Genomic DNA, 72,089 nt, shown 5'->3' with positions numbered 1-72,089 from the left:
GAAGGAAATTCTGACACGTGCCACAACATTAATGAACATTGAAGACATTGTACTAAGTGAAATAAATCAGTCACAAAAAGATAAATACTATGTGATCCCACTTACATTTGTCTCCTAGAATAGCCAAATTCACAGAAATGGAAAGTAGAATGGGGTTGCTAGGGGCTAGGGGAAGGGAGAATTCATCATCACTGTCACAAGATGAAAAAAGTTCTGGAGACTGATTGTACAACAATGTAAACTGAATGCACATAGCACTCCTGAACTGTAAAATGGTTAAGAGGTAAAACAAAAAATAATTAAGAGGTTAATTAAAAAAAAAAGAATAAAGCAGATGTTGGGTGTGATGGAGATAAGAACCATAGACTTACTCCTTAGTGCAAATCAGTTAAAGCTGACTTCCTGGAGAGGATAAGGTAGAAATGACAGGAGGGTCTTGGGCTCTGAGGACAGTCAGATGGGCCCTGCTGGTGGGATTAGCAGACACTGTCAAGCTTCACTGATTTCACTATCTGGACTATGATGGGGACTGAGACATTGCTTCCTTGGAGATAGCTGAAGAAGACTGTATCTCCACGTGGGTTGTAGCTGTGCAGTCCTGGAGACAAGAGTGTGAAGGAGATGAAGGTTGGAGATAAAAGCCCTGTGTTAGGGATCTCTGCCTCTTAAGATTATTTAGCATTTCCAAAGCATCATCTTATTTTCCTAGTTTATTGTCCTCCCATAGAGGACAAGTATTGAGCTTGTTGTCTATTTATACCTTCTTCAGGCCTTTAATTCTATTTAACTCAGTCATCTCAGTAGGCAGCTTGACACCTAATTCAAGCATATAATACTTGTTCTGAAGGGTTTTCCAGTTGAGAAGCACCATAGACAACATCTTAGCATAAATCCCACCAAGAGCTCAGTCTGAATCTGAAAGTAAATCAAATGAGCAAAATTATTTGGGAAGCATGAGTGAGGAGAAAGAGTTGTGAGACAGAAATGAGGGATGAGCAAATGTGAGGGCATACTCTCATGATGGCCGTGCTTGATACCTAGGCCAGTCCATCCAGCAGGAGGAAGGAGGAAATGTGTCCACCAACTCTTATGTCCCAACTGTAAAAGTTTTGCTGAATGTACATCAACTCCCTTAGAATTTCAGGTTAAATATATAGGTTATCTAGTAGATCCCTGGTGATTCATACCCCAGCTGGCAGTGGGAAACCCCAAGGTGGGAGCAGAGAGGACACACCAGGGTCATGAGATGAGGGTTCTTGGGTTGTGTTTGATGGGATCATATGTATTTTCCACAGAATGAGTGATCAAGAGCTAGAGAGAAACAGGTGAGCCTGGAAGGATTTGAGGTGGCCCAACAGATAAAAATGACTGATTCTGTAAATAAAAAGGAAAATTGGAAAGTTCCACTTCCATGTCTCTTTTTGTCTTTTTTAAAAAAAGATTTTATTTACTTATTTGAGAGAGAGAGAGAGAGAGCTGGAGCGGCGTGGGGCAGGAGGAGAGGGAGAAGCAGACTCCCTGCTGAGCAGGGAGCCCGATGTGGGGGGACCCCGAGATCATGACCTGAGCCAAAGGCAGATGCTTAACTGACTGAGCCACCCAGGTGCCCCTTGATGTCTTTTTTTTTTTTTTTTGTAATCCTATCATGTCACAATATATAAATTGCATTCTGCAATTCGACTGGCCCTATTTATTTTTTTTACTCTTCCATGCCTTTGTTTATACTGCACACTTTCCTGTACAGGAGTGTATGCTCTGCCTCCTACAACTTTTAACTGAGCATGTAGGACTGGATTATCTCTAAGTTACCATCTTGTGATTCTAACTTTGCAAGTCCTTAACACAGTTGCATGCAGTCCAGATTGGAAATGCTCTGGGTATTGGTTTCTAAACTGATTTCCCCATAATCTGTTTCTGCTGCTTCCTCCAAAGTGAGCTTTCTGTTATCAGACTTTGGCTCCCCACATTCACAGCCTCTTCCATGGATATACCCCATATAAAACCACCCCTGCTATTGTCCTTTCTCCTTTCCTCTCAGCTTGACTTTGATCTACTTTCAAGGTTCACTCTCTAATAGATTGGCTTTAGAAAATGTTGTTTTTCCATTTTTAAGATGTTTGGAGGGTGCTCTTTTCCAACTCTCCCTGGCCAGCCATCTTCTCCCCCAGATGACTCAGTTATGTCAGTCCTACCTTCCTACGCTTCTTACCAGCCTTCCAATTGCCATTCTGGATAAGTATTTCTCCCTTATCATTTTCCTTTTTTAGGCATCACCTGAAAATGGGAGCTCCTGAATCACAGTATGAGCCACTGGCAGCTCAGTGTTCTGAGGATCTTTACTCAGTCACTCATGTGTGTTGAACATCTTCCAGAAGAGCTGATCTTCCAGGTGAATTAAAAGTGTTCACAAATGTAGACATGTACAAGAATGTTGTGCATCTGTATATTTCTAGGAGTCTTGGTGTGTGACTGGATGCTAAAATGATTTAAATATGGTTTTAGCCCTGAAATTTAGCCTGAAAAATGAAGAAAGACTGTCTAACCTTGGGTACCATTTATTTAGTATATACCGAGAATTATTCTAGATGCTTTCCATAAATTCACAGTATCATTATTTTTACAAAATAACACAAAAAGGTAGCTATTTTTAATCTCCATTTACAGATGGGAAATCAAGGATCAAGGAAGTAAAATAACTTTCCCAAGTTCTCATAGCTAGTAATTGACTGAATCAGCGTCCAAATCCTTGTGTGAGGACATCTTTGTTGTGTGGCCTTGCCCATCCATTTTGGGAGGGGATCAGATTAGGGCAGCTCATGTGATTTCTCCTGAATCACCTGGAATAGGTGGCTTGTGCCTGAACTACTGAGGGTTTTATTCAGCCCCCATCTTTGGGTCAAAGTCCTCAGGTAGAATCTCAGGCTTCAGTTCAGCAATGAATGATCATCAGTCATTTAGTCTTAGTATGGATGCATCCCTTTCTTGGGAAGTTCAGCTTCTTAAACCTTTGCTTCCTCTCTTTAACCAGAGAAAGCTGACAAACCAGGGAAGCTCCAGAGCTCCATTCTAGGACAGTTCCATTCTCAGAGAAGAGACTTCACTATCCCCAGAAGGATGTGCTTCAGGAGATGTTGATACTTCCTTTGCAATATTCTCTTAGCATAGGGACTTTGGTGAGAACTATGTGCTGCCAGAGTGGAGAAGGTACTCAACAAAGCAAGCTATGTCAACACAGACAAAATCTGGAATGTCACCCCTTTCACCTCCCCACCCCCACCAAGGTGCAATGAATTAAGCTGTTTCTATCTACCAATCTGTACCCACCACTAGGTTATGCATTATAAATAAAATAAATGAATAATTATAATAACAGGGTCCTGTTTGTAAATTTATCTAATTTATTTTCTTCCTCCTTCCCTTCTGCTTTCCCTCACTTCCTCCCTCCCTTTCTCCTCCATTTCCTCCCTCCAAAACGGATGGGACCTTATGTAGACAAAGAAATTCTTACAGATTTTGCTAGCCCATTCAGTAATTACCTTTGCTTAATAAACCTACTCTGAGACCTTGAGGTTTGTGAAAGATCACACCTGTCATTATTTTTAAGTTAGGAACCAATTGAATATATACAAGAATTGAATAGATGGTTATCAAAATGTCATTTTTAAAAAGATTTTATTTATTTGAGAGAGAGAGAACACATGAACAGGGGAAGGGGCAGAAGGAGAGAGAGAAAATCATCAAGCAAACTCCCCGCTGAGCGCAGAGCCAGACAGCGGGGCTCAATCCCATCACCCTCAGATCATGACTTGAGTTAAAGGCAGACACTTAACTGATTGAGCTACCCAGGCGCCCCTCAAAATGTCATTTCTATAATGGATGAAGCTGAATTCAGTAAGTGGTTGAGACACATAAACTCAAATGGACCTCCTCCCTCCCCAAGTATCTTGGTAGAATTATGGTTTGCAGAGTAGACTTGCCCAATGTCACTGTTAGTAAAGTGAGGCCAAAGACAGAGAAAAGGAGAAAGTCTACAATATGCTTAGTTATTAATATACTAATTCCACTCAGGGAAGGGCCCAAGAAGGGCTTTATTAAAGCTGGAAAGAAATACCAACCTATTACACAGTAAATTTTATTTTATCTTATTTTATTTAAATTTAATTAGCAAACATTTGGTACATCATTAGTTTTTGATGTAGTGTTCACTGTTTCATTAGTTGCGTATAATACCCAGTGCCCATCAGATTACATAAACATTTTAACATGAAAACATGAAATAAGGAAAACAAAATTTCCTTCTGGGGTAGGCAAATTCTCCAGTCAGTCTACTTCAGTTAACTTAAAAATAGTTCTTCTGGTTAAAGAAAATTAAAAATCTGAGCAAAAACAAAAATTCTTTAATGTTTTACTGATGCTTATATTCTGATCCTCTTAAATCAGCATAGCTTATAAATAGCCAATACATTTCACTGACTTACATTTATTTCTCTCCTCTCTGTGTATCATGAGGACCTTCACCTTCACCTGACAGTCAAAGACTAATTCCTACCCCTTGAAGCCAAGAAGGGTGTCTTAGGTTTTAACTCTCCATAAAAACAAGTCTGTGGTAAGTAAAAACCAGCCCCCCCATGCACACTTCATTTGGTTCCAAAATACAGATTTTCATCTATGGCAAAGTTATCTCTAACTTATGTTGCGGTCTTTTCCTCCACAACAGCAGTCTCTGCCAGTAAAAGCATCCTGGATTTCATTTACCCATATCCTCATTCAGAAAAGAAAAATATCAGCCTAGTAGTGCTTTGAACTCTATTAAACCATATTAGCACAAGCTCTTCTGGATTGTATTTTTCTATTCTGAAGCCCTGGTTCACACTCTCTGGAGCAGGAGAGTTCTTCCAGTTTATAAGGATTGTGAAGCCCCTTGGAAATGAATTTACAGACCATTTTCTGAAGGGAGCAATGACCTCTGAAGGAAACCAGCAGCAGGGTGTTACTGACTAGAAGGATCAGTGATAACAAGAAATCTCACCTTCAGAGGGACTGCTAACAACACCCCTAGGAATGTGCCTGCAATCTTTGAAATCTGGTACTTAGAAGGGGTCCCCAAGGTCATCTGCCTCTTCATTCCTCCCCTCAGAGGGGCAGGTGTCTCTTGTTCTCTTTGACCTTCTGAGGAGATGTTTAAAACCCTACTCTCTTAACCCATTTTGTCATTTCCATTAAGAAATTATTTTCAATGCCAAACTGTTTTTAGAAGTCATGTGGTTTTAAAGCCTGGGCATTCATGTAACCTATCAAATACAGGATCAGGAAATCTTCAAGGAAAATAAATTCCCCTGTAGCCCATTTGACAGAGCTATCCTGGTCTGGGCTAGTAATTGCAAAGCAATGAAACCCAAAAGTAAATAGCCAGAGTCCTCATTCAATGGAGATTTCTTTTCCCCTTTAAACTATTCTGTTAAAAAGTCTACCGAACACTAAACACGTTTTCTTCAACTACCTGCTCAATATTTTCAGCTAGGTTCCTTTAGTTGTTAAGTCTCCCTCCCAATTATCCTGTGGTCCTTCTTATCTCTAGGTCAGCACTAGTCAACAAATGTCGCTATCTAGATTTGCCCTATCTTTCCTAGTGAGGTTCTGAAGGCCACATTCATGTTTTGTTTTTCCTTATGGCACCTACAAACACCTAGACCAGTCACTTGCATCTAATAAGTGTCTTAAAACAAATGCTTATTCAACTCAATTGTAGAATTAATATTACGTTTTGGCTTAAAACAACACATATCTTCTGTGGGAAAGGCACATCCAGCCCAATCTATTCCTTCCCTGCCTCCACAGGATGAGAATTGGTGCTCAACATAGTGATCCTCCTTGGAGATCCTTCACAATCAAGGAAGGATTCAGCAGGGTGCACTGTCCCTAAGGCAAAGAAATGGAATAGCAGTGCAGAGAGGAGCTTCAGAGATCACTCAGTCCAATCCTCTCCCTTAGAGTTGAAAACTGAAGTTCTGGGAGGGAAAACCAGTTGGCTCAGGTCACCCAGCTGGTTAGTGGAAGAATCAGTAAATCAGACCCTCTTCCTCCAACTCTTAGCTGGATGTTCTTTCTGCTGCACAGTGATATTAGCTCATAATCACAGAAAATTTTTTCCCAAAAGGAATTAAAAGGAGAATAATTTTCTGACTACTAAGAAAAAAAAAACTCTCCAGAATGTCTCATTCTTAATTATTCAATTTAATTCAAAATTATACTGTTTTAACATTTTTTAAATATCTTAGATGTTCACAGTAAGGTTAAAAAAATAACCCCAGGACGGAATACCTATATTTAGATATATACTCCATGACCAACCAGGCCTCCCAAACATAATGACCAGTCAAGTAAAAGCCTGCTCAAGTCCCGAGGGTCTGATCCTTTTCCCATTATGATGGGATTATAAAGTACTTAACTTCTGCTACTACTATTGGAACCAGATTTGCTTCCTCACCGCAGATTCCTTTTTAGGGATAACCAAAGGCCAGTATGTCTTAATCATTTATCACTTGTTTCAAGGGTTTTGACTTTGATCTGGGGATAATTCTTTGTATTTGAAAGAGGAATAAGCCTTTTATCTAATCTGGGGAACAAAGTACAGAATTCAGCAGCCGGAAGTCCTGGGTTTATTTTTCTCAGGCGAACCCATGAATTCATCATCACTTCAGGGAGAAACAAAGAAGGGATTTCCCAGCTGTCAGCTATCCATTTACAAAAAAGAGGGGAAAAGCCTGTCAAGCTGAAGAAGTGTTGGTGATCCAGATACAAATAGGGGAAACAGGCATTTCTCATTGTGAGCCACTGGCAGGGTTGTGAGGACCTTCCTCTCCCAGGTCACATCTCCAGGAACCACGGTCTGCTCTGGGCCTCTGACCAGGGACTCTTGAAGCTCTACAGGACTTAATTTAGTATGAAGGAGTAAAGGTTATCAGCCTGACATCTGATTGCCCTTCTGAGTAGGGTTTGTGGAGCTTAAGTCTTGGATGAATGAGAAACACATGCACTTCAGCTCCATTTAGAAGCTGCATGGATTTGCCCTGAGACAAAGGACTATGGGCTTTTTATTGACCTTTAATGGACAGATGGACTCAGTATCTGAAGTTGAGTTCTGACCAAGATGATGTTTCATCATTTCTGTTATTACTGAAATTTATAGATATAATTCCCCTTATGAATTTATAAATAGCTTTATGCTCATGGCATGATGTGCCAAGGCACTATTTTACCCATTGTTTCAAATATTATTGATTTAAAATACCTATTTTATGAATAGAAAGTTGGCTATTCAGCCTTGGGTGCTATTCCTACCTTGAGTGTAAATTTGCTTTTGGAGAATGCTACTTCTATTTCAATGGAATTTGCTCTCCTTTGTGACCTTGAAGGCTGACCACTGCACATGACATAAATGAAGTGGGAGAATTGGGCCCAATTTTCTGCTTGTTCTCCATATTGCCTTTTTCTGTCTATTTTCACTATATTTTTACAAAGTGTTTTGAAATGTACTTCCTCTAATAAGGGAATGTACATAGGACACTTGATTTTTTAGAAGAATATAACCAAAATCCACATAGACAAAAGTGCAAGTAAATATTGATGACCCATTATTAAGGTCAACTTAGGATTTAATTGTTAATAATTGATGCACTTATCTTGCACTTTATGTAATCTTCAGTAAGTATTTGCTAACATAGATTAAAATGTTATACACAGGTACATCTAACTTACAGCAGAACTGAGAACAGAACCTGAGTATCTCTACTCAAATTTCATTAACTTTACAATATACTTCAGTTTGAGTAGACCATTTTCCGCTGGTATTAAAGTGGGTTTAACTGATAATGAAGATTCTAATTTCTCTCAATATCTCCCTGAGGAAGATATGCCCTCAGGTCCTACCTCCCCAGCCCACTTTATCAATTCTCAGTGTCTCCCCATCACAGAGCAAACAAGAACATCTCAATGATACAAGCCACTTGGTAGACCTTCTAGGATCTCCATAGATGTCTAAAAAAAACACATTCTGGGGCACCTGGGTGACTCAGTCTGTTAAGTGGCTGCCTTTGACTTAGGTCATGATCCTGGGACCCCGGAATTGAGCCCCTGCTTCTCCTTCTCCCTCTGCTCATGCTCTCTCTCTCTCAAATAAATAAATAAAATCTTAAAAAAATAAAAAATAATAAAAGAACACACTCTTCCAGACATGCTTCAGTGGAATATAGTAGGATGTTATATTAGAAAGAACACTGGATGCAAAATCAAATAGACATGAGTTCAAATTTTGGCTCCCCACTTACTAATTCGGTGACTACATAAAAATCTCTATATACAAATTCTTAATAAAATGTTAGAAATTTTATCTAGATATATATAATGTATATATAATGTTTACAACCAAGTGGAACTAATCAGGAAGGCAAAATTTATTTAACATTAAAGTCAGGCTATACTGAGGAACAGATAGGCTCAGAAATAGCTAAAACTAGCTATGTGCATTTTTGGACCCTGAAGAAGATGGGAAACTTAGGAGCTTCCAGGTTGAACAAGCAGGGAAAGTCCTTAATAATCTTTTGGGTTCATCAAGAAAGCTTCAGGGAGTACCACTGCATCAAGAAGCTCCAGGGGCATCATGCACAGAGAATAAAATGAGAGTTGTACAACATGGTGGCCTTTGCTTCACAGTGGAGTGGGATTTCGAGAAAGCAACTTGAATGATGGAAAAATGGAAAGGGGGAGAAAAAGGAGAGATTATCCAAAGTATAGCTATGGAGGTAACTTACACATGAATGAGGGAAGATTGTCTTTTGGTGAAAAATACCTTCTTGCAACTCACCTTGGTCAGAACATTTCCAGAGCCTTTCCTCACTATTTCTGCCTGAAAATAAGACTAAAAAGAAGGTAAAGAAGCTGGAAGTGCTTTGCTTGGAGTAATAGAGCCCAGAAGATAACTCCACAAAGCATTCAAATCTAGGAAAGGTCATTTTACAGATTCTGATGACCAACTGTCCTCTAACTCCCCTGGCTGCAAAACAAGTTTTTAACACATGGCAATTCAGAACTCATTTTAGGAAAGCTATTCTGCATGGTTGACCCCATGCTAATTTATTTATACCCTACTTAGCTCCATAAAAGGGTTTGAGGAAGCAGCTTTTGGACTCTTAAACAACAAATATCACAAAAGATGCACTCACTCACTAAATCATTGACCATAGACATGATATCATGGCAGGAGATTTAGATAGTAAGTAAGTCTTATTTATTTTATAGGTGCAAAAACACCTCGGGAGATAAACCACACTTAAATCACATAACTAAGTGGTTTTATTTTATCTTATTTTCAGGAAAAAAAGCCCAATGATATGGAGATTCTCTATTTTATAACCATGAACACCTAAGAGGTTCCTGAATCCCTTGAATTTGCATACAGAATGTTGTGTGTATCTGCAAGTCTGCTGCTCAGTGGTTTACACCAGTATATCTGTATTGGGTGTTAAAACATCCAAATGCCTCCATACTGGTTCCAAATCCTCCTAGTGACCCACAATCCCAGGTGTTCTGACCTCCCTCTAGGAACCCTCCAGATGTCCCTGGAATCCAGCAAGTAAAGAGCCAGCATCTGGCAGGGGACCTCCAGGACTATACTCAATGTTTGATGTTTCAAAACTTACGTGTGTGTGTGTGAGAGAAAGAGAGAGAAAGCGCATATATGCACTTTTTTGGAGACACACCTTATATAGGCTTTAGTTAGGTTGTTCAAGAGGTCGTTGGACCCAAAATGGTTGGGGACCATGGTGCCAGGAGTATAATTCCACTATGACATTTGACTCTATCCACAATGCCTAGTAGTAGACTAAGGTCTGGATTTACATGTAGAATGCCTTGCCAAAATTTTCAAAATTGGGGAGGGTATGTGCTATGGTGAGCGCTGTGAATTGTGCAAGACTGTTGAATCACAGATCTGTACTTCTGAAACAAATAATACATTATATGTTAAAAAAAAAGAGAAGAATATAGCAGGAGGGGAAGAATGGGGGGGGAATCGGAGGGGGAGACGAACCATGAGAGATGATGGACTCTGAAAAACAAACTGAGGGTTCTAGAGGGGAGGGGGTGGGGGGATGGGTTAGCCTGGTGACGGGTATTAAAGAGGGCATGTTCTGCATGGAGCACTGGGTGTTATACGCAAACAATGAATCATGGAACACTACATCAAAAACTAATGATGTTTTTGGTTCCATTCTTGCCATTTGCAACGATGTGGATGGAACTGGAGGGTATTATGCTGAACGAAATAAGTCAATCAGAGAAAGACATGTATCATATGACCTCACTGATATGAGGAATTCTTAATCTCAGGAAACAAACTGAGGGTTGCTGGAGTGGTGGGGGGTGGGAGGGATGGGGTGGCTGGGTGATAGACGTTGGGGAGGGTATGTGCTATGGTGAGCACTGTGAATTGTGCAAGACTGTTGACTCACAGATCTGTACCTCTGAAGCAAATAATACATAATATGTTAAAAAGAAGAAGAAGAAGAAGAAGAAGAAGAAGAAGAAGATAGCAGGAGGGGAAGAATGAAGGGAGGGAAATTGGAGGAGGAGATGAACCAGGAGAGACTATGGACTCTGAAAAACAAACTGAGGGTTCTAGAGGGGAGGGGGGTGGGAGGATGGGTTAGTCTGGTGATGGGTATTAAAGAGGGCATGTCCTGCATGGAGCACTGTGTGTTATACGCAAACAATGAATCATGGAACACTACATCAAAAACTAATGATGTAATATATGGTGATTAACATAACAATAAAAAATTAAAAAAAACTAATGATGTAATGTATGGTGATTAACATAACATAAAAAAAAGGGTTAAAAAAAGAAAAAAGGGTTGAGCAAGCCAAGAGGTCAAAAACAGGTGGTACCATAAGTTATTATTCTTATGGTCTTTTCCCACTGGAACTGTTGGGGAAGCATAAATAGCCCCAGATTACTAATGAAGCATATTTGATCATATTTTCCTAGTAAACATTTATTTACATCTAAGTGAAGCCCCCTACAGCCACAGCAAAATTATATGTCTGGATTAATGGGAAGTGGACATGGGCATGGTATCATAGCTAAGGTTTTGCATCAAAAGTCTGTCTGTCTTATAGACTAACATCAGGGCCAGCAGGATCCCAATTCAATACAATTAGGTTTATATTCAGGCCCTGTTGGGGTGTCAGAATGGAGAGGCTTGAAGAGCCAACAGTCAACAAACATTTATTGTACTCCAACTATGTGTCAAGTATTCAGCTAGGCTCTGCAAAAATGGTTCTGGAATCAGGTCTGAAAAGAATCTGAGACTCATTGGGGCTACATTCCTCATTTATGGATAGGGAAACTGAAGCTTAAGGTAGTAGTGACTTGCCAGGTTTACTCAACATGTAGGTGACAAAGCTGAACCTCAAGTCTTGGTCTCCGGACATTAAGTCTAGTGATGTTTGTCTGTGATTTTTGAACATTAAAGAGATGTAGAGGTTATTTGATATGAACTCCTCTTTCTACCGATGAGAAAACAGATTCACCAACGTAAATGTAACATATTGGTTGAAAAAAAATACAAATAGGATCTCAGCTTCGTTCTTCTGATTCTCTGGCCAGTCCCCTTTGTCCTAGTCTATGGATCTTGTTCTGCTTTGTTAGAGTGACAGGGTTAGAGATAAGAGAATCATGGGGACCCAAAAATGAGGAAGGGGAAAGAACAGAGAACAAGTTTAATTCATCAGTCTTATAATTTTGCCTGAGGCAGTGTCATAAATATTAAATATAATTCTTTGAAAGGCATTTGCATTATGCCTGGTGTGCAGCATGCTCTCATCCAACTGTAGTCCCGCAACTGCGTATTTCCTTCCCTCCTAACTTGCCAAAATTAAGTTTATTTCCTCAGAAAATAGGAGCTGAGGAAAACACTTTAGCTAGGACACCTTTAGAGAGAGAATTGTTCTCCCAGAACTCAGTGAATATTTGCAAAAAATATTTTCATGGTGGTTAAACTTCCCAAAATAAAACCCTAGGAAAGGAAGCATTTTGAAGCCACTTTATCAGCCTTGAAGAATGTACTTCCCTTTGATTTACTTCATTTCTAGGAATTTATCCTAAGTAAATAAACAGAAATATTATGTATGTTTATATTACATTGTAGTTTATGAAGGAAAAACGAAACTATCTAGTAAATGGATTGGAACCAATCTCACCCAGGTTGATAAAATCAATCACAGTGATCCACGTAGATAGCAATACTATGCAGTCTCTTTAGGTTGGGTTATTGAGAAATGTTTATAGCTAAGTTGCAGAGCTTAAAAAAATATGCTATAAAACAGTATATTGTCATATGATACCATTTTGCAAGTATATTTGTCTATATTTATATGCATGGAGAAAGGTCACAAAAGATATGAGCCATATTGTTAACAGTGAACTGTCTCAGGGTCATTGGGTTATAGGTGATCTGTTGTGCCCTATTGCTGTTAGGTGGTGCAGCAGAGAGGGAGCTCTGCCATTTTCCAATTCATCAATTCCATTCACCAATGCTGTTTTCCTTCTAGGCACACAGGAAAATGGTTTCCCAGCCTCCTTGCATGTCATTTGGCCATGGGATCAACTCTGGCCAGTGGGATATAGGAAAAGTAAAGTACTTATAGTCCTCACTTTAGAAAATCCAGAGAAATACTCTCTCTCTCTCTCTCTCTCTCTCTGCTTGTTGATTGGTCAAATGATACAGAGGGTCTACTGAAGACTCTGAGGTCCCGGGGACTACAGTGCAGCAAGAATGAAGACTCCTAGATCCCTAAGTCACTGCTTGGAGGGGAGCCACCAAAGACAGCCACCCACCTAGGAACATTGTTGTTCAACTTTGTGTGAGAAATACATTTTGATTCTGTTAATCTGTGATTTTGAGGTTGTTCATTATAGGAGCTGATTTTAATTGCCTTGACTAAAGCATGGCATTTAGGTTTTCTCCATTAAATATGCATTACTTTGAAATTAGAAAAACAAGTTCTTAAAAAGGAATAACTGCTCTTCCCTCTCTTTCTACCTGACACCCTCTACTCTAAAGCATCCAAGAAGATCTGTATCTTCAAACACCTGTGTGTGAAGGGATAATCACCCTCCTAGCCCTCTCATGTCTCATTCAAAGACACAGTACCTGGAAGTATTTTGGCAAATCTGCCATTCCTTTGTATCTGTGCAGTCACAGTTTTTTTGAAGACTTAAGCTGTTTTACCAGAAACCTGGGGAGCAGAGCTGCAAAGCCACCGGCAGCTGATTCAAGGAAATCAGAGGCAGACACAAGTCCTGCTGTTTGGCCTGGGGCCCAGCATATGGTTTTGGAAAAGAGGTATTTGCTATGGATGGTTCTCACTCTGCAATTCCACTTAAGCCCCATGAGTTGCTTGATGTGAACATGAAAGTGGTAGCTGGGAAACAACTGGAGCCTCATGAAAGGTGATGCCCGCATGGCAGGTGGACTTCTACTTGTGCTAGACCAGCCCATCCACTGCCTTTCCCTTTCCAGGAAGAGTAGACATTCTCTTTTTTTTTTTTTTTATTATGTTAATCACCATACATTACATCATTAGTTTTTGATGTAGTGTTCCATGATTCATTGTGCATAACACCCAGTGCTCCATGCAGAATGTGCCCTCTTTAATACCCATCACCAGGCTAACCCAGCCCCCACCCTCCTCCCCTCTAGAACCCTCAGTTTGTTTTTCAGAGTCCATCGTCTCTCATGGTTTGTCTCCCCCTCCGACTTACTCCCCTTCATTCTTCCCCTCCTGCTATCTTCTTCTTTTTCTTTTTTCTTAACATATGTTGCATTATTTGTTTCAGAAGTACAGATCTGTGATTCAACAGTCTTGCACAATTTACAGCACTCACCATAGCACATACCTTACCCAATTGGAAGAGTAGACATTCTCTTAGCCATTGGTAATGAATGCACCTGAGGCTGGGACACATGCCCATTAGCATCAGAATCAGGGCAGAAGGTCAGGCACTCTTACTTCGAAGCCCTGACCTGGGCACCAGGAACACAGCCAGAGCATGGAGCAGAGGTAAATGGACCAACTTACTGCCTATCAGACACCATCCTGGGTATCTGTCATGCATGCTGGCATTCACTCCCCTCAACAGTCCTGAAGGGCAGGCATTATCATCCTCCTGTTACGGATGAGCACACAGCCTAAAAGTTTACATTCCTTGTTACAATCAACACATGTTAGCACTAAAATTTGGCTCCAGGTATGCTCTCTGGTTCTTCTTTTATCCTCCCCACTCCCTTAATAAGAGTGATTAAAGTGTTCAGCTAAAAGTCATAGGAGACATTTCAGTTTTTGGTTTCAGGTTTTTACGAGCATTAAAATATCTTCCTCTCATACCACTTGCTCTGTTTTACACTTTTTTTTAGTTTTATGAATTTGTTTGAATGTCTCCTTATTTTTGCCTTTTCTTCATTTCTTTTATTTTCTCCACACCCACATTGGACTAAGACTAGAGTTACCTTGAAGCCTGAGTACAAGTACACCGGTTGCCCCATTTGTGCCCTGGAGTTAGTGTAGACCCTGACTTTTGAGATGAAATTGTCATTTGTATATTCCAGTCTCCCTCACCCCCAGCACTTTGCCTTCACTCTCCTGTCTTTAAGGGGTACAGGTTTAGGTATTTCTCAGCTTGTTTTCTCTCCATCTCCCCTTCCCCCAAACCCCCCTCCCATCTGCATATGTACACACACACACACACACACACACACACACACACACACACACACACACACCAGTTTAAGCTTCCATTTAAGACGATCATGATGAGACCTTCCTAGGAAGGCTTTATTTTAAGGTTAAGTGCACACTTGGCACTCTGTTTCCTATAACTGTACCCATGGTAGCTGTTTTAGAAATTGTATTAATGTTCATGATTGAGAGAAGAAGCCGGGGGGTTTTAGGACCTGTCCTTTTGCATGGCCTCAATTAGGTAAGATTTTATCTGAAGAGACTTTTCACTAAATATTCAACTATACCCAAATAAAAAAATTAAATATTCTAGTCAAAGGTAAAGAGGAGAATAATTCTATAGTACAGACACCATCTGATTCTTGACAGAGATAGAAGAGTATCCATGTGTCAGAGCACTGAGTTCCTTGGAGAGCTACACTGGCCCTTGGGGACAGGATGATCTATTGCCCTTAATCTCCATGGACCCATCTCAGGAGGTTAATGAGGACAGCCTTTCTACAGGAGCCCACACTACTTGAGTAACCCCTTTTTTATTGGTACTAGTCACTCAAGGATTTCCTTAGGGACAGAGAAAGCATGGCTCCCTGTTGTGAGGCTGTCATAAGAGTTGAGTCTCTCTTCATCTCTTGAACCTGCTTCCTTTCCCCTTCACTGTCTTTGTTCTCAGCAGGCACCCAATGCAATGGCAAAGCTGGCTCCATGACTCTCCAGGATTTCTGGTCCTCAGCTTTCCTGATCCCAGAGAAGAAAAAAGCTGCTTGCTCTTTCTTAAAGTCTCTATATCCAACCACAGAGAAGGATCTGATTAGCCCTATTTGGGTTATGTGCCTATTTCTGAGCAATTGACTCTGGCCTGAGGGCTGAAGTGCTGCAAGAGGCCAAGCCTGGGTCATAGAAGCACCCCTTTGGCAGGGCCTAGGAAGGGCTGACTGGTGTCAGGGCAGCCCTACCTAGACCAGTTGGAATGGATTCTTACAAGAAAGAAAGTTTCTGTAGCAGAAGAAGGATGAAAGAGGTCTGGGAAGGCAAAAACAGCACTCATGGGTACATTATGTGCATGTTAAACACGGGGTAAACATTGCGGTTTCTCAAGGATGTTGATGTTCCAGAAAATCTTTGACATGTGGGAGTGCCATTTGAGTTACAAAACTGTGGTAAATACTTATTATTTTTATTAACCTACTCTTTCAGATGCTGTAGGTCTTAATCTCATGTTCTTTTTTCCCTCCTCTAAGTAAAAATTCCACAGATGTTTGCATTCAGGCTTAAATTTCATTCATTCTGATGTTTTCTATAGTGCCGCTTGGGAATTAGACTATCCCTCTTATGTGCTTTTCTGTGATTTGGCAAAATCCAGGAATGAATTTCTTGCTTTTGTCCTTCTTGCCATGGGAGAATTGAAAGCAGTAGTCTTTGTCCAATAAAATTACTTTTTATCCTTTCTCTTTTATTTTTATAATGGATTTATAAGTATGTCAACTTGGGCCAAGAATCCAGGGACAACTCTATCCCCTTCTCTTACTGTTTTCTGTCCCTCTCTGATATTCCCACATCTAGCTATCTTCTCGTACCATTTTTCAATTCTCTCCTCCTGTTTCTTTTCTTCCTGGCTTCAGAGAACACCAAAACCTAGGTCTAGCTCCATTCACCTCCTCAACTGCCTGTTGCCATTCCCTTGTTACCCTTCCTATAGTCAACTCAGGGCTTCAAGAGAACAGTTCTCACATGGAATGGACACCTATGGGAAGCCTGCTGTCCAAGTTCCTGGGCAGATATATGCTGAATATACTGTATGTGTGGTGGGGCTACAATTTTGTTGAAAACAGAGAATAAAACTAGAAAATGCTGGGAGATTCCATCTAGCCCAAGACAATAGTGACCCCATGGAGATGCCACAGACTACCAAAAAGTATATACCAGGACACTTGATCTCCCATTTGACTAGCCCTTGCGAACACCTAATTTTAGCTAAGTTTGCCTTCATTTATAACCAGGAAATTTGCTTAAAACCTATCAGTTTAGAGTACTAAATGTCATGCAAATTACCTCACTTAATCCTCTTAAGCACCTAATGGGTTAGGTATCGCTATCTTCATTTTATCAGAGTGAGGCTTAAAAGAAGATGTATCACTTTATCATGTCCGTATATCCAGTAAGTTGCAAAACCAAGTTTATGTCACCAATGTATATTATCTTATGGCTATAAGGCAAGGCATATGTATAGGGAATCTGTAGGGCAGTCCAGCAAGCTGGATGTCCCTTTACTTCATCTTCTTTATTAAAATCAAGTGACTGTAAATGTTAATCACATCTATAAAATGCCTTCATGGCAATGTCTAGTGTTTGACCAAACAACTGAGCATCACAGCTTAACCAAGTTGACACATAAAATCACATACTTCTTTCAATCACACCCTGCTTTGGAGGGGATGTGTCTCAGTTGGCACAGCTACAAAATGGAGGTAGATTATTTAGCCTGCATTAGATTTGGGGTGAAAAAGTAAACTTTAAGTGTATTTAATCCCTGAAATGCTGAAGTTTGTTACTATGTCTTAGCTTATCCTGTACTGACCAGCTTAGATGCTCTTGGTTGCAAGTAACAAAATACTCTGACCATTTTCAAAAACAAACAAAAAACCCTGAGTGGCATCAATAATGACTTCAAGGATCTAGGCATTTTCCTACTTCTGGCAAAGTAGTAGGAATGTCTACTGTAGAAACTAACTATAGGGTCAGGGCACAAGATAGCACCATATGTACTGGGAAATATTCCATGCAGATTCATTTAGACTAATCATTTTCAAACCTGAATACACATTACAATCACCCACGGATATTTGAAAACATATATGCTCAAGCCATAGCCCAGAACAATTAAATCAGAATCTCAAAGGTATGGGAAACCACAATTACCAAGCTTTCCAAGTGAGTCTGATGGCCACCAAGTAGGGAAAGACACTGACCTAGACAGACCAATCAGAATCTCTCTCTAGAATCCTGGAAGGAAGGAGAAAGGGAAAATAACAAAGAACCCGTTATTTAGGGGACAGAGTATTTCTACTGTAAGCTTGAGGGTTAAATTGAAAATACTCCTGGCACAGAAAACTTAGTGACTTAAATATTTGTGATCATAGCAGAAACTTTCAAGAGATTAGGTTTTGATAGAGAAGAGGGGATCTCAATTAAGGGAGGAGATTTGGGGCTAAAAGATGGGTAGGAGTACCACAGAGATTTTGCTATTTCTTTGTTTTTCATGGTCCCAAATCTCATCTCTCACAGGTTGGTTTTAGACACGTGGGCTTTCAAGAGTATTTGGCAATGCTTTCTATGTGGTTGATGGTCTCTAATTTTGCATTTGGGGACTATTTTGACACAGATAGATGTTTAGGAGGTAGATAAGGAAACTCTATTTTGATTTTCTCCTTTTCCTCTGTTAGGTTATGGGTTGGGTGTGAGTCTTCAGCCCCTAATCCAATTAACCAGCCCATGGTCCCCACAATCCCTTTCTTCATTGCTTGCCTAAATCAGTGAGGATAATTTTCAAGTGTATATGTGAGCAGGAAGTAGATATGATGATAAATGAGGAAAATGAAGTCTGATCTAAGAAGAACTTCAATTTTGGGATAAAAGTCGAGTTTTTATATAATAATTTATATATAAAAATAATTTTTTAATAAAAAAGACACAAAGCACATAAACCTCCTTTTTTCCTTGCTAACCAATTAATTCCCTCCTGGCCACTCTCTTACCTCCCCTGTTCATGAAAAACTGCTGCCTTTGAGCTGCTCAAGGAGATGGTGCACTGTTTTGTCTGCTTTTTTGACTTCCCAAACTATGTTCAAGTGCTGCTATGCTGATGATATTAAATACTTAGAAATTTTAGATTAATCCCTGGCCATAGTCTATGTGCTCCTGCATGTTTCTCTGGTTTGTCTCCTGATTTTCTCTAGGTCTATGTCTCAGATATTACTTTTTTTCAAGCCCAAAGTCAATGTAGATAGACTCCGCTTGCTTATGTACCATGATTGGTGTGTTTCTCTAAAGAGATTTTATCTTCTTGAAAGCAATGACAGTGTCATTTAACCATATATCTCCAGCTCTGATTAAGTCTTTGGCACATAATTCATGCTCAAAACACTGTTTTCTTGAATGAATGATTCACTAAGTTGATCAACAGGTCACCAACCTGTATAAAACTCAGTGTGGGCAGAAAATCCGATGAGTGCTCTATAATCTTGAAAAAGTCATCTTTCAACTTCAAAAGTCACTTAATTATTTCCCAATCTAAGAATCAAGGGTCTCTTTTATTGTAAGAACACCAATTTTTACCCAAGGCATTAATGGGAATGAAATCTTATAATCAAATGTGCTAACGTAAAGTAGGTCTTTATTTTCACTTCCGAACAATATTGTAATTTAGGAGATTGCATTCCTGACCAAATTCTGGGCTCTAGATCAGAGTTAATCATTAACCATATGTCTTATAGGACATCCTATAATAATAACAAATGAGTAAAATTGGTGGAAACAACAGAGGTATGTGTTCAATTATAAAAATATGCTACAGAGATTCACATTTTTATGTGTATGGTCATTTTATTTACTTTATTAGAACTTAGAAAACTTGTTTGAAGATGATTGGAAATGGCCAGCAAAATACATTTAAAATGTTTTCACTGATGCCTTTTACTCCCCATGTATAACTTTGTCTGAAGTAAGCAGATGCATTCAAAATTATTCCCTGATTGTATAGCTGCTTCAAAATTTGTAAAAGGTTTTCAGTGTGTGAACTGCTAAAGTTGTGGTAGCAATGCACTCTAAAAAAAGTCAATTGCACTCTAAATGTGATGATAAAGATTTTTTTCTCACTGAAAAATAACTTTCAAAACTAAGGGCTATCCAATTCCCTCCCTGCTGTTCTCTCCTACCTCCCTTATTCATACAAAACCTATGCCTTTGAGTTACTCAAGGGGACGAGGTGCTCCTGGTCAGCTGTTGTGACTTCCCATGGCATTGAAATGCCTTACAAACAATTACAGAGCCATTCACAGAGATTCTCTAAGAGAAGTTTCATAAAACACACTTTGGAAACTGCCAGGATCCATGCTGGCTGCTATTTCTGATTGCTACTAACATCTTCCTTAGGTAAGGGCATTAAGTAGCTCTGAATTGGTAGACCAGAGCACTCTTAGTTTGGGGGAAATGATTGAAGGTAGAGGAAAGAGAAGGTTTTAAGTGCCTTGATGTTCAAGAATCATAAGTGATAATGCTCCCTCTTCCCCATCCCAATCTGTCCCCTAAACACACTGAAAGTACTCAGCATTGATCTAATAACTAATTAGTTATTGGATTAATCTCACTCCTAGTTCTATTAAAAAACAAAATTAGATTTTACTGACTTTATTCCATGATTCATGAATGGGGCAGCATCCAATCTAGCAGATCTCTGAGGAGCTATACAAAATGAAAGACTTTCATAGGCAGAAGGAAACAGGAACAAAGACTTTACACAGGTGGAAAAGCAAATTGGTTACAGCAAGTTCACTTTCTTTTAGGGGATGAGAGGGATCTATCAGGCAGATTACCTATCTAGGGCTGACTAGGTGATTCCTGACTGACTGACTGACTGGTTTAAGACGCCATTTCCGGGAAAGCTGAAACTATAACTAAGCTAAATCTTGGTTTGGTGACATGGGGCTTAACATAAGAGACCCCAATTTGGACCTTTTGTCTTGTTTCTTACAGCTGTCAGGAAAAATCATAAAAACCCTTTAAATGGACTTTTAAATATAGATCCATATCTCTGGGTGTCTTGACTAGCTCTCCCATCCAGATTCTCTTTCCTTCTCATTCTCTTTGAGCTATTTTACAATTCTTTAAGTTGTATAAAACTGATATTAATGCAAAGGATTCTTTCCATATTACAAATTTGTTTTTTTAGAGTGCAATTGACTGTTGCCCTGCGAATAGACGAGGTTTTGTATCTATTTGCAAACTCATTCAGCCTTCCTTTACTTCATATAAACATGTTTCTTTTAATTCTTTTTTGATCTGGTGTGACATCTTACTGGCTCCCTCACTGATTAATGAGTAAATAAAAATATTTGATGATATTTTATTTTATGCTTGTGTGAAAATCATGATTATACTCTTTTTTAATTTATTTTTTATTATGTTATGTTAATCACCATACATTACATCATTAGTTTTTGATGTAGTGTTCCATGATTCATTGTTTGCATATAACACCCAGTGCTCCATGTAGAACGTGCCCTCTTTAACACCCATCACCTCTTTTAAATATTATCTTCTAACAACTTGGTAGTTGACTCATGCCCTAAAATAGCTTCTTTCCATCAAAAAGGCTCAGTGAGGACTCTGGTAGATCCACAAAATAATATTAAAGATTTATGTGTAGTCCTAAACTTATTCCCTAAACTTCCTGTGTATAATTTTAAGTGCATTTATAGTCATATTCCCCAACGATAGCTAACTTCTACATAATGCTTTGCAGCTTGCAAAATGTTTCAGCTATGTGATTTGTATACCAATACCCTATATAGTAAATTGAACAAGAATTATTATGACTCTCACTTTGTAGATGAGGAGCTGAGGGGGTTCAGTGTTTTGTCTGACATCGCATGAATAGAAACTCAGGTCCTCTAAGATAAATTCCTTGTTCTTTCCTCTATACTACCACACCACACAACACTATACTCCCTTCTAAATTTCAAAGGGCCTCTTGAAAAATCAAAGTCAATTCAATTAAGTTTGAGACAATTTTAGAGTTAAGGATATTTTATTTGAATATGCCAATAATTTGCAAATCGATATTTAGTTGTTTTTACATTAACTCTCTTTTAATCACATTACTCAATTGATCTATAAAATTGTTGCCCGTGTAATTTGTAATAGTATTCATTTTTGAAGGAAGAAAAGAAACTAACATTCATTAAATGCCTGCAATGTTGCAGGTCTTTTTAACCTACTTTATTTTTTTCACTTAATCTTCAAAATAACCTTGTGAGGTAACTTTATGTCTTCATTTTACTGTTGGTGATGATAAATAATATAAATCATCAGTACCATTTGTTGACCATTCACATATTATCTCATATATTCATCATGACAATCCTATCAGGCTAGTTGCATAAATAAAAATTAAATCATAGGAGCATTAGGAGATGTTCCCGAAATCATATAGTTAGGATTTGAACTTATGTTCAAAGGTCATGTTCTTCACAACTACTTAGTGGTTCAGAGTAGTAGCCCAGACCATTGTCGTCTTGTTGCATCATTGTCAATGCAACAGCATCCATTCTGCATGGAGCTTTGTACTCAGGATTGTGAACAATAAATGGGGCCTCTGGTCCTGGGTGTCTTAAAGTCTAATAGTGACACAGGATCAAGGGAACAGATGGGACTTGAGTTGGGAGAAAAAGGGACAGGAGATTCTTTTCAATGGCTAGAAGTGCAAGAGGAATTTCTTTTCCAGGTATCTGGAGGACCAGGGATATAAAGTCATTAAGGTGACTTCCTATTTACTCCAAGCCCTCAACTTTCCCTGTCTTTAGTCCAGGGTAAATCCACCATTTTGAAAAAAAAAGAAAAAGAGTTTCTCCTCTTTCATCGCTGTAATTCATTCCAAAATGAACTCTTGTCAAAGCTTTGAGAAATTAAGGATTATAACAAATGCAAAACAACCCAAAGGCTTTTAAGGCACATCTGGTGCTGAGTCAAGTACAAGGCTCAGTGCTTCAGGTTACTGGTCAAATAGAGAGACAACAGAGAGAATATGGAGCTCTGTTGCCCACTCCAAGTCTGATGTTCTTGTCTAAGAGAATGACCCTCTAATTGGAATGAACAGGCCAGGGGAAAATTGAAGCTGCCCTGGATGAAGAGGTGTTAGAGATCTTACAAACTCTTTATGTGGCTTCCTGGTCTAAGGGGACTCTGGTGCAGGAGACTTGTGGGTGTGTTAGCTGAATAGTTTTGGTAGACTGTGGGGAACCAGAGAGGATGGGAAATGTGGTAGACACCAACCTTCAGGTAAACATGACCCGACTGTCAAAAGTGGAAGAATGTGGAGGCCTGGGAGCCAGGGAAGATTCCAGTAGGGACTGTTGGAAGATGGTGTGTACATTTTGGAACAGGAGTGACCTGATCACTTAGAAACCATCTGGAGTGCACTAAGGACAAATCTCAGAGTCTGGACAAAACATGTCCAGTGAAGAATGTTCCTTGCTGGCAGGTCAGGCAAATGCACTATAGATGGAGAGTTTGGATTTCAGTGATTCATTTGTCAGAGTTAGAGCTCTCACCGGTGCAGATGTTACAGGACATATTAGAGCTTCTTACAGAAGATTACAGTTTGCTCTCTGACAAGGTCTGAAAGTCTGTGGTTTTCTGTGTGCACACTAGATGGTGATTCCCAAATTAGGGGTTTCTAGAAAACACTGATATATAATGTACTGTACAACATACTGTATGATGGCAGAATACAGAGAACATCACAGATGAAATACATTTTGAGCACTGACATCTTTTTTTAATATATTTTTAAATTTAAATTCAGTTAAATTTTCTATCCATGTATCCACCTTTTCTTTTGTATGAATCAAATGTATAAACCCTCACATCCCTCTGTCCAACCATGAACAGTCTTTCTTTTTTGCAGTGTTTTCCAATTGTTGAGGAAGGATGAAAAGCTTACCTTTCTCATCATCATCCAGGCTTCTCTTTCCAGAAAGGTACCAGGTAAGGTTGGATGACTTTTATCCATTTGACCCTTGTCCCTCTTTTGGTACTGGGATGTTCTCTGTTGTCCAGACTTTCTTCACTGGCCACACATGACATATTCGCACAGCAGGCTGAGAAGATTTTTTTTTTCCTCCAATGGCCGACTCTATTAAGTTTCCTATGTTTATAAATATGGGTCTTCAAGCTTTTGGGAGAAATAATTTTCATTTTTTGTTTTTCTGTGGAATTGAGCATATCTCCACCCCCCTTCGAAAGGTTACATAAACAAGTGGGACTGGAGAATGTTTTTTCTTCCTCAAAAACAAGGAAAAATGAAGCATTCTCCTCTTCCAAGAATGGGCATGTGTATGCTAGTGTTCTAATAAAAAACCGCAAATGAATTGTTTCCTACTAGAGTATGTGCTTGTGACCAGGAAGGGACCTGGAACAGTGCTTACTGGGTAAGTAGTTTTGAAACCATAAACAACAGCTTAATTAATCCATCCTTTGGCTCACACTCTACCAGAGGTCGGAGAGTTTTCAAGTTTTAAAAACTGAAGCCTCTGATTCCAAAGGAACAGAGGGGCAACTAAGAGTACATGAACTACAGCAAAGCAGAGAAAAAAGAATGCTCTTTTCATCTCCCTTTTAAATTATAATTTTTATAATCCAGCAAAAAAAAAAAAAAAAAACTAAACTGAATTCAATCTGTCTTATACTATGTCCAGTTTGGAGAGAAGGCTATTGGAACAAAAGAGGGAGGGAGGAATGGAAAAGAAGCCTGTGGGGGATGGGTGGCATAAAAAGACAACAACTGGGCCTTGGATCTAGTTATAAACAAAGGTATAGAGAAACAAATACAGATATAGCCAGGTAGAGACTTAGAAACTCTCTAACATGGAAAGAGACACTCAGAAACACACACACACACACACACACACACACACACGGAGAGAAATAGTGAAATAAACATATACCCAAAGAATACAGAGACCTCAACAAATGAATTAGAAGCATACACATTTTAGAGACCCACACATTGAGAGAGCGGGAGAGAAATTCAGGTGCTGGGAGAAACAAGGAGAAGAGGTGTGTGGGACATGGAGAGCCTCATTCCTTGGATGATTTCTGTTCTTCACATGCTGTCTTGGGCTCCTTGCAGGGGATCGTAGTGCAGTTTTTATAAATGCAGATTTTGAATATTGCCTCCAACATTTCCCAATTGTGCAACAACAGACCACCTACTTAGCTTCTCTGAGGTTCAGTTTCTTTATCTCTAAAATACCTACTATTGCAAGGTTGTTGTAAGAACGAAGTGATATGAAGTGTTTGCTCATTGTCTGGGTCAGAGTTAGTACTCAATAGATCATGAGTAATATTATTACTAAAATTCATAACAAGACCACAGAGTAGGTATTATTATTTTTTATACTGATAAGGAAATTGAAACCCAGAGGCATCATATAGCTTGCCCTAGCTGCAGAATTATTGCATGGTTGAGCTCGATTTGAGCTCAAATCTACCTGGCTCAAAAGTCCATAGTCCTTTCCCTGCACCATGGCTGAAACTTACCTACCTCATCTAAAATGTTGCATTTGTGTGTGTGCATGAGTGTACCTGTGTGTATTGGTGGTGGGGACACAGTAATATGACCCTCTCTCTAAACTTTAAAAATTGCTCAACATGCTCAGATCTTGTTATGCAAATTACCTTGGATTCCATGTGGAATTTTTAGATATTTCTTAAACTCTTCTTCCTATGTATCAATGGTGAAGACTTCTATTTTACAGCTCTGTGAAGTGAGCGTCTGGAAACCTCTTAGAGACATCTTTGACCTTTTGGATACTGCTGCCACAATCCCCCATCTTGTTTTTCTGTAACCATGGGTGTGAATGGTATGTCCTCTGTGCTTTTCTGACGGAGTAAAATTAAGCAAAAGCATTCACCAAACCCATACTTTTGAGGCTATTTTGATCCTAAACATCCTCGACAAGAAGGGTTAATCCCATTTATAAAATTGCTTTCAGTCCTGTTGGTGAGAAGTTGTTCCCTAAGTATCTCCAAGTGCTGGCTCAACCTTCAAGACATCAGTCTCTCTTTTTTTCTAACTGCTTCTAATGAAACCAAACCATCCTTCTCAGGAACTTCTATTGGGCTTCTTTGCCTATGACCCTGTCTACTAAACTTGAAGCTACCTAAGAGCAGGACTTCTGTCTTTGAATCACCAGGACCTGGTACAGTGTTTGTTATAGGCAGGCACTAAATGTTTATTAATACATGAATCCCTTCTGAGGGCTCCCATAGAAGCCAAACTGTTCTTTGACCATAATTTTCATCTTTTCCTATTGCATTTTGAGTATTTGATATTGTATTTGAGTAACTGATATCTATGTCATATCTCAAGAGTAGGTCCAATGCTTGTCCATCTTTATGTCCCCTTTGTGCCTAACATCCTGCCTTAAAGCCAGAAGAGTGTAACACATATTTTACGGTTCCTGTCTTTAGTAAGATTTTCTCCTACACTCTTTCCTTAACTCAGCCAGAATTGTGAGAAAATCTCTTCAAAAACTGCTTTTATTCCAGGGCACCTGGGTGGCTCAGTTGTTAAGCATCTCCCTTTGGCTCAGGTCATGATCCCGGGGTCCTGGAATCGAGCCCCACATCGGGCTCCCCACTCAGCGGGAAGCCTGCTTCTCCCTCTCCCACTCCCCCTGCTTGTGTTCCCTCTCTCGCTGTGTCTCTCTCTGTCAAATACATAAATAAAATCTTAAAAAAAATCTTTTATTCCTCCTCAGATACAGAGTTCTTATTTTGCAAATGGGGCTCTTTCTGTGGCTCAAATCCACCAGATTCAACCAGTTCATGTCAGCTTTTCCTTTTATGGACTCATTCCGAGGAAGCAATTGCCCAGGACCGTGCAAATGTGCCATCTGATTGCTAAAGGCTGTGCACTCGGCACTGGGATCTGACCCACAAATGAGCAAAATCCTCAGAAGGTTTTTTTCAAATGCTATGTCAAAAATGTTTCCCCCCGCCCAGCCTAAAATCTGCATTCTCACAGCATTTCTATATCTGGTCTATGCCAGATGACTCTGCTCTGGATTATACATTTCCATATGAGCATTGGTGAGCCTGTGTTGTTCGTGTGTGTCCTGTTCCTGCTGCGCAAGGTTCAGGGCCCCTTCTTTTGCATGGAGATCACGGAGAATCTGTGTATGAAGGGCCGATGTGTTATTGAGTGTCAGTCTCTTGAAGTATAGGCTTTGCTTAATCACTCGAAAACATGGCTGTTTGGTATTTCTCTGACATTCTTCATTTGCAAGGGGAAAACAAAAGAAGGAGGGTGGTTTGACCTTGGGAACAGTGCCCCATGAGTGGGGTGCCAGAGCTTTTCTCTCACTTGCTCAGGCCACCAGAGAGAGGGTGTCCTGGCTGTTGATGGACATTTCTAGCATCCACTGACCTCCCCCATTTGAGCAGGGGGAAAAGCAAAGAGGAAGAGAGAAGCAGAATGGCTCTCTGATAGTGAACTCCTAAAAGGTGGGCTCTGGTCTCAATAGTCAAAATCATATAAGCAGCCGCTACCAAAGAGTGTAAGCTTTAAGGTGGCAGCCTCTACATTAGAGCAGATTCCATAAAGCTACAAAAGGTGGAGACGGGAGAATTCAGAAGACAGAGAGAAGAGGCCAAGGGAAAGAGTTATAAACAGGCTTCAGAGGGCAGGCACCTTTCCTGGGGAGGCCTCCTGGGATGGAGGTCTAAGTCCTTTGGGAGGGTTGCTGGCTCTCATTCATAATTGCTTTCAGAGCTTTCAAATTGTTTTACGGTCTCTTTGAATTATCACCTTCGATCTGATCTAGGGCCAGCCAATATATCAGAACGTGTTTGTGATGTACAGAGGCATAAATACATACTCACTGCCAAATTCCCTAAATTTTTGCTGGAACATTAAGTGGCATATTCCATGGGTGGTGCAGTCAAGTGTGACAGGTGCTGGTGGTCGTTATTCTGCCAGGTATATACGAAGATACACAGAGCTAAATGTCGTGGAAATATGTTTCTTTAATGTGGACTTCATGTCTAGGGGTTTCTATAGGTGAGGCAGCTGGGGCCCAGATTGGTGAGGCCACTTGACCACAGGCCCTTCTCTCCATCCTCCTTCCCTCTTTCACAAAAAAGCTCTCTGGAACAATCCTGGGCCTCCCTGGGAATCTAGGTGTGTGCAAAACATAAATAGATGTACACATAGGCTTTCTTTTATTCTTACAGATGGTCTTTCAGTGAAAATTATTTTAGAGCCTAACATGATAATCACCAAAACGATGGCCGGTCCCAACTGAGTGGCTCTTATAACATAGTACAACATTCGTATCACCTGATTTGCGCATTTAAATAAACAAGAATGATAATAATAGCAGTAAGGATAGAAACTCTGTTTGTTCAAAACCAACTAGGCTATGGCACAAGAATCTCCCTTAACCCTGTGGCAATAACCCTAGGAAGAGGTTTTATTTTATCCCATTTGGGGAATAAAGAAACCGAAGCCCAGAGTGGTCAAGTAACAGGCTTTTGGGTTACCCACTTGGCAAGTGTGCACTCCAGATTCACACGCTGGTTTTCCTGATTCCAGAAACCCAGTTCTTCACCTCTGTTCTAGATCCCTTGCCTCCAGTTCCACCAAACACTGTTCTGCTTAACTAAGTTTATGCGTGTACTTTCTTCTCAGGTTCCCAAATAGAAGTGCCTGGATGCATTCCTAAGTTTTTAAGTCTTCTGCCGGAGCTCCTTCCAAGCGTGTGTCCAAATAACCACTTCCCTTTTATTCTCCCCTTGGCACACCCCTGACAGCTTCTGGGGCCTTTCAGCTCCCTGCTGCCTCCCCTGCTCCCTCAATGTGCAGCCTGCTTAGCAGCTTTGCCCTCCAGAGTCTGGCCTCTTTAAAGAACATTTTAGTCTTTCTGTTTGTTTGTTTGTTTGTTTTGCTTGCTTGGCTTGCTCCTTTTTTTTCATTTGAAAAAGACAAACCAGGGGCGCCTGGGTGGCTCAGTTGGTTCAGCATCTGCCTTCGGCTTAGGTCATGATCCTGGAGTCCCGGGATCGAGTCCCACGTCGGGCTCTCTTCTCGGCAGGGAGTCTGCTTCTCCCTCTGACCCTCCCCCCTCTCATGCTCTCTCTCTCTAATAAATAAATAAAATCTTTAAAAAAAATGAAAAAGACAGACCAGGGCAAAACTGCTGGGCTGTGCACGGCTCTCATCGCCCCCCACCCCCCGCCACTGGGCTCTTGAGTGGCTGTGTTTGCTCCTCAGTCAAACTGGTTTATATTTTTAGCGTATTTCTTTTTTCCTCTTCTTCCTACCTTTTAAACAAATGTTACTAGGTTTCAAAAGTTTTATATAACTTCTACTCTCAAAGTTTAGGTCAAGCTTCTTTCTTAATGTGGTAAGAATGCTTCAAGTATATTTTGAACTTTACAAAAATAGGGATTTTTTTTCAGTTCAATTAAACATTTCAACATAAAATATTTCAAAGTTTAGAAAGGTTTAGAGATTAGGATAAACACTCGGATACTCACCACCCAGCTTTATAAAATCTTAACATTTGGCCTTTTTTTCAGATTTTTTTTTTTTAAAGAAAGAAAAGCAACTCCTAATTCTGAAACTTGGTAGTGAGAAGGAAACAAGGAAGTGTGGTTCTTGTGTGAGCTATACTTCAGGATAGCTAAGTAGCCCTTGAGAATGAAGCCCTTTTCTTTCTTGACAGACTGATTCAGACTAATACAGTGAAAAAAACTATGGAATTAGAAAAGCACCGTTTGTAACCTCAGAGGAAATCATCCATCCAGGCAATGAGCATCAGTGAAAGTGGATGGGAGGCTTTGCCACAGAAGGATTGCATGGCAGCCATCTGTGTTATTTCCGTGTTTTCACATCACGAAATCACGGGGTGTCTCCAGATATGGTGCAGGAGAAATACTCAGCATTACCTAGGAAGTTCTCTTACTGAAAAAGTTGACCCTGATTTTGGAAAATGTCTAGTTTTAGAGATGATTACTGAATTAAGGCATTTGCTTTAAAATAGTCAAAACAGGGGCACCTGGGTGGCTCAGTTGGTTGAGTGTCCAACACTTGGCTCGGCTCAGGTCATGATCTCAGGGTCCTGGGATCGAGCCCAGCATTGGGCTTCATGCTCAGTGTGGAGTCTGCTTAAGATTCTCCCTCTCCTTCTCCCTCTGTCTCTCCCCTCCTCGCTTTCCCTCTCTCTGTCTAAACAAACAAAAATTAAAGAATAAAACAAAAACATTAAAAACAACAACAAAACATTACAAATAAATTTGAGGTCCCTGAGTGAACTCCTCTCTAATCTTGTTCTTCTCCTTATCTCACAAAAAGCATCTGAATTTGATGTTTACTATTTCCACCCATTTTTTTTTATTTCTCCATGTGTATGTACCCATAAGTGACATATGGTATTAGTTTTTATAACTTTGAACCTTCCACAAGTGGTATTCTATAGCATGTATCATTCCATAACTTCTTTTTTTTATATAACATTATCATTTGGAAATTTATTTATCCCAAATATACAGACATGGCCATCTATTTCATTTCTTTATCATTGTCCATTATAAGAATATTCCACAATTTCTTTATGGATTCAAGTGTTGACTGGCATTTGGACTGTTTTCAATTTGTCATCATCACTAGGAATGCAGCAATCAACATTCCTGTGTATGTTTCATTGTGTATATTTGCTAGAATCCTCCTGGAAGTAGATTTGATGAGTTGAAAGGTATTTCCATTTTTATCTTTACCAGAAATTGAGAGATCATCCTCCAAGGGTGTTGAAACAATTTATATGCCCAACACAATTTATAAAAATATATGAACTGCCACATGTTTGCTGACACTTGGGATTATCAGGCATTAATAGAATAACTCTGAATCATAGCTATTTGGAGATTTTCTCACACAGAGACTTGAACTTTCAAGTGCAAGTCTCTGAATGAAAGCAGGTTGAAATGGGAGAAACAACACAAATTTATAAAACAAATACACAAAGCCTACGTATATCCCAACTTTCCTGCATCATAGCCTCAATGTGCCATAGTCATCCTAACCCTGGCACCTTTCCAGTTCCTCAGTCTATACTGAAAAGTCCTGAAATCAGGCAGCAGTCAGGGTTTAAACAAACCGTAGAGGAAAAAGCACCGGTAATGTAGGATGAAAGGCTAGAGGTGGTGCATGGAGGGATGGAGAAACTAGTACTCTGTGTTGAGGGGGAGCACAGCCACCCTGGCTTATAAATCCTCTGCTGGTCTCTCATCCCAGTCATGGAGCGTGGTTGAATGAAAGGCTCGGGCGAGAACAACTGCAGAAGTGATGATATAATCACAGGCATGATTAATAGTCAAACTTAAGCTGTTCCGTGTTTGGCAAAGTGGGCAGAGACTCATTTTATGGGACAACAAAGGAAGCCATAAAAAGCAAACAGCTTAGAGTAATTATTTTGAAAAAAAAGATTATGAAATATCTTTGATGTACAAGCAGTATAAAGAATAATACAAGTAGCCACAATTGAAGTTAATAAATAAAACATCATCAATGTGGTTGAAACCACCCATGATACTTTTTTGTTGAATTCAGAGTTTCTAATTCCCATGCATGTTACTCTGCCTTTACTAATAGGTATATGCCCCTAAGGCACATAGGACATGTTGTTTAAATGACCGTTTACTCTGTGAATTATGCTACAATTTGTTTTTCCCTGAACATTAAGTTTTCAAAAATCTTTCATATCTGTGGCTTTTTCTCACTCATTTTTGCTGCTATAAAATTTTATAATTTTATTCCATGAATATGTCACAATTTATTTATGCATCGTCTGGCAAAGGACATTTAGATTGTTCCATTTTTCATTATTATGACACTGTACATGTTTTCTTCTACGCACATACCAATGTTGCCCTAGGGTTTGTACCAAGAAGTGGACTTTCTCCATGTAGGATATGAGAATCTTCAGCTTTACTAAATTGATCCTTAATTTGGTAGACATAGTGTGCACCCAACAAAGTATCTGACTTCTGATTGTTTTACATCTTAGCCAGCCCTTGGTACTACCCGATTCAAACTTTTATCCTCAATTTAATGGGTATGAAATGGTTTTATCAAAGTGTTTTTAATTTATACTTTCTAATTATTAGCATATTTGCATGCTGCTCCTTCTTTGGATCACTTGTTTAGATCTCTTGCTCATTGTTTTTTTCCTTTTGGATTGTCTTTTGTGAGTATATGAGCATGTGTGAATATTTGTGTGTTGGTGTATGTGTGTTATTTGTAGGAATTCCTGATAATTGTGGGGAAATTTGTACAAAATCTATTCAGCCCAGAAATTGCTTAAATTTCTCCCAAAGCCAACGTTACCTAAAATATAATCCCATCTTCTGTCCCTTCCCCAGTCTACCGTGAAGGAAACAAAGCAGCCTGTGATGCAGTGTGCATTCCTGGAAGTTTCTTTTTCTTTTCTTTTCTTTCTTTTTTTTTTTTTGAAAAAAGATGTATTTATTTATTTTAGAGAGAGAGCACAAGCAAGGGAGTTTTAATGCTTTCCCTGATCTCTGTAGTAAAAAATAGGGAGAGAAATTGCTAGAACTTGGACATGTGTGTTCTTCCTAGTTTTATCAAGACATAATTGGCATACAGTAAATTTCATATTTAAAGAGAACAATTCTATACATTTTGACATGTTTTAGAGCCATGAACTATCATCACAATCAAGATAATAAACCTATGACACCCCAAATTTTCCTCATGCTTCTTTATAATTCCTTCTGCCCCTGTTCCCTGATAATCACTGCTCTGTTTTTTACCACTAAAGATTAGTTTGTATTTTACTGAATGTGTGATCATACTGTATGCTCTTTTTTGTCTTGCTTATTTCACTCTGCAAAATTATTTTGAAATTCATCAATGTTGTTCAGTATATCACTAGTTCATTCCTTTTTATTGCTGAGTTACAGTATTCCACTGTATGGATATATAACAGTTTAATTTATCAGTTTTAATTTATCAGTTTACCTGTTGATTGACATTCATGTTGTTTCCAGTTTGGGGGCAATTACAAATAAAGCTGCTATTTGTGTACTAGTCTTTGTATGAACATATGCTTTCCTTTCTCTTGAGTAAATAGGAGTGGAATGGCTGGATCATAGGGTAGTGTATGTTTAACTTTTAGGAAACTGTTAAAAGGTTTTTCAAAGTGGCTGTACCATTTTATATTCTTACTCACCATGTATGATATGAGAGTTCTAGTTTTTCCACATTTTTGCTAATATTTGGTGTAGTCACTCTTTTTTTGTTTTGCCATTCTAGTATAGTGGAATATCATGGTTTCAATTTGATTTACATTTTCCTGATGATGAACAATGTTGAACAGCTTTTTATGTGCTTATATTCTATCTGTATATTTTCTTGGGTGAAGTATGTATTCAAACCTTTTCCCTATTTTGTTATTCAGATTGTTTATTTTCTGATTTTGAGTTAGGAGAGTATTTTATAATATTTGGAATTCAAGTCCTTTATAAGTAATATGATTTACAACTGTTTTCTCCCACTCTGTAGCTTGTCTCATTTTCTTAACATAGTCTTTTGAAAAGCACAGTTCTTAACATTGATAAAGTCCAATTTACCAGTTTGTTCCTTTATGAATCATGCTTTTGATGTCACATATAAGAGATCTTTGCCTAATTCATAAAAGTTTTAAGTTTTATACTTAGGTCTCTGATACATCAAGTTAATTTTTGTATATGTTGTAAAGTATGGACTGAAGCTTTTTTTTTTTCCTATGGGTATCCAATTGTCTTAACACCATTTGCTAAAAAGACTACCCTTTCTTCACTGATTTTGTATATTTATTAAAAATCATCTGTCTGCCTATCAACTTGGAATCTTTAAGCTGACCAGTTTCTCCCTTGGCTAATATTGAATTACCTGTTCCACATTCTTGCTCTCTCTGAAAGCTGTCTACCACCCTTTCTTCAGTCAGTACAATCTTTCCTAATTACATGTCAGCTTCCTAGTTGCAATGGTTTTCCAGACTGCCACCTTGAGATTAGCCTAAATCATCCTGATGGCCTTGGATTTTCCCAAATCTCTATTCTTATATTTCTAGATTATTCTTTGGTTCTTTAGTCTAAGGATAATAAGAGCCATTCATTTTACTAATTCTTCTTAATTGCATTCTTTTTTTTTAAGATTTTATTTATTTGACAGAGAGACACAGCGAGAGAGGGAACACAAGCAGAGGGAGTGGGAGAGGGAGAAGCAGGCTTCCCGCTGAGCAGGGAGCCAGATGTGGGACTCTATCCCAGGACCCTGGGATCATGACCTGAGCTGAAGGCAGATGCTTAACAACTGAGCCACCCAGGTGCCTCCTTAATTTCATTCTTAAGTTTCCACGGATCCAACATGTCACTCCCAAATCTTAACACAATATGATGTTAGAATTTTGACCAGTTCTTGAGGACCAATAACCTTTGCTTCAGCTAATCTACAAAGTGATAAGATTTTAATGATCCTTACTGATGTTGGTTCTTGCTAGACCACACTAACACTTCATATTGCCACTTAAGAGCATAGCATCTGAAGTTGGAGCATAATCATTTATGCATTAGTCACTTTTGAACACCTGCCATGTGTGAGGCACTAAGCTAATGTTATGAGGATAAAGAGATGGATAAGACATACTCTTGATTCCCAAGATATTTCAGTTCTAATATATGCTGTACTTTTAGGTCCCAAGGCCACTGAAAGAGTCTAAGAATCAATATCATGTAGGTTTCAGAACCCAGATCCACATTTTTTCCACAGAAAAGGCTGCAGCCATCATTAGGAGGAAATAAAGTGCTTTCTGAGTCAAATCAGACATTCTAGTTCAAGCATGGTGGGATGTGGTTGACAAAGACAAGCTCTGAGAAGGGATAAAGCATGCAGACAGGACCAGATGCCAGAAGGTAGGGGCCAAACCGCGGAAGGAGTCACTTTGGGTCAGTGAACATTTGTCAGAAAAGAATGAAAATGAAAGAAACAGGAGAGAACCAATGAAGAATTATCTTTACCTCTTGACTGGGAAGTGTATGTGTAGGAGAGTGGGTAAAAGTGAATTTGAGCCTCAAGGATAAAAGATGCCAGATAAAAGTTCAGTTGGTATTACCTTTCCTACTGTGGGTTCACTGAGGCAGGGAGAGTCAAGACATGTCCCAGAGAAAGGAAATGAATCAGTGTGAGATTGCTGGTCTCCTGTGATAAATGTCGGTTTTGCACACATCATTAACAAGCACTTCACATAGGACAGACCGATGAGGTGTCTGCCAAACGAAGCAGCTCTTTAAAAGCTATTGCCCAGCCAAGGTGCATTATAATAAGAAGAATGGAGAGCAAAAGGAGCAGCCTCTGGTCTTAGCCAGGGAAGGGAAAGGTAGTGTATGCTTTTCTCCAGGACCATGGAAGTACTTCCTGGTAGGAGGAACAGAGGAGTTAGGGGAGGGCGTCAGGCTTCTAACAATATGGGGGCTCTGGGAAGTCAGCAGCCCCTGGGGAAAGGAATCCAAGGCACAGACTAAAAGGAGAGCTGGAGGTAATTGCAGTGAGAATTCAGGAACTGAATTCCCTTCCCAAAGGGAAGTGAGTGGCCCAAAGAGAGGGGTGAGGCAGGTGGGAGCACCATTGGCCTCACATGTGAGCTCAGTAACCAATAGTCAATGCTGCATGATTCCAATGGCCCAAGGAAGACTTTCTGTCTGAAATCACACCTCCACCCCTCAACTAGAGTGTAATATTCTTTTAAACTGGGGCATAAACTTTCCTCCATAATTAAAGCTAAGACTTATAATTTAGTATACCTGGAAGCATTCAATTTACATTAGGAAAATTCTAGATGTTTTTGAGAGTAGTATTGGAGGAGAGGACAATTGTAAGAGTCTCATGGAAGAGGACAATGCATAGAAAAAGGAGATGGGGAACTGGAAGACAGATTCCATAGTTCTCAGTGGCCAGCCTGACGCTGAGGCTTATCAGGGCTGCCAGATTTGGCAAGACAAACAGAAAGAAACAAGATACTCAGTTACATTTGCCTGAAATTCAAATTTAACTGAGTGTCCTATATTTCATGTGGTAATCCCAGATCAATGGGTAGTTCTACCCCATTGTCCCACTTAAACTTTGCCACTGTACTTGTAGATTCCTTGAGCCTTCACTCATGCACATGAGCGTAGTGGGGCTGGGCGTGTGGCTCAGAGAAAACAGAACCACAGTACATGGTGAGGAAGATACATTATTGAGACCCAAGAATGTAAACTCTTTGAGGACCTAGACTGTCATTTCTGTCTGTACCCTCAGTGCTTTGCATAAGGGCTGGTGCAGAGCAGGCTGCTCAATACAGGTATTTGACATTCTAAAAAAATGTCAATAATAATAATAATGGCAAACATATATACGGTGCTTACCACACTCAGGCTGTCCTCTAAGCACTTCCCTGAAAAGCTGAGATGATGCATAAGACATGTTGCAGGTGACTTAAAGGGGACTTATCAGACATCACTTTTTAATTAAGTGGATTCTTTCATTATTAGTGTGCAATCCTTCTCGGGCGATGAGCTGTCCAGACCTCAACCCAGGCTTCCATTCAGCCCTTCAGCTCTCCTGCTCCTAAAAGACAAAAGCACAAACAGAGCCAGTTATGATACCACTTCTTCCCTACCTCTCTTCTATAACTGTTCCCATCTCTGGACTGCAGCGACACTTCACACCCGTTCACCCAGGCACCCCACACACCCCCAGGGTGCAAATACACACCCAGGAGTGCAAAGAAGCTCTTTGTTAAGAGAGTAAACAACTTTTGAAATAATTTCTTAATACGTTTTCCAAATATAGATGATAAATGGGGTTACACAGGAATTTGGGTTATCCAGACTCCTCCTTGTGTCCATTCACAGAGAGCCCCAAGCCTTGTTTTGTGCCTGCGTGGAAACCTGCAAGCGGAGGGGCAAAAGGTTGGATGGTTAAACTGAGAGCATCTCTAGCTTGGCATGGATTAGCCTCAGATTTGCCAAACAGCACTGGGGAAGTTTGGCTTCATTACATCTATCAGATTAGGACCAGGCAAACCTCAGGGCAACTTTGAGATTGGGGAAAGCAGGTATGGAGCAACTGCTTCTGCTTTTGTACATGTCTTTGTTTTTTTAGGCAGAATCTCAAATGCTTTCCATCAGTGCCCTTTTTCACCCCCACCACCTCCACTCCACCCCCACCCGACCCCCAGGGTGCCATCTCCATGTGGGGAGAGCCAGCCACACAGGGCTCTGATTCATACGCATCTAACTCATCAAAATATCATTTAGTCAAAGCAACTCCCCATCCAAGCACTCTTTTACAAGCTTTTGTAAGTCTGGCTTAAGCCTATTGTAATTGAGCAGTCTCCTTCCTTTTCTTTGGCTGAGAAGTTGCCAGCAGGCAACCAAAGCAGGTCTGAGAAGCTGCATTTGTCATTCATTCATTGGATTTTTTTTTTTAATGCTGGAATCTGGTCAGCTCCAGCATGTTTCCTAGTTGGTGAAAAGTACACTTAGAGCTGTTTTTAAGGGCATCAGTCCCACCCAGTCAGTACATCTGTACTGTGAATGCATAAGCTCTACCTGAGCATTACCTGGAGCCTGTTACTGCTCTTCATTTTCACTGCTTCTGCTCTGGTTCTGACCAGTGTCATTTGTCACCTATATAATCCACTAGCTTCCTGCCTGCCTGACATGCACAAGTCTTCATTCTGCTCTTGCTCTGACCACATTACTCTTCTGCTCATGGCCCATGGTAGTCCTTCTTAAAGAGGACGTACATAGAAAGGTCACAATGGGATATCTACCTAATGGCACTCCAAAATTGAGGAAAATGTTATTATTCTATGTTTTAAAAACCTATGGAGTAGAATATAAAAGTCTCAAACATTCTGAGGATAACACATGAAGCTTCAGGGAAATTTTAAGCTTGAAGTACACTACTTTAGATTATATCCCTAGGCTCCCAAGAAATATATTCATTGTCTCTGCCGTTAGTGAACGTGGGTAAAGGTTTGAGAAGCCTAGAGTAGAGTGGCCCAGTGCCTCAGCAGGTCTATCAAAGGCCATCACACCCCATTCCCAAACCTCAGTCCAATCTACTGCTCACTAGCTCCCACATGCACCTCCCTCTCTAGAGAAATAGAATAAGTCCTCATTCTTCAGTCCATTCCCACTCTAGATGTTTGTTCTTATAATCAGAATGCCTTTAAGATTCCTGATCTCCTAATTCCATATCCATTTTCTTTCCATTATAAACACATTCTTTTTTGTCTTTATTAACATATAATGTATTATTTGTTTCAGGGGTACAGGTCTGTGATTCATCAGTCTTACACAATTCACAGAACTCACCATAGCACATACCTTACCCAGTGTCCATCGCCCAGCCACCCCATCCCTCCCACCCCCCTCCACTCCAGCAACCCTCAGTTTGTTTCCTGAGATTAAGAGTCTCTTATGGTTTGTCTCCCTCTCTGGTCTCGTCTTGTTTCATTTTTCCCTCGCTTCCCCTACGATCCTCTGTCTTTTTTCTCAAATTCCACATATTAGTGAGATCATATGATAATTGTCTTTCTCTGATTGACTTACTTCGCTTAGCGTAATACTCTCTAGTTCCATCCACATCATTGCAAATGGGAGAATTTCACTTTTTTGATGGCTGCATAATATTCCATTGTATATATATATATATATATATACACCACATCTTCTTTATCCATTCATCTGTTGATGGACATCTAGGCTCTTTCCATAGTTCGACTATTGTTGCTATGTGACTATATCGTTGCTATAAACATTGCGGTGCAGGTGCCCCTTCAGATCACTCCATTTGTATCTTTGGGGTAAATACCCAGTAGTGCAATTGCTGGGTCATAGGGTCGCTCTATTTTCAATTTTTTGAGGAACCTCCATACTGTTTTCCAGAGTGGCTGCACCAGTTTGCATTCCCACTAACAATGTAGGAGGGTTCCCCTTTCTCTGCATCTTTGCCAACATCTGTCATTTCTTGACTTGTTAATTTTAGCCATTCTGACTGGTGTGAGGTGGTATCTCATTGAGGTTTTGATTTGGATTTCCCTGATGCTGAGTACTTTTTCATGTGTCTGTTGGCCATATGGATGTCTTCTTTGCAAAAATGTCTATTCATGTCTTCTGCCCATTTCTTGATAGGATCATTTGTTCTTTGGGTGTTGAGTTGGATAAGTTCTTTATAGATTTTGGATACTAGCCCTTTATCAGATATGTCATTTGGAAATATCTTCTCCCATTCTGTTGGTTGTCTTTTGGTTTTGTTGACTCTTTCCTTTGCTGTGGAAAAGCTTTTTATCTTGATGAAGTCCTGATAGTTCATTTTTGCTCTTGCTTCCCTTGCCTTTGGTGATGTTTCTAGGAAGAAGTTGCTGTGGCTGAGGTCGAAGAGGTTGCTGCTTTTGTTCTCCTCAAAGATTTTGATGGATTCCTGTCTCACATTTAGGTCTTTCATCCATTGTGAGTCTATTTTTGTGTGTGGTTAAGGAAATGGTCCAATTTCATTCTTCTGCATGTGGCTGTCCAATTTTCCCAACACCATTTGTTGAAGAGATGATGAACACATGTTTTATATGACTCAGAGCCCTGGTCATGGCACTAGGTTGTCAAGGAATATTCATTGAAAGGTTGTGGGTAGAACACAATTCCTGACATCTTGAGGTGTGCAGAAAGGAATGGAACATGTCTCTGCTCTTAGGGAATGGGACAGGATGGTGCTAAGTGAAGATTCTAAAGAACTTTTCTGACTTACCGGTCTCTTCAGTAAGTCCCAAGCCTTACTTCCTGAGTGGGGAGGCCAAGGTTGGGGTGAGGGCAGGGATTCAGAGGATGGGCACAGCTTTATCTAGATAGGGCTGATGATGTAAAAATGGGAAGAAAGATAGATGGTATGGATTGTGTTAAAAAAAGAAAACAACAAGCCCAAACTGGAGTCAACCCATGGAGTCTGATATTACCTCAGGGTAGATAGGGTCAGAATCAAGTTGAATTGTAGGACAACCAGCTGGTGTTGGAGAATTGCTTATTGGAAACCACCCCCAACATCCAAAACATGTTGGAATTGACAGTAGAACCCAAACAGTTAGAGACTCTAAACTGGCCTCTCTGCAGCCAGCAGGGGGGCGCAAGCCTTGGCCACCATCTTGAGATGGGGTCTGGGCTTCTCATCTCTCCACTGTCCCCACCACTTCTCATCTACAGGCACAATGTACACCCCAATGAGCACTTCAGCTGGCTGCCCTGATGCAGAGGATAGACAAAACTATTAAACATTCCAATTTAGAATCTACAGGTAAAAATTCTGAGTAGATGCCAGAAGAATGAATAGTGATTAGTTGAAGAGAGAAGACCTCAGGCCAAAGCCCAGTTGGAGGTGAATTTGGACATTCCCTTCTGAGCTAAGTCATTTAGCCTCCTTATTTCAGAGCTTCTCTGTTCAAATACATCACACATGTAAACATGTCTGGTATTGTCCAAGAAACCGTCCTCAGGTTCTGAGCCACAGCTTGGGACTTGCACACCAGCCATGTTCTCCTGGCCCCTTCTCAAGAGTTTAGCCTCTGTTTCCCTTTGAAGCACTGTCTTGCTTCCCTTTCTTGATTTGCCCAGAGCCACATTAGAGCTTATTCCACCTCTGAGCTCCTCAGATTCATTTTGTTCAATTTATTTCAAGGACTATTTGAAAAATCCATCCAAGATCAAATCTCTTCTCTCACTTTTCAAAAAGGGCCTCGCCCCTCCTGGGGCCGAAGGCTCTGGCTGCAGCCAGGCGGCCAGCGGGCCAGGTAGGATTTCCGGGGGAAACTACTACTGTGGAGGCTGAGGAGGGTGGCGGCCACCCGGAAAGAAGAAAGAAGAAAGAAGAAAGTTTATTTTGTAGCAATCAGAAGCTTCCCTCTAGCCTCTTAACTCTCTGCAGGATTTGCTAGTAAAAAAAAAAAAAAAAAAAAAAAAAAAAAATAAAAAAGGCCTCTAATGCGAATGGGGGAATAGAGCCAAGCTTGGAGCAGGGGGCTTGCCCTTGCTTCCCTGTCCCATCCATAACTCTAACCAGGCTTCTGGAAGGGGGACTAACTGCTTTATCCCCAAGCTTCTCATTTCACCTGTCACAAAGGGGAGAAAAGCAAGGGCTGATAGGGATCCCCCAAGGAGTTTTCTATCAGGCCATTCATGAGCAGCCATTCCCAGGGCTTTAGATTTCAGGATGGGGAGATTAGCGAGGGGCCTTCCAAGCAGGCAGACTGGGCACAGACTCTTCATTTCTCTCTTCTGGCTGTTCATCTTCAGAACTAAGTAGCTGCCATCACTGAGGAATCTAGGAACTGCTGCTTGCCCTGTCTCTGAGGTCCAGTGGGTGGGTGAGGGACAGAATTGCTAACAGATTGGCATTGCTCTTAGGACTCAGTCCATAGTGAAATCAAAGAGATAGTGCACCTTTACTAGCTTCAAAGACAACAAGCAGAAGAATCCCACCTCCTTTTACTATTCTATTCTTTCCATGCTCTCTTCTTCCTCCACCCCTCACACACAAAATAATAAGCATCATAGAATTTCAGAATTGGAATATACTTTAAAAGCCTTCAGCCTACCTACTCTCCTCATGTTACATATGAGAAAGCAGTCATGGAAAGAGGTACACTGGCTTGCCCATGGGCACACGCTGGAAAGTGTCAGGACAATGGTGGGAACAAGGCACTTCTAACTTCTTTCTCTTTCTCAGTTTCAGTGGTTCCCAGCCCTTAGTCATAAACATACAGCTTTCATCATTTTTGGCATATCAGCAAACACCTGTGCTATTACTTAATACTTTTTCTTCAGCCAGATCGATTTTTTTACTTAAGTGTAGTTACTTTAAAAGGAAACTATATCACTAATACCAAAGAAAAGGCAATACTATTTACCCTAAATATTGGACACCAAAGGGCAAATGTAATTAATGGAAAACAGTGATATGAAACCAGCTGGATATTGTGATCCACTGAAGGCTGGCACTCTAAGAGCTACTCATTTGGGGTTAAAATGGAAGGTAAGGGTTTGAGAAGAGTTCAGGAGATCCTAGTACCTGACTGAGATATTCTTCTTGAAGGGAAGAAAGAGAATTGAAATGGGAGCAACTTCCTGAAAACCATGAATGCCTCTCTATTCACCAGCAAAGTTTTCTCCCAACACCTGTGGTGTATGTCCCCACCACTTTGGGATTGCTGCACTGGATGGTTCTGCATTCAGAAGGAGTGTTTTCCCTTCTCAGGGGTAGGGTTCCACAGATGCAGAAAGACACATGCAGTATTCCTTACACATTTTAAAAAGTGTGGGCAGTGGTTCCTGGAAAGGAATGACTTCTTTGACGTCAGTTTTGTTGTTGGCTGGTAGAGCTTCTCAAAACTTTCTGGCTGGGAACATCCCGGAGAAGGAAGCAGGGTCACAGAAGGTGATTAGGGAAGTTCTTGGATCTGAGAAATGGTGAGGTGATTTTCTGTACACTAGACCTCCTTCATCTTGTCCTTATTTCCATCCGCATAAATTACTGTGTGACCCACATCACTTCTCTGTCCGTGATGACAGTAATAAATGGGATTCCCTCCCCTGTGGGAATATCAAACTGTATATGATCTGAGACCCAGAACTCTAGGTGAAATTGGGTCTGTTTCAAGCACAGCCTATAGGTGTAATCTTAGCATTGTCACAAGTAACGACCCAGTTGGCAAATGGTTCTTAACCACCTGCCACTGCACCAGGTGTGGGGTCATGGAAATAAATAATGCATCATGCATCATGTCTGTAGATAGAACAGCTCTGGGTAGTTGAGAAAAATTTTATTCATATAAAAGGGTAACAAGGGTGTACATGCTATGTGATGTTAATGGGTGGTCTGATGAATGTTCTGGAAGCCTTAAGGAGGGAGAGAAGCCAGGGGCTTGAGGGGGCAGGGGAAGCTTTGTGGAGGAGGTAGGACTTTTGCAGGACCTCCTTCCCCCTATTTTCCTCTGGTCTTCCTCCTCTCCCTTCTTGTCCTCTTCCAGAACGGGTGCAAAGTTTGCACTGGCAGAGGGCTGGGGGTTGGCTCTCGCCCCTAGATGTGGGCTGAACAAGCATCCTGGAAGCCTGTGCTGGTGGGAGGCTGGCCAGGTAGACAGTGCCCACGCTGTGGCCCGTGAGATCCTCGAAGACAGATTTACCAGTTGCCAAATACTCCTTGTAGCCCACTTTCTTCCCTGTGGCCCTGCGCAGCAATTCCTGGGGACGAGGAGAGGGCTCAGGAAGGCAGAAGAGGGGGCATCACACATAACCTGCAGGTATTCATCGGGCCCCCTTGCGCAGTTTTCTGAGCACACATTGGATCTGCCTTTACAAGACCCCTCAGGCCACAGGGAGGACACAGGCTGATGCAGGCCAACCCAGCTTCCCTGGAAGAGCGCTCTGGCAGGGAATCAAAAGTGGGTGTCAGCTCAGCCACTGAGTCTCTGTTTTCTCCTCTGTCATATTCATGAGCTTTTTAGGAAGGTCCTTTTCCAGATTTGGAAGGAAAATGGGAGAATGAGGCAAAGAGGAGAGAGGGGAGAGAGAAGAGAAAGGGGGAGAGACAGAGAAGGGATAGGTAGAGAACACAGCAGGAAATTAAAATGGTAGTGTTATTGGGAAGACAGGAAAAGTGGCGACTCGAAAAGAGCAGGCAGACCTATTTGTTTTTTTTTTAATAATTTTTTATTGTTATGTGAATCACCATACATTACATCATTAGTTTTTGAGGTAGTGTTCCAAGATTCATTGTTTGGGCATAACACCCAGTGCTCCACGCAGAATGTGCCCTCTTTAATACCCATCACCAGGCTAACCCATCCCCCAACCCCCTCCCCTCTAGAACCCGCAGTTTGTTTTTCAGAGTCCATCATCTCTCATAGTTCGTCTCCCCCTCCGACTTACTCCCCTTCATTCTTCCCTCCTGCTATCTTCTTTTTTTTTTCTTAACATATCTTGCATTATTTGTTTCAGAGGTACAGATCCGTGATTCATCAGTCTTGTACAATTCACAGCGCTCACCATAGCACATACCCTACCCAATGCCTATCACCCAGCCACCCCATCCCTCCCACCCCCCACCACTCCAGCAACCCTCAGTTTGTTTCCTGAGATTAAGAATTCCTCATATCAGTGAGGTCATATGATACATGTCTTTTTCTGATTGACTTATTTCACTCAGCATAACCCCCTCCAGTTCCATCCACGTCGTGCAAATGGCAAGATCTCATTCCTTTTGATGGCTGCATAATATTCCATTGTGTATATATACCACCTCTTCTTTATCCATTCATCTGTCGATGGACATCTTAGCTCTTTCCACAGTTAGGCTATTGTGGACATTGCTGCTATAAACATTGGGGTGCACGTACCCCTTCGGATCCCTACATTTGTATCTTTGTGGTAAATACCCAGTAGTGCATTTGCTGGATCGTATGGTAGCTCTATTTTCAACTGTTTGAGGAACCTCCATACTGTTTTCCAGAGTGGTTGCACCAGCTTGCATTCCCACCAACAGTGTAGGAGGGTTCCCCTTTCTCCACATCCCCGCCAACATCTGTCATTTCCTGACTTGTTAATTTTAGCCATTCTGACTGGTGTGAGGTGGTATCTCATTGAGGTTTTGATTTGGATTTCCCTGATGCCAAGCGATGTTGAGCACTTTTTCATGTGTCTGTTAGCCATTTGGATGTCTTCTTTGGAAAAATGTCTGTTCATGTCTTCTGCCCATTTCTTGATTGGATTATTTGTTCTTTGGGTGTTGAGTTGGATAAGTTCTTTATAGATTTTGGATACTAGCCCTTTCTCTGATATGTCATTTGCAAATATTTTCTCCCATTCTGTCGGTTGTCTTTGGTTTTGTGGACTGTTTCTTTTGCTGTGCAAAAGCTTTTTATCTTGATGAAATCCCAATAGTTCATTTTTGCCCTGGCTTCCCTTGCCTTTGGCGATCTTTCTAGGAAGAAGTTGCTGCGGCTGAGGTCGAAGAGGTTGCTGCCTGTGTTCTCCTTTAGGATTTTGGTGGACTCCTGTCTCACATTTAGGTCTTTCAACAATTTGGAGTCTATTTTTGTGTGTGGTTAAGGACATGGTCCAGTTTCATTCTTCTGCATGTGGCTGTCCAATTTTCCCAACACCACTTGTTGAAGAGACTGTCTTTTTTCCATTGGACATTCTTTCCTGCTTTGTCAAAGATGAGTTGACCATAGAGTTGAGGGTCCATTTCTGGGCTCTCTATTCTGTTCCATTGATCTATGTGTCTGTTTTTGTGCCAGTGCCATACTGTCTTGATGGTGACAGCTTTGTAATAGAGCTGGAAGTCCGGAATTGTGATGCCGCCAGCTTTGCTTTTCTTTTTCAATATTCCTCTGGCTATTCGGGGTCTCTTCTGGTTCCATACAAATTTTAGGATTATTTGTTCCATTTCTTTGAAAAAAGTGGATGGTATTTTGATAGGGATTGCATTGAATGTGTAGATTGCTCTAGGTAGCACTGACATCTTCACAATGTTTGTTCTTCCAATCCATGAGCATGGAACGTTTTTCCATTTCTTTGTGTCTTCTTCAATTTCTTTCATGAGTATTTTATAGTTTTCTGAGTACAGATCCTTTGCCTGTTTGGTTAAATTTATTCCTAGGTATCTTACGGTTTTCGGTGCAATTGTAAATGGGATCGACTCCTTGATTTGTCTCTCTTCTGTCTTGTTGTTGGTGTATAGGAATGCCACTGATTTCTGTGCATTGATGTTATATCCTGCTACTTGATTGAATTCCTGTATGAGTTCTAGCAGTTTTGGGGTGGACTCTTTTGGGTTTTCCACATACAGTATCATATCATCTACAAAGAGTGAGAGTTTGACTTCCTCTTTGCCGATTTGGATGCCTTTGATTTCTTTGTGTTGTCTGATTGCTGTGGCTAAGACTTCTAATACTATGTTGAATAGCAGTGGTGAGAGTGGACATCCCTGCTGCGTTCCTGACCTTAGGGGAAAAGCTCTCAGCTTTTCCCCATTTAGAATGATATTCGCTGTAGGTTTTTCATAGACGGCTTTTATGATATTGAGGTATGTATCCTCTATCCCTATACTCTGAAGAGTTTTGATCAAGAAAGGATGCTGTACTTTGTCAAATGCTTTTTCTGCATCTACTGAGAGGATCATATGATTCTTGTTCTTTCTTTTGTTAATGTATTGTATAACGTTGATTGATTTGCGGATGTTGAACCAGCCTTGCAGCCTAGGGATAAATCGCACTCGGTCATGGTGAATAATCCTTTTAATGTACTGTTGGATCCTATTGGCTAGTATTTTGGTGAGAATTTTTGCATCCATGTTCATCAAGGATATTGGTCTGTAATTCTCCTTTTTGCTGGGGTCTTTGTCTGGTTTGGGGATCAAGGTAATGGTGGCCTCATAAAATGCGTTTGGAAGTTTTCCTTCCATTTCTAATTTTTGGAACAGTTCAGGATAATGGGTATTAATTTTTCTTGAAATGTTTGGTAGAATTCCCCTGGGAAGCCATCTGTCCCTGGGCTCTGGTTTGTTGGGAGATTTTTGATGACTGCTTCAATTTCCTTAGTGGTTATAGGTCTGTTCAGGTTTTCTATTTCTTCCTGGTTCAGTTTTGGTGGTTGATACGTCTCTAGGAATGCACCCATTTCTTCCAGGTTATCTAATTTGCTGGCATAGAGTTGCTCATAATATGTTCTTATAATTGTTTGTATGTCTTTGGTGTTGGTTGTGATCTCTCCTCTTTCATTCATGATTTTGTTGATTTAGTTCATTTCTCCTTTCTTTCTGATAAGTCTGGCCAGGGGTTTATCAATCTTGTGAATTCTTTCAAAGAACCAGCTCCTAGTTTCGTTGATCTGTTCTACTGTTCTTTTGGTTTCTAGTTCATTGATTTCTGCTCTGATCTTAATTATTTCTCTTCTCCTGCTAGTTTTAGGCTTTATTTGCTGTTCTTTCTCCAGCTCCTTCAGATGTAGGGTTAGATTGTGTATTTGAGACCTTTCTTGTTTCTTGAGAAAGGCTTGTATTGCTATATACTTTCCTCTCAGGACTGCCTTTGCTGTATCCCAAAGATTTTGGACAGTTGTGTTTCCATTTTCATTGGTTTCCATGAATTTTTTTAATTCTTCTTTAATTTCCTGGTTGACCCATTCATTCTTTAGTAGGATGCTCTTTAGCCTCCATGTATTTGAGTTCTTTCCGACTTTCCTCTTGTGATTGAGTTCTAGTTTCAAAGCATTGTGGTCTGAAAATATGCAGGGAATAATCCCATTCTTTTGGTACCAGTTGAGACCTGATTTGTGACCTAGGATGTGATCTGTTCTGGAGAATGTTCCATGGGCACTAGAGAAGAATGTGTATTCTGTTGCTTTGGGATGGAATGTTCTGAATACGTGTATAAAGTCCATTTGGTCCAGTGTTTCCTTTAAAGTCTTTATTTCCCTGTTGATCTTTTGCTTAGGTGATCTGTCCATTTCAGTGAGGGGGATGTTAAAGTCCCCCACTATTATTGTATTGTTGTCAATGTGTTTCTTTGCTTTTGTTATTAATTGCCTTATATAATTGCCTGCTCCCACGTGAGGGGAATAGATATTTACAATTGTTAGATCTTCTTGTTGGATAGACCCTTTAAGTAGGATATAGTGTCCTTCTTCATCTCTTATTACAGTCTTTTTCTAAAATCTAATTTGTCTGATATAAGGATTGCCACCCGAGCTTTCTTTTGGTGTCCATTAGCATGGTAAATGGTTTTCCACCCCCTCACTTTCAATCTGGGGGTGTCTTTGGGTCTAAAATGAGTCTCTTGCAGACAGCATATCGATGGGTCTTGTTTTTTAATCCAATCTGAAAGCCTGTGTCTTTTGATTGGGGCATTGAGCCCATTTACATTCAGAGTAACTATTGAAAGGTATGAATTTAGTGCCATTGTATTGCCTGTAAGGTGACTGTTACTGTATATTGTCTGTGTTCCTTTCTGATCTATGCTGCTTTTAGGCTCTCTTTTTCCTTAGAGGACCTCTTTCAATATTTCTTGGAGGGCTTGTTTTGTGTTTGCAAATTCCTTTAGTTTTTGTTTGTTCTGGAAGTTTTTATCTCTCCTTCTATTTTCAATGACAGCCTAGCTGGATATAGTATTCTTGGCTGCATATTTTTCTCGTTTAGTGCTCTGAAGATATCATGCCAGTCCTTTCTGGCTTGCCAGGTCTTTGTGCATAGGTCTGTTGCCAATCTAATGTTTCTACCATTGTAGGTTACATATCTCTTCTCCCGAGCTGCTTTCAGGATTTTCTCTTTGCCTCTGAGACTCGTAAGTTTTACTATTAGATGTCAGGGTGTTGACCTATTTTTATTGATTTTGAGAGGGGTTCTCTGTGCCTCCTGGATTTTGATGCTTGTTTCCTTCCCCAAATTAGGGAAGTTCTTTGCTATCATTTGCTCCAATATACCTTCTGCCCCTCTCTCTCTTTCTTCTTTTTCTGGGATCCCAATTATTCTAATGTTGTTTCGTCTTATCGTATCGCTTATCTTTCGAATTCTGCCCTCGTGATCCTGTAGTTGTTTATCTCTCTTTTTCTCAGCCTCTTTATTTTCCATCAATTGGAATTCTATATCGCTGATTCTGTCTTCTGCTTCATTTATCTTAGCAGTTAGTGCCCCCATTTTTGATTGCACCTCATTAATAGCCTTTTTGATTTCGACTTGGTTAGATTTTAGTTCTTTTATTTCTCCAGAAAGGGTGTCTCTAATAACTTCCACACTTTTTTCAAGCCCAGCTAGTATTTTAAAGTCATGATTCTGAACTCTAGGTCTGACATCGTACTAATGTCAGTACTGAGTAGGTCCCTGGCAGACGGTACTACCTCTTGTTCTTTTTGCTGAGGTGATTTTTTCCGTCTTGTCATTTTGTCCAGAGGAGAACGGATGAATGAGAGAACAGAATGCTAACAGGTTAGCAATGTCTCCAGCAAATATAATCTATACAAATCAGAAAAGACCTGAAACCAGGGGACAAGAAAGGGAAAGAAAGAAGAGAAAAAAAAAAAAGGAAAAAGAAAAAGATAAAAACAAACAAAAACAGAACAAAACAAAACAAAAAAAACAGAATATGATGAAATATGATCAGGCTAGTGCATAGATCAGTGCCACACACTAGCTTTTGGGCATATTTTGGTCTGTTAGAAGAAAGTGCCTGCTAAAATTTTAAAGGAAGAAAGACTTATATATGTACAAAATAAGGGTTGATACAATGAAGGGATGGCAGATGACGGTAAAGATGAAAATTATAAAAGATTTTATAATAGGAATTGATAAGATAAGAAGTTGTTTTTAAAAAGAAAGTAGAAGATTTAAAAAGAAAAAGAAAAAAAGAAAAAAAAGGGAGAGAATGTGATCAGGCAGGAGAATAGAACAAAGCCATACACTAGTGATTTAGGGTATATTTTGATCTGTTAGAAGAAATTGTATCTCAAAATTTTAAAGAGAGAACAACTTATATATATATGCCAAAAATAAGGGTAACTACTATGAAGGGATAAAAATATGACTCTAAAAAAGAAAAATAAAAAATGTTTTTTTTAAAAAAGGGATTGATAAGATGTTGGTTGAAAAAGGGAAAAAGAAAAAAATTAAAAGAAAAACAGTTAAAAAATTAACTTTGAAAAACTAATGAATTATGGTAAAAAAGCCATGAATTCAATGTGCAGTATTCCCCTAGCGCTGGAGTTCTCCCATTCTCTTTGATCGGTAAACGTGGTCTTGGCTTGCTGGCTGTTTGTGCTGATCTTCTGGGGGAGGGGCCTGTTGCCATGGTTCCCAAATGTCTTTGCCGGAGGCGGAATTGCCCCGCCCTTGTCAGTCGGGGCTAAGCAAGCTGCTCGGGTTTGCTCTCAGGAGCTTTTGTTCCCTGCAAGCTCTCGGTACCGCTTTGGAGGACCAGGGTGAAAATGGTGGCCTCCCAATCTCCGCCTGGAGGAGCTGAAAACTCGGGGTCCCGCTCCTCAGTGTGCCCCCAGAGAAAAGCAGTCACTCCCTTGTCCCTGGTCTCCGGCTGCACTCCGTGCTCACCTGGCCTGTGATCGAGCGTTTCTATGTCTGGCACCCGACCCCGTGTGGAGTCTCCAAACCCAGCAGATCCCTGCGGTGCACTCCCGCGCCGCTCCTCCCTGGGGAGGAAGGGGAGTCTCCCCATCTCTGACACTTGTTGGGTCCCTGCTGGAGGAGCAGTGGCCCGACTGGGCCGCGAATCACAGTTGATGGCAACCCCAAGCTGAGAGCCCGCGCCTCGGCTCCATCTCTGCAGCCGGCTTCCCCGCTCCGATACCTGAGAGCTCTGCTGCACTCAGGCACCCCCAGTCTTTCTGTGACCCCGAGGGTCCTGAGATCACACTGTCCCGTGAGGGTTCCACACCCAGCTTAGCCACTGGAGTGACGTCCCTCAACGGAGCCGACTTGTAAAAGTTCCGATTTTGTGCTCCGCTGCTCTATCACTTGCCAGAAGCGGCTGACAGAGGCTCTCTCCCCCGCCATCTATCCTCCCAAAATATCGCCTCCGATTCACTTCTCTGCACGTCCTACCTTCCAGAAAGTGGTCGCTTTTCTGTTCAGAGAGTTTTTGCTATTCTTTTCTTCGATCTCCTGTTGAGTTCATAGGTGTTCAGAATGGTTTGATCCCTACCCAGCTGAATTCCTGGGACCAGACAAAATTTAGGTCTCCTAATCCTCTGCCATCTTGCTCCTCCCCCTGCAGAACAAATTTCTACCTGGCATCTTAAAGTACCTTTTTTTTTAGAACCTGCTGATCTTTTTGTTGTGAATAATTTTTAAAAATTGTCTCAGTCGGTTAAGTGTCCAACTCTTGGTTTCTGCTTAGGTCATGATCTCAGGGTCATGAGATTGAGCCCTGTATCAGGCTCTGTGCTGGGTGTGGAACCTGCTAGGGATTCTTTCTCTCTCCCTCTTTCTCTGCCCCTCCCCACCCCACTCATGCTCTCTCTAAAAATAAATAAATAAATAAAATAAAAATAAAAATAAATTTCCTTTTTCCTGTAGAAACTGGTAAATTCTGAAAAGCACAAATACCTATAAACACATAAATAATCACCATAATACCACCAAGCTGTGATAACAATTGTTTTTGTGCTTGCACATATCTCCCCATTCTTCTCTACGAATGCATGTATGCATGAATTCAACAATCAACACAAACTCCAATTCCCCTGCTTTGTAGAAGCTATCTTCCTGCTGTTCCTTCCTCCAAAAAGATAGCATAGATATATAACCTACAAAATCAAGATGATACCATAGGTAGCATATTACAATCTACATTTTTTACTTAATAATATGTCAAGGTCAAATTCCTCCTGTTGTAATTAGATTTGCTTGCAGCAGGATTGTTATGACTGTGTAATATTTCATTACCCAGTTGTATGATAACTGAATTAACCATTCCTCCATTGCTCATTTAGGCAGCTTTCAATGTTGCAATGTCACCTATGTTACAAATATTACCACAGAGAACAACCTCATACACATATCACTGTGTCACTGATTATTTTCTTCCCATTTGTTCCTAGAAGTAAAATATCTGGGTCAAAGGGAATAAGCATCTTTATAGCTTTGCATGCACGTTGCAAAATTCCAAGAGGCCCTCTAAAAGGGGAGGGACAATGAATAAAGACAGCTCCCGAACACTCCAAGCAGAGGCTGGGGGTGGAGTGGCACAGGTGTTGATAACCACTTCCTACCAGGTAGCCAGAGCCAAATAGGGACCTTGAGTTCATGGAGAAGGTGGAAGCAGAGAAGAAGCTCCACAGAGCTGCCTATTACATCCCCCAGGAAAGGGTGGACTGGGAGAAGTGGCATGAGGCTTGGAAGCTCCCAGTCTCTGTGCCTGAACCACAATATGCTGGGGAGGATCTTGGAAAATGTGGCTTGAGGGACTTGCCACACACACATTACCACCTGCCAAACCCTGTGAATCAGAGCTTCAGAGATACTCTTCTCTGGTCTTCCAAAAGCCAAAAGAAAATCTGTATCCTCTCGCCATAGCCCTTGGCATCTTTTTCCCTTATCACCCTCCCTCTCTCTGTGCTATTCCAGGGATCGGCTAGGGGAAAGCATAGTTCTCTCTGTTCCTCTCTTTCAACTTTCTGGCTCTCTTGTACCTACATACTTCATTTATCCAATATATCAGATTCTTAGAATAATACCTGGCAAACTGGGTGTACTTGAAGATATTTGATGAATGAATAAATGCATTCAAAGCATTGTGTCCCTCAAGTACATTATCTCACCTATGGGCACTTTTTTTTTTAGCCTTTATTTTGCAATAATTTATATGTTATAAAATGTACTTGCCTTTAGTATACTATTCGAGTTTTTAGTATATGTACAGAGTTGTGCAGCCATCACCCCAATCTGATTTTAGATCATTTCCATCAGTTGCACAAGAAACCTCATGTCCACTTGCACTGACTTCCAATTTCCCCGTCTCCCCTGCCTCATGCTAGGCAATCACTAATCTTTCTGTCTCTATAGATTTGCCTTTTCTGTATGTTTCATGTAAATGGAACCATATAACGTGTAGCGGTGTTCATGTCTGGCATTTTTCAGGGAGCATAACGCTTATGAATTTCACCTAAGTTTATATCAATACTTTATTCCTTTTAATTGCAGAATGAGAGTCCCTTCTGTACATATACCACATTTTGTTAATCAGTGGATGAACGTTTGATTTGTTTCCACTTTTTGGCTGTTCTGAATAAAGCTACTGTGAACACTGATGTACAGTCTTTGTGGGGACAAACGTTTTTATTTCTTTTGGGAAGGACTGCAATTGCTGAGCCAAATAGGGGTACTTTTTGAGCAAAGATTTTTTTCCCTATTTTGTTTTTTTTTACTGAAATATAGTTGACACACAGTGTAGTACTAGTTTCAGGCGTATAACACAGTGATCCCACAAGTCTGGATGCTCGGCTGACCGCGAGTGTGACCACCACTATCACCAAACAACATTATTACAGCATCGCTGACTACATCTCTATGCTGAGCCTTTTACTCCTGTGACTTATTCATTCCATGCCTGGAAACCTGTATCTCCCACTCCCCTTCACCCTTTTTGGAGCAAAGATTTCAAGAGTCACTTATGGAAGGAGGACGTGGCTTAGCAAGATGGATCTAAATGGGGCATGGGGGGGGGGGCGAGTTTTCCTATACTGTTCTACCCTTAAAATCACATTATTTTTCCTTAACACAAATGGAATATATGGGTTTTTTTGTATAAATATTAGATTCCACAATCTAAATTTAAAGAAAAACTAAGAAAAGTAAAATGACCTAAAATGTCACCACCCAGACACAATCACAATTAATATTTTGGTGTCTACCCTTCCATGGTTAGCTAGATGATAGACAGATGGAGAGCTATAGATATTAATGCCAATGTAGAGATAGTTGTTGCATATGTTATTTGGATATCTATTTTTTCACCTAATATATCCCATTTTTCTGTCTTTATATTTTTCTTATTTAATGACTATACACTTTTCCACAATCACAATGAGTTTTTTTATTGTTATGTTAATCACCATATATTACATCATTTGTTTTTGATGTAGTGTTCCATGATTCATTGTTTGGGCATAGCACCCAGTGCTCCACGCAGAACGTGCCCTCTTTAATACCCATCACCAGGCTAACCCATCCCCCCACCCTCCTCCCCTCTAGAACCCTCAGTTTGTTTTTCAGAGTCCATCGTCTCTCATGGTTCGTCTCCCCCTCTGACTTACTCCCCTTCATTCTTCCTCTCCTGCTATCTTCTTCTTTTTCTTTTTTCTTAAAATATGTTGCATTATTTTTTCAGAAGTACAGATCTGTGATTCAACAGTCTTGCACAATTCACAGCGCTCACCATAGCACATACCCTGCCCAATGTCTATCACCCAGCCACCCCATCCCTCCCACCCACAACCGCTCCAGTAACACTCAGTTTGTTCCTGAGATTAAGAATTCCTCATATCAGTGAGGTCATGTGATACATGTCTTTCTCTGATTGACTTATTTCACTCAGCATAACCCCCTCCAGTTCCATCCACATCGTTGCAAATGGCAAGATCTCATTCCTTTTGATGGCTGCATAATATTCCATTGTGTATATATACCACCTCTTCTTTATCCCTTCATCTGTCGATGGACATCTTGGCTCTTTCCACAGTTTGGCTATTGTGGACATTGCTGCTATAAACATTGGGGTACACGTACCCCTTCGGGTCCCTACATTTGTATCTTTGGGGTAAATACCCAGTAGTGCAATTGCTGGATCGAATGGTAGCTCTAATTTCAACTGTTTGAGGAACCTCCATACTGTTTTCCAGAGGGGTTGCACCAGCTTGCATTCCCACCAACAGTGTAGGAGGGTTCCCCTTCCTCCACATCCCTGCCAACATCTGTCGTTCCCTGACTTGTTAATTTTAGCCATTCTGACTGGTGTGAGGTGGTATCTCATTGAGGTTTTGATTTGGATTTCCCTGATGCGGAGCGATGTTGAGCACTTTTTCATGTGTCTGTTGGCCATTTGGATGTCTTCTTTGGAAAAATGTCTGTTCATGTCTTCTGCCCATTTCTTGATTGGATTATTTGTTCTTTGGGTGTTCAGTTGGATAAGTTCTTTATAGATTTTGGATACTAGCCCTTTCTCTGATATGTCATTTGCAAATATTTTCTCCCATTCTGTCGGTTGTCTTTTGGTTTTGTGGACTGTTTCTTTTGCTGTGCAAAAGCTTTTTATCTTGATGAAATCCCAAGAGTTCATTTTTGCCGTGGCTTCCTGTGCCTTTGGTGATGTTTCTAGGAAGAAGTTGCTGCGGCTGAGGTTGAAGATGTCGCTGCCTGTGTTCTCCTTTAGGATTTTGATGGACTCCTGTCTCACGTTTAGGTCTTTCAACCATTTGGAGTCTATTTTTGTGTGTGGTGTAAGGACATGGTCCAGTTTCATTCTTCTGCATGTGGCTGTCCAATTTTCCCAACACCATTTGTTGAAGAGACTGTCTTTTTTCCATTGGACATTCTTTCCTGCTTTGTCAAAGATAAGGTGACCATAGAGTTGAGGGTCCATTTCTGGGCTCTCGATTCTGTTCCATTGATCTATGTGTCTGTTTTTGTGCCAGTACCATACTGTCTTGATGATGACAGCTTTGTAATAGAGCTGGAAGTCCGGAATTGTGATGCCGCCAGCTTTGCTTTTCTTTTTCAATATTCCTCTGGCTATTCGGGGTCTCTTCTTCTGGTTCCATACAAATTTTAAGATTATTTGTTCCATTTCTTTGAAAAAAGTGGATGGTATTTTGATGGAGATTGCATTGAATGTGTAGATTGCTCTAGGTAGCATTGACATCTTCACAATGTTGGTTCTCCCAATCCATGAGCATGGAACGTTTTTCCTTTTCTTTGTGTCTTCTTCAATTTCTTTCCTGAGTATTTTATAGTTGTCTGAGTACAGATCCTTTGCCTCTTTGGTTAAATTTATTCCTAGGTATCTTATGGTTTTGGGTGCAATTGTGAATGGGATCGACTCCTTGATTTTTCTCTCTTCTGTCTTGTTGTTGGTGTATAGGAATGCCACTGATTTCTGTGCATTGATGTTATATCCTGCTACTTGACTGAATTCCTGTATGAGTTCTAGCAGTTTTGGGGTGGACTCTTTTGGGTTTTCCACATACAGTATCATATCATCTGCAAAGAGTGAGAGTTTGACTTCCTATTTGCCGATTCGGATGCTTTTGATTTCTTTTTGTTGTCTGATTGCTGTGGCTAAGACTTCTAATACTATGTTGAATAGCAGTGGTGAGAGAATCACAATGAGTTTTAATTTATTTAGCTAAATCCTTATCATTGGACATGTAATTTGCTCCATAATTTTTGCAGTTGTCAAAAAATACTGTAGTGAATGCAGCTTAATTAATTTTACAGACACTAATCAGTATTTTTATAGAATATGTAAAAATGTTTTTTGAAAGAATGTTTTGATGTCTTTGGTTTGATACTAGCAATTGCTATCCAAAAATTGTAATCCAGTTTACACTCCTACCAGCCATGTATGAGAGAGTTTAATCCCTGCATTTCCACTAAAACTGTCTTACCATAAAAAATAAAATCCAAAATTTACCAATAGGAAGAAAATGACATCTTTTGAAATTGAGATACATCTTTTGACAACTAGTGAGTCTGATAACTTTTCACATATTTGTGGGTTATTTAAATTTCCTCTTTGAATCATCCACACTATTCTAGGGGAGCATTGCACGTCTTCCTTCTCATCACCTCCTATCTGATATTCTGCCCAGCAGACTACCCAGAAACCCTTCCTCTTTGCTCACACCTTGGATAGAAGGCTAATGGAATGACAGGTGGACCCTGCTCCACCTGCCACCACAGTAAGACCACGAGGCCCACTCCCATGGCATAAGAAATATCTTCTGCTGCCCACAGACCGCCTGGTACCCACTGAGGTTGACTCAACTGATATCTAAACCACAAAGCTCCCAATTCAGTTGGATTGAGTTTTATGACAGGATGAAAACACAGGCTTTTGGAACCCCATGTTCTGGCACTAGCATCCTTTATCGGAAGGGCTATTATGTGGGTGTTGGTAACCAGCTGTTCTTCTTTCCCCTTAGAGTCAGAGCAAAGGAAGTGAGATCAAATTATAATAGAAAGGATGCCAGTTAGACAAAAGGAGGAACTTATTGCCAAGGAAGCTTGTGGAGTGCTACACCTAAGGAAATCTTTGATGAGGGTGGATTATCTGTAGCTTAATTGGATCCCTGCCCAAGAGTAGAGGATGGGCCTTAGCTCAGACCTAAGGTGACAAGCTCTAGCTTAGTGCATGAGTGCCCTGGCTTCCTGCATGCCTACCACCATCTGAGAGCTTGTGCATCTTTCTCAGGACTATGAGTTTAGACATATAGCACACTTTGGGTCTCTCCATCCCATCTTAGAATAAATGATATAATCTGAGCTTAAGTTTCTAGAATTTGAGAAACAAACAGAAGCAAAGGAAGTTATATCACTAAAGCTGACTATTTGTCAGGTTCTGGACTAGGTGCTTTAAAGAAGATCCAAAATCTTTATGACCCAAATGAGGAAACTGAGGCACAAAGGTATGACTGACCCAAGGTCACACATTAAATGGTAGAGCTGGTACTCACACCGACATGCTTTGGCTCCAACATTCTTTTCCATTGACCATATTACTATGGAAATAGCTGCTGCAGGAGGTGGGGGTATTTAGGAATATAAACTAAGTACGTCAGACAGTGACCAGCCAATTACCTTGACCATTGTGGTCTTCCTGGAATCTAAGTGCCTCCTGATCCAGGTGAAGAAGGCAGGACTTGTATGGGTCTCCCGAGGCTGAACCTCTTTCTGGTGTTATTATCTTTTGGCTCCTCAGCCATAACCAACCACCTCGTTCTTTCCCTCACACACACTGGTAGGCACTACGTGGGAGACACAGGCGAGAATAAAAGACAGAAAGTCAAATCTGGACTCTACCACTTAACAGCTGGGTGATTTGGGGCACATTAGTAAGTTTCTCTGTGCCTCCTTCACTTCATCTGTAAAATGGGTCCATCTCTCTTACAGTTAGGGTGTAAAGATTAAAGAATTAATAGATTTAAATACTTAGAATAATACTTGGAATAAAAATTCTAAAATAATTTTAGCTTTCATTACTTAGGTGGAAAAAACAGTATGCCTTAATTGGAGCTTCCTCCCTTCCCTCCCTTCCTTCCTTTTCCTCTTCTTCTTCTTCTTCTTCTTCTTTTTTTCTCTCAATCAACATTCATTGTAAGGCTACTACATGTGAGACATTATACTAGGTACATGATTTGATTTCATTATGCTCTGAACCTAGTATTATCTGGTCTTTCCTGCTAACGACAGATAGGGTTAGTGTGCCTATGCAAACACTAGCAGCTCTTTTGCTAACATCTGAAGACATCAAGAGAGGGGAATTAACCAGAATGTCAGAAACACAAGAATCTTAGGTGTTGTCTAGTCTGAACTTTTCATGTCCTCACAGATGAGAAAATGGAGCTGGAAGATGCTAAGTGACTTCACAATGCCCCACAGCCAGTTACCCAGAGAGTCAGGACCCAAATCTATGGTTTCTGGGTATCTCCTAATGTCTTTCCATAAATGTTCCAATAGCCTGGATGGAGTGCCACAGGGACTGAGTCATTGATAGCCACATATCGTCTTGGCGTCTTGTATGGTACATTGCATGCCAGATATGTTTCTGCTCAGCCTTTTTTCCTTGTTACAAAACTCTACTCACTAATCATATTGGCAGGAATGGGGGCTGAGGGGGGGTGCACTGTACCTAGTACCAACAACATCCAACCTCCAACCATCACATCTGGCTTGCAGGTGTCCCCCATGCCCTCAGAGAGGCTGCCTTGCACGGGAGTAGATATCTCTGTCAAGTGGTCCCAGCTGTCCTCTGAGACACCAGGCGTCTGGGGCTAATGTAAAAGGCCTGGTGTCTGACTTCACCCAGCCTCCTGTGTGCTCTCTTTCCTTGTTCCAAACTCTCTGTGGTCTGCAGACTTACAGGCAAACCTAAAGCCATTTTCCCTGGAAACATTTCCCAGCTCTGATACTTAATAGCTGTGTGACCTTCAACTAGTCATTAGCTTCTCCTCAGTGGCCTCAGTCCCTGTTTGCAATAACCAGATACTTTCCCATCCCTCCCAGCTTTGAAATAATGTAAAGTTTATATTTTTGGTATTCAGTGCATTGCCAGATATCTATTAACCACCAGCCATGTGTCCAGTTCTCTGTTAGGGAATATAAGCAGAGCTTTGCATCATATTTTCATAGACTGGCACGCAGATAAGTGATTTGTACAGCTCACCAGGATAAACAAATGAGGCCACCTGCAGCCAGAGGTCATATTCTGAGGCCATCTTAGGATCTCTCCTAAACCATTGCAGCATACCAGTCAGGAGGAGCTACTACGATCCAGAGACTCTCTATGGGGCCCCAGGCCATCTGGGAGTTTACAGTCTTGCCGGGAATGTGTGACACTCAAAACAGTATTGAACAGCTTCACATGGCACTTGAATAAGTCTGCACGGTAGCTAGAACTGAGGGCTGCAGTAACTCAGGGATGGGGGATAACAGTGTGGTGAAAGGAGCTGGGAGGCTTCTTCCAGGGTTGACCCTGGCTCAGAAATGGCAGGCTTGCATCTTGGTAACATCAAGGCAGGAAGTAGAAAACTACAGAGCCTACACTGAGAAGCAAGAGCCCTGGATTCTAGTCCTGACCCCACCTCTGAATCACTCTTTGACAAACAGGTGATGTCAGCTCTGCATGTGCCTCCCCTCTTACCTACTACCAGTGGTGCCTGTGGGACAAGCCAACGCAAGCTCCAAGGCTGTGGCAGGGTTCAAATGCAGGAGTGAAAGTGAAGATATTGGTCAGGAATGAAAGGCCATGTTAATGTCAGGGGTTATAATTAGCCCAGGATCAGGAAAGTCAATGTTAGCTTCATGATCATAGAGGGTTTTGTCCTGGTTGGTTCATGAATGGATGCCGAATGCTCAGAACAATGTAGGGCTCATGACGGAGACTCTACAAATAGTTCTTGATTGAGAGACAAAGAGTGGCTCGAGTGACTTCCAGGAGGCCCTAGTGTGAGCAGCCGCTCCATTGGAAACAGAATGAGGCTATGGGGAGTTTGAGGCAGGCAGTTAGACAAGAAATAGCAGACAGCACCAAACTAATGGGGAGGTCAATGGAGGACCGTGGAAGAATGTGGAAGTACCATCTCCCCAGAACACACCCATAGGGTTTCCTGGGGGAGGAACTGATGCCCACTTTGCAGCTGAAAGAAGGTAGAAGTTATCCAGGTGAGAGAGGGGAAGGGGAAGTGTGGTCGCCCCTTTGACTCTCCATTTCGTGAAGAAACTGGATGCTCCAGGGACTTTTGGTCTGAGTGAGTGGCCTCAGTCCAAGAGGGAGTCTGTTGCTTTCCTTGATGACTGCTTGCTTTGGCCACCAGCTCTCTAGGGGACCCTGGCCTTTCATCCCCACCCACCTTCCAGAAGCGGTAATGCTGACCCTGACCAGGAGGGGGATTGTAATGAGGAGGCACTTAGAGTCCTAGTTTGATCAGGTGGCTCATGTTACTTACAGGCATATTAAAGAAGAGCTTTAACATTGAATCCAATTTTACAATAAAATACAAGATTACTTGGAATAAACACCAGACTGGCTGCATGCTCAGTGAGAGGCAGAAAAGGATGAGGTTAAGAGCCAAGAATGAGAGCCCAGGTGGGAGAATGAGGTGTCTGTGGGTCTCGTCTCTCCTCAGGGGTCTGAACCCTCCCACACCTGGGTGCTCCCCTTTCAATGCCTCACTTTCTATCTTGTTTCCCCATCTCCTACTTTTCCTGCTCATTCCTCATAAGAGATGGAGGATGTGTACTTCCCGTAGGATGCTGTGCACCACAGAACAGAATTCTGTTCATTGCTCTTCCCAGGCAGTCCAGTGAAGCTACCGAGACTATGCAGCAAGTTCATCTCTTTCAGGGGATCCAGAAAATGACTCAAAACTTGTGCTATATATTCGGAATGGCTTGCACTTGCTTAGGAGCACTGGCTCTCACTTCGGGGGCAGATTTAGACCTCCTTAGATCCTACAGGAGCTATGGGAAGTCTTCATTAGAAAGGGGTTTCAAAAAATGCAAGAAGGGATATGTGGAAAGAGAGGGTAAGGGATTAGACATTTAGTAACTATTAGACACATACTCCTCCTATTCTTTATATTTTCTCACAACTTTGAAAAGTTAGTGTCAGCTCCATTTTATAGGTGAGTGAACTGGGGCTCTGGGAGGTTTATAGCCTTGCCTAAGACTACACAGCCGTATGCAACAGAGTTGTGCCTCTAGGACTATCTGCTTCTAGAGCTTATGTGCTTGCTACTCTCTTGGAAGAAAGGTGGAAAAGAGTTCACAGTCAGCCCCAGGCCATTTATGATATCCTGGGGTGATACCAGGACTTCCGTGACTGGACTTGGTGTCATCCCAGGGACTCAGAAGCACTTTTCCAATGGTTTTCAACCACATCCAGGGTCTCCTTAGGATTCTGAACGCTCAACCTTAAGGAAGGCTCAGAATCTGAAAGGAAGATCTAAGGAAAATTCATGAACGCCATGAAAAGATTGATACAAATAACTGGGGGCCAAAGGGAAGCAGGGTGGGAGTTCTGCTTGGGAAAAGGGACCGGCTGCAGATACCGAGTCTGAGAGCATTTGCAGGGACCTCTGAGCAGAGTGAACGGGTTGTGGTTGCTCCAGCAGAAGTGAGCCAAAGGTTGTAAAGTGCCAATTTAGGACAAAGGGGGCGGGGGTGTGCTCCCTTCCTGGGAGGCCTGGGAAATTTAAACAGGCCAGTTCCAGGGAATCTAGCTGGAGGCAGAGTACAGATTTAAAAAAAAAAAAAAAAATGCCTTTTTAAGTCTCTTTACAAGCCTCGAGCTTGGAATTGTGGAATTCTAAGAAACACATTTGAGAACAGACGGGGGGTAAGGGGGAATGCATTTAGCTGCCCAGTTCATTTGGAATGAAGTTGCTATGTGTTCTTCTAATGACATCAGGTGCCCAGACATGACAGCAATAAATGGAGAAGAATATTTATGTAAACAAAAGAAATATAAATAGATGAGAGAGAGTAAACTATATATAAACTCTCCGTTCAAAGTCACTGTGAGAACAGCCAATGCTATTTTCAGAGGGGGGTGTGTAAGCACAAGCAGGGTGCTATTTATAGACAGAAGGTTGTATGTAAACTCTGACCTGACCACGCAGCTTGCAATGGTGGGCTGTTCAACTCAAACTGAAGTGGCCTATTGTTTTCTCAACCCCGCAGGGAAGAAAACAGGGGAGAAAGAACAAGTCCCGTTTTTCCTCTTCCACATACATCCCCCTCTATATGCATTCTCATGTCTCTGTTCCTGTTCTTGCCCACCACTCCTTAAATCCTCTGCATTATGTCAGGCTCAGTCAGGTGCCTTCTGCTAGAGGACACCTGCTTTAAGATCCAGAGGCCACCGCCCTGCTTGCATTTCCGGTCACTCCCATCTGCTCTTTTAACATTGGGTACATTCCCACATGTTACGTTCTTTTCTTTGGCCACTTTTCTGCCTTTCTGATTATGCTGTGAGTTCACTGTGGGCAAGGCTGGAACTAACTCATGTTTGTGTTCTATGGGCATGGTTGGTACTCAAATTTGGTTTGTTCACTCAGTTAGTTACTGACCCAAAGGAAGTGAGAACTTGATAGGCAGAGAAGTTTCTAAAAATTATTATTATTATTATTATTATTATTAAATGCCAAGGGTGCTAGGAGACTGAGCCATGCCTGAGGACTTGCTGAGAGGTAAGGGAATGACAGCAATAACCTCTCACATCTCGTCCTGCCCTCTTGGGACTTTCCCCATCTTTTGGGGACCATCGCCCTGATTCTTGGATCCTGAATTTCATCCACCATTTCTCTGCTTCCATATATGATGTCCGTTTCTGGCTAGCTCCCGAACACAGAGCAGTGCCTTTCCTCCACAGAGAGGGGAATTGCAGACAAGGAGCCCCAGCGTTTCAGGGTCTCGCTTTTGCGCATCTCCCAGCAGAGGGCAGCACCTCCCCAAGGATTCTTTCCTCAGGCTGTACAGCCTTCCCAGCAATCTCAAAAGGAATTCGCAGCTTCAGTGGCAGGCAGAGAATTGTGCTCAGTCTCTGCCATCCGGATTCATGAGGAGAGGAGGTTGGGGAAAAGGTGGCTTGCATGTTGGAGAGAAAGTGTGTTTTGTTTGTTTTTGTGTTTGTTTGTTTGTTTTCAGAATGTCATTCGTCCTCAGTGGCCTGAGAACATGGTCCTATCAGAAGGCATCAGAGGGCTCAGGTCCTTGGTGTTTGGGACCCCAGCAGAGCTCTTATGTCCTGGAGTCTGAGAGTCACTAGACAAGAGTCAAGGACTGTACAGAAAGGGCCGTCTGGGTGGAAAGTTCTGCCGTGCCCTCCCCCTCATCTGTTGGGACACTGAGCGAGCCCACAGTTGCATCTGAGGCAGGACCTGAGAGGGCAGATGGATGACGTGCTGTTGGCCACTCAGCTAGTCAGAGCCAGGACCATCACGGAGATCTGCTAATGGCCATCAAATGCTCCCCCACCACTCGGGACTGCTAAGGTCAACAGTAGTATCCAAATTTCATTCCCAACAATACTCAGCCCCAACGTATGTTCTGGTTCTCACTGATTAGAGATCTTATAGGGTCTCAGGCTATTGACTTGTCCTTATCTTTCAGCTAAACAGCCAGGAAGGGCAGATGGGCGCATCTCTTTCTATCTCATGGATAGAAATCAATTCTGGTAGACAGGTGCCTAAAGTTCTGGGTCAAATAGGAAATGGGTCACTGAGGCAGGGAGGAGAGCAGGCATGGGATGGACACCTGGGATGGGTTCCTGGTGCTGTCCTTCTGAACTCTGTTTTTTTCTCTAACGTTGTCTGTTCAGAATGTCTTATCTGCAGGGTAGCATATTTACTGGAAATGAAAGAGCAGGTGCTAGAGGTATCTGCATGTTTGTGCTCTGTTGTTCTTACGCCAAGAACCTGAAGTTGGAGGAGGGGCACCAGGAAGAGAGACGAGGAAAATTACCTAAATGAGACCTGCATGGGATGTAGGGGGCAGGGGATGAGGGTAAAGAAGGGGGTGGGTGGAATTGTCCCCCCCCCCCCGACTGAATGGTCCCATTTAGTGATGTCCTCTTGATCTAACCCAGATTCCTTAACTCTGCTTGCTCCCAGGGAAATGGGGACTAATTTAAGAAAGCATCACATTAAGTGTTCTCACTCAGTAAATCTTCGACCTAAGTTCAGCATTAGGCCAGCCTTCCTGCATACTACTTCTGGATAGTACGGTGGGCCGTGGTGGACTTCTCCTCCCCTTCCCTCTCTGGGCACCTTCTGGCTGGAGGCCTCTGCGTGTGCTGGGAAATGATCACAATTGCTTTCAAGCCTCACAAGACCAGCCTGTGCTCCCAGATTGCCTTTTGATATACATTGCTCTTCCGATCAGTGTTCACTCTGCATTTCCTGGTCTTTGTGGTTTGTCAGCCCCTTAACATTGCTTTAGCTTAGTTGGCCTGTGTGTGAGGATGAATTATGAGTGTTAAAAGCCTCCAAACCTCTGGCATGCTGGAACAGTTCCCCGAATGTGGGTCTGTTGCAAGCTGCTGTCATCGCAACTGATACCAAAAACATCTCTTGCCCCCAGGACATGACTGTATTTTGAAAGCATTTCTGTCCCCTACGATGCTTGAGCAGCTATTGGGGAGAGAGCTTCATTTCCATCCAGTTTCTAGAGAGGGATTTTTAGCAATTGTTCTGTATGTAGGATCTTCAGCTCCCCAGTCTGACTGTGGGAAAGAACTTGGCACTCTTGTAGATAAGCGCTACTTCCAATCTGTTGGGTGCCTTTGGATAAGTCACTGCTGTGCTTCAACACCTAATCTCACTAGCCTCATATTGTATTTCTGGAAACAGAAAAAGAATGAATTTTTCTGACAGTAGGCTGAGATAAGTCATTCCAAGTACAAACTGAATACCATCAGAGAGTTAAGGAAGCACGTGCTAATGGAGGTTGATGAGTCAACAGAAAAATATTGCCATATTGGTTGTACATCTGCCTATGTTTAAATCTTCATCTGAGAAAGGGGTGAAGTGTTGGAAAGCATTTAAAATCAACAAAGATGGGAAATGAGATAACAGCCTAGGACCTTCGGGACAGGACATACCACTGCTGGCCTCGTGAGGACAGCTGCTTTGACAGCCGTGCCCTCCAGAATAGGCCGTGGGCCTCAGCCTGGCAGGAGGGTCCCTGGATTTGCCTGGTACCCAATAGGGACTCTGTAAATATTTGCGAAGTGAGTAGACAAGTGACTGTCCCAGTTTTGGGCTCATGCCATTTAGAGGGCATCCAGAGTACAGGGGAGGGAGAGGCTTGGGCCAGAGGGATATTACTGTTGGTGGTTGACAGTGAGAGTGACACTTTGTGAGAGCCCAGTCATTGGGAAAGCCCCATGCTTAAGTCTTGCACTGATACCCCGACCCATGATGGAATACCTAATCCAGTGCCATGGAGGGAAATATGGACCCAAAGAAGAAACCAGAGGGCTTCTGCAGGTTGACGCTGAACAAAACCCAAGACTCAGCGTATTCAAGATACTCCATAAACCGAGAGCCAAGGAAAATTCTGCTTCTGCCTCTTTCTCTCCCATCTGACCCTCTTGGGCTGCCCTTTTATCTATTCATTTCCTTTGAAATAGCTCTGTGTTCATTATCAAAAATTAAAATATGGCAAAACTGCCTTTTGTAGGGGTTTACAGTGCTACAAGCTTTGATGTATATACAGAATCTTATAACTACCACTATAATCAGAATACAGCATAGCTCCGTTAATTCCAAAAAACTCTCTCACACTACCCTTTTTTTTTTTTCACATGTTCTCCATGATCTTAACTCTTGGCAACCACTGATCTTTTCTCTGTCGCTATCATGTTGTCTTTTTGAGAATGTCATATAAATGGAATCATACGGGATGTAACCTTCTGAAGCTAGCTTCTTTCACTCAGCATAATTTCTTTAAGATTCATTCAAGTTGTTGTGTGTATCAGTACTTCCTCATTATTATTTTTATTACTGAGTAGCATCCTACTGTATGAATTTACCACCACTTGTTTACACATTCACCTGTGAAAGGGCTTTGGGTTGTTTTCAGTTTTTGGTAATTATGAATGGAGCTGCTATAAATATTTATGTACAGGTTTTTGTGTGAATGTAAGTTTTCATTTCTCTTGGCTGAATACCCAGGAGTGAGATTGCTAAATCACATGGTAAGTATATGTTTAACTTTATGGGAAACTCTCAAACTGTTTTACCAGTTTGCATTCCCATCAGCACTTGATATTGTCAGTATTTTTTATTGAGCCATTCTAATAAGTGAGTAGTGGTATCATATTATGTTTTGAATTCACATTTCCCTTAATAGATGTTTGTGGACATCTTGTGTGTCTACTTTCCATCTATATATCCCTTTGGTGAAGTGTTTATTCAAACCTTATGCCCATTTTTAATTGGTTTGGTTGTTTTCTTATTACTGAATTTTGAGAGTTCTCTCTATATTCTGGATACAAAACCTTTATCAGATATATGATTGGCAAGATTTTTCTCCTAATCTGTTTTTTTTAATTTCTTTAAGAATGTCTTTTAAAGAGCAAAAGTACCTAATTTTGATAAAGTCCAATTTCTCAGTGTTTATTTTAGGGGTCTTGTTTTGGGGTTATATCTAAGAAATCCACATCTAACCCAAGATCACAAAGATTTTCTCTTACATTTTCTTCTAGAGTTTTTTAAAGTTTTAGGTCCATGATCCACTTTGTACCTTGAAAAAAATCAATTGATCATATGTGGATGGGTCTACTTTTAGGTTCTCTATTCTATTTCATTCATCTATTTGTCTCTCTTACCATCAATACCTTGTTGTCTTAATAACTGTAGCTTTACAATAAATCTTGAAATCAGGGAGTATAAGCCCTCCAACTTGGTTCTTCTTTTTCCAGGTAGTTTTGACTATCTTAGCCCCTTTACCTTTCTATATGGATTTTGGAATTATCTTGTCAGTTTCTACCAAAAAAATATGGCCTGCTGAAATTTGGATTGGGATTTGGATTGTCATCTTTGCTACGTGAGTATGTCTTTCCATTTATTGAAGTTTTTTTGCTTTCTGCCATCAGCATTTTGCAGCATGCAGATCCTACACATGTTGTTAGATTTACACCTAAATATTTTGGTTTTTGGATCTATTGTAGATAAAATGTATATAAAATTTCAGATTCCAGTTGTTTATTGTTGGTATCTAGAAATATGACTGATTTTTTGTGTATTGACCTTGTATCCTGTGACCTTTCTTAGTTTTTTATTAGTCCTAGGAATTTTTTGTAGATTCCTTAGGATGTCCTATGTAGATAATCATGTTATCTGTGAAATAGTGACAGCTTTCTTTGTTTCCAATCTATATGACTTTTATTTCTTTTTCTTACTTTATTGCACTAAGAATTCTAGTACAGTGTTGAATAGGAGTGATGAGAATGGACATCCTTGCCTTGTTCCTAATCTTAGATGGGAAGCATTCTGTCTTTCAACATTAGGTATAATGTTAGATAGAGGCTTTTTTTATAGATGCCCTTTACCATATGAGGAGGTTCCCTGCTATTTCTAGCTTCCTGAAATTTTGGATTATGCATAAACATTGAATTTTGTCATATGTTCTTTCTACATCAATTGATACCATCTTGTTTTTTTTTCCTTTAGTCATTAATATGATGTATTCAATTGACTGATTTTAAATATTGCATTATTGGAATAAGTTCCATTTTGTCATGGTAAATTATTGTTTTTATACTCATGCTCATTTTTAACCTTATTTTGACTGATATAACTCTGTGGCCCACCCAGAAGGTTAGCTCCTAAAGGTGTCTCTTGTTTTTCTAAGCATCAGTTTCTGAGATGATTGGACAGAGATTTCCCTAAAGTCCCTTTTTAGAGAAAGAGGATGGTGTGATGGGCCAAACCAAGAGGTTCCTGTAGTATAACAGGAATCTTCTAAATGAGGAACCAGAAGATCTTGACCATTTCATGGCTCCTGTATAATTCCCATTCATTCTTGATAGACTTTTCTCTTCCTCATCTCATTCCTAAGACAGGCACTTGGTGTGAGTTTGGTTCCAAATTACTAATCTAATATATTATACTCTTTCATTTATTTATTCAACAAATATTTTTGAGAGCCTATTATATATCAGGCACTCTGTTCAATGCTAGGGATGCCGTAGAAAGTAAAAATATAGTCCCCACCTTCATGGAACTTAAAGTTTGGTAGGGGAATCAAATGTTAATCCAATAGACATATAAATATTAACAGGAGAGAGCTCTGGTGGACCCTTTTAGGGTCCTATATCATTTCTCTACATCAGGGTCTTAAACTAAAAATCATTTCATATTATAATTCATATCCATCCTAACTTTTAAGACCATGTATAGGTCAGGGGGTTTCACTTACACTGGCTGCACATGATATTAGGACTTCAACTCCTGGCTGACTTGATGATAAATAAGGGAAGAATGATGGCACCATGACTACATGAGACAGACCCACTCACATGCTTCCTCTCCTCTGACAGAGTGTCTGTAGTTGAGACAATGCTCTAGAAGAAAAAAGACCAAGTATCTTGAGAAACTGCTAGAAATGTGAGGGTAGATGTGGAAGAAGAGAAGAAAGTTTTCAGGCTAGTTGGACTTTGGAAATTCCAGTTCCTCTCATTTGCTGACACAAAGACTCCAAGTTGCCAAGTGAGGGAGAAGTGGGAGAAGAGTGAGGTAGAAAATACAGTGAAAATATAACTTGGAAAAGAAGTATTGCTGATACATCCCTGTTATTCAATACAAAGTAGAAGCCAAGCTTAGTCACTTAAAGGTTTAGATATGAGTCTCTGAGCCTCCATGGGGGCAGTAGATTTCTTGAATTTGGGGACTAGAAGCATCACTAGAGATCAACTGGTCCAACCTCCTTATTTAAAAGATTAGCAAATTGAGACTTTCTTAGAATCACTTAGCTAGTTAATAGATGAACTGACACTCAGATTGAGGACTTTGACTACCAGAAGTGTTTTTCATCTCTACCTCATGTTGATGGAAATTGAGCTCCAAAAGTAGCAACATGATCATGGATCACAGAAGCATTATGACATCTGGACACCAATGGAGAAATGAGAAAGTTGGAAAAGAGAGCCATTTCCAATATAAAGTTGGAAAGTCCAAATTGCATACTATTGACAGATAATTATAATCAATACCAACTGAGTACTTACTTTGTTCCAGTCACTGTTCTACATGCTTGACATGTATCAACTAATTTATTTCTCTCAAAAACCCTCTGAAATAGGTGCCATTATTATTCTAGTCTATAAATATGAAAACTAAGGCACAGGGAGGTTAAATAAGCTACCTAAGGTTTCATAGTCAATAAATGGCAAAAGTGGAATTTAAATCTATGTGATCTATTTTCAGAGCCAACCACTTCACCATATGCTGAAGTGTTTCAATGCAGACAGAATGCCAGTTAGGTGCTCCTGTCCTAATTCCTCACACAATGAATTCCACAATCATTAGAACCAAATTTATTGCCACCTCCAGCCACCTGGTACCTGTACATCAGAAAACTTAAGCATCCTGTCTTTGAGGTGGGCCTCAGAACAAAAAGCCTATGTGCTATCTCTGAAAGGAAAAATTCTGGTGGTTCTAAAAACCACTCATGCTGAAAAGAAAGCTGACCACTGACCCCAATTACCAGTGTTTCCTTCTCCCACTTACTCTACTGCCCTGGGCAATGTGCCAGGGTCTATAAAGCATACTCACTCTCAATTCTTTTATAATTCTGTTCTGCCATTGTTAGCCTTCTGGGTATTACCCAGTGCCCATAAAGCATATTAAATTAATTTCTGCTGCCTCACTTGACATTTACATTTGAGAAGCAACTCTGTGTTGGGGCACGGAGGTTGTCTGGAAAAATACTAACTTAATGTCAAGTTGAGAGATGGGTACCAGCTTCTTTTGATTACATAGGATATATGCCTATTCAATTATCTGATCATAACTGCCTGCAGTCAACTGGGACAGAAGCTAACTGCCCTCTAAGAATTAGAGGATGGTCTATCAAAAGGCTTTCCTAAGAGGATAGACTTGAAAGACTTTCCTCTTGCTTCCTATGCCCCTGTCCCTGTTGAGTTCTGATCAAAATGGCAAGTAGGTTCCTTCACACTTGTTTCAACAAGACGTATGGGATATAGGGAGAATAATCCAAGAGAGTAGCTGCAGCAGCATCCTTCACATCAACTCTTTCCGTATTGTGCTTCCACAGCCACTAGCTCAATTTTACCTTGTAGATATCAGTGTTCTTGTTTTGTCCCTATTGAACTCATCCTGACTGACAGGAATGGGCATGGGATAGTGTAGAGGTGAGAGAGGTAATGGGATAGACCCTGGAATAGTCTCCACAGATAGTTGACATAGCTGTGATACTTCCCATTTCCATTTTTTCCCTACATTCAAAGTATTTTTTTACATGTGCTATTTATAAATCTGTTCACCAAACATTTATTGAGTGTCTATTGTGTACCAGGTCCAGCATATATCCCAAGGCATATGCTTAGGATACAGTAGTAATAAAAATAAAACAAAAGATGATTGCCCTTATGAATTTAGATATATAGGAGGTTATCTCAAGTGCTGTTCATGATGATCTGTCAAGGAAGTTAGACCAAAATCCATTAGTCTCATTTATGATTAAGATGAAGAAACTAAGGCTCAGGAGTTTGATGTCCTTCCTGAGGGTACACAGCTAGATAGTGGCAGAGCCCTGGAGAGCCCAGACCACTGGAATCCCTGTCCATCTTTTTTGTTGTACCATTCTGCCTTGTATCTTTGGAATAAAGACTGGATGGGGCCTTGTGAAATCATTTCAGTCATCACCCTCTCCTTCCTATCCTTCGTCTAAGCCTCTTAGAGGAAGCATATGTCAGGAGAAGCTGATTCTGCCTGGTCCTGAGGCACCCTTCCATTCCAGTGAATGAGGGCTCTCATTTTCTTTAGGTTCTGTTGTATCTTTAATTTAAATTCTTTGTGCTACAAGCTCAATATTTTCCATTTCCCTCCATTCTCAGTGGAAGTGAAATGAGGCATCTTTTATGAACCTGAAGACTATCCCCAAAGCTCCTCATCTCTAGAACAACTGACAGACTTCTAAATCCAGTCCTGAATTGTTTTGTTTTAGTTGACAAGCAAAATGTAGCAAGGGGTTAGTCATTTTCCCCCTATTTTAGTTCCTCTATGTTATATAGTTAAAATGACTACTTTACTTATCAGACCAAAATTTAATGGCTAAAACAAGATTTAAGAAGTAACTCTGGGAGCAGTTGGTAAGTTCATGGGGGAGGCTCCATGATTTGTAGTTAGAATGAGGTTTTGGCAAGCTCCAGCCCACTAAAACAGTCTTTTAAAAAAAGAAAGTGGAATAAGAAATGTTCAGAGTAATTTCATCATAATAGAAGGAGTATGAGATCTGAAGTGAAAACCAGAGTTAGTCTCAGCTCTGCTGTTTACTAGTTATCTTGGGCTGGTCATTTAAACTCTGTGCATTCATCAGTTTCATTTATTAAGAGGCAAAACTAATAATCTCTTGAAGGATTTTTATTAAAGGAAATGATAATATTTGTCAAAAGGATTTCTCGGGGCACCTGGGTGGCTCAGTTGGTTAAGCATCTGACTACAGCTCAGGTCATGGTCTCAGGGTCCTGGGATCCAGTCCTGTATCCACGTTGGGCTCCGTGCACAGTGAGGAGTCTGCTTGGCTCTCTCTCTCTCTCTCTGCCCCTCCCCCCACTCATGCACACAATAAATAAATAAAATCCTCGGGAAAAAGGACTTCTCAACCATAGGGTGCCATGTAAATGTTAGTGATTGGTGTTATACTTACTATTGCTAGTTGTGGAAGAGAATAAAGTCATGCTACAAACTTGTAGACTATTTTATTACAGTCTGTTTACAGGCTTTATTTTTGTCTTCCACCTCTAGAATGCTGAAATTGTTTGCCTGTAGTTCCTCCTTTTCCTATCCCTAATGTGAGAATGACACTGGGTCCATTTCTCATGCAGGAAGGTATTAAAGCTCTAGCAGGTATCTCCATGACAACAGAGGTTGTTTTGTTTTTTCTGTATCCTTAGCACTGGGAACAGTGTCTTTCTTATAGCAGGCACTCAAAAATATGTATGGAAAGGATGAATAAATCATGACTAGCCTCAAGGCCTATGGGAGAAAGAGATCAGGAAGAATTTTGTATAAAGAAAATGTTGCAGTTGTGCCTTTGAATGAGGTGAAGGTGTTGAGACTAGTGCTATAGGAAACAAGGAAAGCCTTCTTCAGCCAGGGCGGGTAAAATGGCTTTGGCTGTAAAGCAGAGAACCTTGATATCTACTTAATGACAGTCGGTGTCCACTTAACTCCCTGCCCTCTTTCAGGTCTCTCCTGTGACCTGAGAATCCATGATCTGGCAACATTCTGGTGTGCAAGGACTGTGAGGGCTTTGGGCTTCTACCTGGCTTGTTTTTTTCTTAGATGACAAGAAAACTAAAGTCAAGAGAGAGCCACCCAAAAGCAGAACAGAAACTGGAGTCCGGGTCTTCCAATTCCTAGCAAAGGACCCCTTCTCCTTCCAGAGGAAA

Source organism: Zalophus californianus, chromosome 9, assembly GCF_009762305.2.
Source record: "Zalophus californianus isolate mZalCal1 chromosome 9, mZalCal1.pri.v2, whole genome shotgun sequence".
Lineage (NCBI taxonomy): Eukaryota > Metazoa > Chordata > Mammalia > Carnivora > Otariidae > Zalophus > Zalophus californianus.
This window is presented reverse-complemented; position numbering follows the sequence as displayed.